At 47.4% G+C, this 66,220-nt stretch overlaps 1 protein-coding gene across 1 annotated transcript; it reads left to right on the top strand.

Annotated features, from left to right (window-relative positions):
- The first annotated feature begins 36,147 nt into the window (after window positions 1–36,147).
- Window positions 36,148–65,031, top strand: BEST1 (bestrophin 1). Its single transcript, XM_053286622.1, has 10 exons — window positions 36,148–36,184; window positions 43,768–43,930; window positions 45,732–45,826; window positions 48,219–48,452; window positions 53,630–53,784; window positions 55,175–55,252; window positions 59,087–59,239; window positions 60,428–60,508; window positions 62,000–62,151; window positions 63,749–65,031. The coding sequence occupies exons 2-10, from the start codon at window positions 43,779–43,781 to the stop codon at window positions 64,962–64,964; spliced, it is 2,316 nt and encodes a 771-aa protein (XP_053142597.1). The 5' UTR covers window positions 36,148–36,184; window positions 43,768–43,778; the 3' UTR covers window positions 64,965–65,031.
- Window positions 65,032–66,220: the final 1,189 nt, after the last annotated feature.

Genomic DNA, 66,220 nt, shown 5'->3' with positions numbered 1-66,220 from the left:
TATTTGCATACAAAGACACAGCCCGGTTAAAAGGGGCTCCAGTGAGCATCATAATGCAGTTGTGCACTAAGCTATGGATCCACATCAGCTACAGCTACACATACATAAGCCGGCTTCCCTATAGACCTCTCTTGGTGGAACTGCGCTATATCAGCCCAAAAGAAAGAAAATGAATCATCAGCATGGACAACAATCCTGTGACTTCTTAGTCCATGTAATAATTAACTCCTAGGTCTTAGCTGTCAGAGTGGGGGGAACTCTGGGATTTGGGAATGCAGAAAATTAAAGATTAGCAAAGTAAAGCTAGAAAAAGATAGCTGTGCATGTTCAGGCAGTTCAGCTGTCATAAGGCTCTCAAGTGCCTGGATGAAGAAGGACAGATAAGAATAATGTGGAAATAATGGAAAGAAAAGAGTGGCAGTTTGGGGAAGATCTATGGCGGGCGCAGGGTTGGGTGGGAATCAGTAGTTTCAGGTTGTCCTCATCTCTACATCCCCATGCACTACAAAATGAACCCTGGACTGGCTCATCAGGCGAGCTAAGATGTTTAAATGAAGTGGGTGAAAAGTTTGCTTTGAGAGAAATACTATAGAGCAGGGGTGGATCTTATCTATGGGCAAAGCAGGAAGCACTCGCCTTAAATTTCTCAGTCAGCCATGTTGTCTCTTCCTATTTTGTGTGCCTACTGTCTCCCTCTGTGGTTCCCTTCTGCTCTTGCCTACAGTCTACTGCTGGTGCTTTAAGAATTGTGAGGTAGGCAATGGTAGCACAGAACAAATGAAAAGCTTGAGATCTTTTTAAATATTAATATTAATAAGGCAGGAGCCAATAAGCATAATCACTTTTGTTTTTGCAAAGCAGGCGGTCCTGGGGCTGCCCTATAAACCAATCAGAGAGAGACTAGGCTGATTGACTCCTCAGGCAAGCAATCAGAGTGCCCAGAGGGTGGGGCAGTCTTTTTCTTTTAGCTACTCAGAAGAATCCAATCAACATTTTAGTGAGAGAGCCAGCTAGCTGTCTGGCTGTTGGCAAGTCTGATCTTTTGTTGGCTTCTGTGTATTTGTTTGGAGGGGAGAAGGTATGCAATCTCTGCTTTCTCTCTGATCTGTATGCAAAGCATTATGGCCAGTTCCCAAAATGGCTGGTCTAATTAGATTAGGAACTGATATAATAAGCCAAAGTGTCCTTTTAGTGCATATGCATGGATTTATGTCGAAACTGCTTTTCATATAATTGCAAAAATGGCTTCCCGTGTGGTGTATGTAGAGAAGGAATGGATTCTGTTGGAATGAAAATAATTTTAAAAATCAATTTGCTATGTAGAAAGTTAATCAGATATTTCTCTGGATTGTGGCCATTATCTGTAACATTAATTTGCCCACTGGGAGTTATGGTTCATTGGGCAAGGGTACATAGTGGGCACCCAAGGCAGGCAGAGAGTGGCACCCAGCTGTCCAGCAGGCATGCAGTAGGGAGAGGGTGTCCTCAAGCAACTTTGCTTCCCATGGTGTCCTCTAAATTACAGGAGATGGTTCAGAGAGGCAGCAAGCATCACTGAAAAACATGTGATGTTTCATTTCTGTATGCATTTTTGAAATAGGCAAGCCTCAGAGCTTCCCTTGTAACTCAGAATGCATTTGTTTTTCACTTTCTTAGCTTGTCTCTGCTTTACCTGTGGCTTATATAGATTTATTTACTTTTACTTGTATAGCCTGTGCTTCTTCCAAGAAGCCTAGAGTGGTGCCCATGGTAACATTTATCTTCCCAACAGCCCTTCCCAACAGGAAGGTTATACTGAGAGATAAGTGACTGTTCCAGAGTTGCCCTGAGTTTCATGGCTGAATGGGGATTTGAAGAGTTATTTCATGTTGTTGTTGTTTATTAGTAGTATTCGTTTTTTCAAATAATCAGGCAGACAGAGCTGCCCTGGTGACTTCAGAATGCATTTATTGTCCGCAGAGGCAGCCTTTTGGAGCTGGGCTGTGTTTTACTTGTGGCTTGTACAGTTCTTTTCTGTGTGCTTGTGTTTTGATCCTGCTGTGTTAGATACAAATTTACACACACTGTTAAGCACTGTAAAGCAACTGATCTCTTCCCATATTTCTCTGTATCTCTGCTGATGAGCACCTCAGATTTGTATGCTTGTGGTTTTTTATTTTGATCCCACTCGTTAGCTACAAATCTACACTTTGCCACTTATAGCTAAGGCACTCACCTAGTCCTGGCTCTAGCTTTGCAGGCCCAAACTGGTTCTACCTCTCACTATCTGTGGCTTCACCTATTACTTGCCCTGCCTAGAGCCCCTGTCCCAGGAACCACAGCCACCACTGCTTTAGAGTGACTTAGAATTAGGAGTGATGGATTCAAATTACATTCATTCTTGGACTTCTTTATTTTTACATTTCCATCCCACTCATCTTCCAAGGCGCTCAAAGCAGTGTACATGCTTATGTTTATCCCCACAACAACCCTGTGAGGTAGTTTAGGCTGTGAGATAAGTGACTGGCCCAGAGTCACCCAGTGAGTTTTCATGGTTGAATAGGGATTTGAAATTGGGTCTCCCTGGACCTAGTCTAACCACTACACCACACTGGATTTACTGGGTGGCCAGGCAGAGGCGTATCTAGGGAAAATAGTGCCTAGGGCAAGCACTGAAATTGCGCCCCTTGTCCAAGCATCTGACACCCATCTTTCAGATAACTTTACCATAATATCAGCTGAAAAATACAAGTCAGGCTCGTTAATCTTTTAATCTTTCAAAAACTATTTTAGCAGTGGACTTAGCCAGACCAAAAAATGCTGGAAAACTACAAATTTCAGTATGCTGGAGCTCATGAAATACCAAAATACTATGTGGAGGTGTACTTGGAAAACTAAACAGAAGTGCCTGTCTAATTCTCTACTATGCATTGTAGCATCACCATTACATAAGTTTTAAAAATAAATGGAGAATTTGATTTTTCCCAGATACTCTGTAAATAATTAAAGGATATGCAGAGTAAACTGTGTCACTGCTTGGAATATATTCTAGTCTTTCAGAAAGACAGTTAAAATGAGAGAAAGAGAGCAAAAAACTCCCAGTGGGCCTTAATATTAAGGATTTCACACTGATTCAAAGACAAATTAACCATTAATAGCCATATTAGCAAGACATCACATTTAACTCACTTATCACAAGAACCAAAGTAAGAGCAAATGAATACAATGCTAGCTCATAAGCATCAGCTCAGTATTCACAAGCCCTGATTCTCTGTACATAGTGCCAATCTGAATATGTGTACAGTGACTTATATTATATATTATTATTTTTTTACCTGTAGTCCCCTTCGGGGGGCTTCCTAAAGGCTGGGTTTTTTGTTTTTTGTTTTGCAAAGGTTCCTCCTCCCCCCACTGGCCTCTAGGGCCTCGCAGGGACCATTTGAGCATGTGCGGTGGCCATTTTTAAAAATCTTTTTTTAAAAAATGGCCACTGAAAACAAAATGGCCACCGCGCATGCTCAAATGGCCTCTGCAAGGCCTGGCAAGACCTAGGGCCTCACAGAGGCCATTTGAGCATGCATGGTGGCCATTTTGTTTTTGGCAGCCATTTTTTAAAAAAAATTAATTTTACAAAATGGCACCCCCCTTCAAGTGGCGCCCAGGGCATGTGCCCTGCCTGCCCTACCCCTAGATACGCCCCTGTGGCCAGGAGTAAGATAATGAGGCACTTCACATGATCCATGTGAAGTACCAGAGACGGTTCGGTGCGGGGAGCAGGCTTAGCCCGCTCTCCCCGCAGACAAACAGTCACTTGTTTCTGGGTGGCTGGATTGGCTGCCCAGATGAGTTGCTGCCCTGGCCGGGCGCTCTTGTGCCTGGCTCCATCAGGAGCTTTGGGGGAAGGGGAGTGCTGCCATGCAGTGCCCCAGTCCCCCAAATCCTAGGAAAGCACCAAGCGAGTGAGCGGTGCCTTCCTGGGGTCCCCCATCCACCCCGCGTGTGCCAGCCACGGCTGACACACGATCCATAAAACAAGGTGAACGGAGCGCTCACTCCATTAACCTCATTTAAGGGGAGGGGTTGTTAGGTGGGCTAGCTGCCAGAGAACCACTGGGCTCACCCGCAAGCCCAGTGGTTCCCACAATTGATCAAAACGGGGCTAACGAAGCTCAGTCCGGTTTTGATCAATTGTGAGAATAGCTTCAATGTCTCTGAAACCAAGAACCACATTGTACATTCAAGAATAACAGTAGGAGAGAAAGCATGAGTGACTTGAGTTTCCAATCCCCATGCTATTTCATCTGAATGGGGGATGATTCTATCCATATATTAAGCTAATGCATATTTTGCTCCTTTGGACAGATTCTGAAAATCAGAGGAGAAGAAAGGTAAGTCACTTATACTGCTTCTCTGATCAGTTCATCGCTGCTCCAGCTGCTGTGGTTCTCAAAGCTTTCCTATATATTGTGCAGAATGAGGTGGTAGAATTCTATGCTGTACCACTTCAGACTGCATATTGCTGAACACTCAGACATGTGAAAAACACACAACATGATTTACTAAACTGGGATACCAGGGAGAAGGCTATGCTAAATATTTATCCCTGAAGTGCTAGTTTGCTATATGCAAGAGTTGGGTTCCTTTGTTTTTTACATGAGGGAGCATTCACAAAAATATTGTACACACAGACTCAGTCTGCGGTGGTATTGTCTGGAATTCTAACACCTCATTCTGTGTAATGCATAGTAAGTTTCTCACAAACTCCCAATCCATATAATGGGAATAACTGAAGCCCACTTCACAGTGTTGTCCTGAGGATAACCAACTTTAGGGCTGCAAAGCACGTTGCAGGTGTGCATTATTAGAAGTGTCAAAGAAATGATTCAGGATGGTCTTGGCCTACTTTCACACCTTTTGAAATCACCCACTGAATTTAACCATGTGTGAGGAAAGTAATATTGGCCTACAGGGCTGGTCCAAGAGATGATCTTGCTCCCTGAGGCAAAAGACAATATGAATCTGTGGGTGTGTGGTCAGCATTCTCAGGCCATGCTGCTGAGACAACAGCCGCATGTGAGCACTCTCCGACTATGCCGCCAATCTGGGTAGTGGCAGCAGGAGCATTCCTAGCGCTTATTGCTGAGAGAGGGGAAGAAAGACGCACAACCCAGCAGGTGAGGAGCGAGGAACGAAAAGTTTGCCCCAGTGGAGTGAGGAAGGGCAGCAGGCCAGCTCATGGAGTGGTACCCATTATGATGAGGGGCTCGCATTTGCCCCCCCCCCCTTTGCACATGTGCGTGAGGAGACCAGCTCAACCTGCCTCATGAAAGTGCTGCTGCTGGCCTCCAACCAAATGAAGAGTTGTGCATGACAACACTTCCATATGTGCCCAGAGGGGAGGAGCCATTTGGGGGGGGACCCACTTCCCTTTACTTTGCCCCTCAAAACTGCACCCCCGACATATTTTCAGTAGGGATAAGCAGCTGCAGAGGGAACGAGGGTAGCTGAAAGTTGCCCTTCCCTTCCAGGGAACACTTCTTTGTTTGGTGTGTATGTAGACCATTGTCCTCCTGACTCAGGTTCGTTTGTGACAGATTAACATTTATCTCGTGGAAGAAGAAGCTGGCCCAGCAGCAAAGCTTAATTCATGCTAACCTTGGGGTGGAACTACATCTTATCTCTACTACATGTTTCCAAACCTGTGTTTGCTGAGATAACACAAATGCAGAACTTGAGGTAGGGAGGAGAGGATTGATGGGAAGATGAGGGTACTAACGTAACCCTTCTCATGCATGATGATTCTCCCTTGCAAATGTTCCTTACGTTCCTGGCCACTGCCTCACCCATTACTCTTATTTCTGATCTAAAAATCCAGTTGGGGGAAAGGTGGTTAAAAGTGGCCTGGGAGCATTTGCAGGGGAAAATCAGCAGGCAAATAAATGGTTATGTTCCACCTCCACCCTTCACCTGGTGCCAATTTCCCGCCTACAAAGGCCTTCGTTGCCCCCATGTTAGCATTATGAGGCAAACACTGGGCTGGGAATTCTGCACAGGGACTCACGTACATAACCATCAAGGCATGGAAATGGCTGATGGAAAACAGACTCTTGGCGCCTTCTTAAGTGGTTTCTTCTCATTTTCCAGATTTTAGCTGGAAATCACACGCACCAAGTCTGCGGCCTATGTTTATAAAATGAGCGTACTCCAGTTTCTGTAACACAGCATGGATCTTTGAGGTTTCCCACCCTCAGAGGGGACAGACAATAAGCCAGAATCTCTGACTTGCTTGGAAGACAACCAAAGACCCTGCCTTTCCTTCTAGCATGAACAGAAGCTGTCTTGCCAAGACATATTGCCTGACACCAGCCATTGATCTGAAGCCAGTGAGAGCTTGGTCTTTTGAACCTGCTGCATTTTTCCTGCCTCATTGCCCTCCCAAAGGCCTCTGGCTCAAAGGACTGCAGACCGGCATTTTGGAACCTAGAACTGCAAACTGAGCCCCTGATTTGAGTCTAGAGATGCAAATTGAGGCCCAAAACTCAGAGAGGGTGTGACTGCCAAAAAAATTAAAGGAACAAAAACAAGGGCTTTGGAAACACAGTACTCCTACCACCCACGTGTTCCCTTCATCCAGCTGTGTGGAATGTTTCCACAACTGGCTGGAATGTTTTCACTGACAATCCCCCCCTGGGATCTGTTGAATCAAAGTCCTCCAGTTTCAAAGAGGGGGCACAAGGGAAGGAAGTCAGCATTATAGCCTAGTCAGCACTGAAGAATTTGCTTTGACTACCAATAGCTGCAGAGCAGCCCAAACCCAGGAAAAGAGGCATTTGGACTGGGAAGTGGAGGAGGAGAAGTGAAGACAGATTGGGTATGGCGCAGTCACCTCAAGGCAAAAAGCAGAGAGGAACGGTCAATTGGGAACAGGAGGAGAGAGAGATAGTGAGAGAGACAGATGGCGATTTTTAATAGTTGAAAGTAGTTTGATAGTGGCATTGTTGCCTTTCACTATATGCAGTTTCCCCTACCATCAGCATGTTTCTGAAACACAACAAAAACCTGCTAACCAGAGGCAATAGTGGATACATGTAATAACTCCATCAACACTCTAGGAAGATTGACAGCATCCTCTTGCTACAACAGCCCTGTCCTCGCTTAACAGTGGGCTTTCTTGTCCAAGTGCCAAACGCGAGGCTTAATTGTCCTGCTCATGCGTGTGCCTTTAACAGCAGCGTGACATGCAGCCATTAATCAAGTGCAGCTTTGCCCTCACTGGGTGGCTTCATACGGTCAGCTGACAGTTGGAAAGAAGTCCAGGAGCGGGAAGCAGAGGCATCCACCATGCATGCACTCCTGTGCAGCGTCTTGTCTGAATACCACCCAAGTCTAGGTCCCAGCCTGCTTCTCCTGAGATTCTACGACTTCCATCACCAAGGTTGGAAGTTGACTTGACAAAGTTGGTAACTGGCTGCACCAGCAGCTTTGGATGACACACCTGCCAGAAGAATGCATGCCACAGACACCTCTAGTTCCATCTCCCAAATTTCTTACCAACAGGCACTATCTTCATGCCAGGAAAAGCTTGGTTTTCTCAATTTCTGCATGCCTGGCTGCTGTTAAAGACATAAGAGCTCAAGCTAAAAAGGTGGCAACCCAATCTAGAACTCTTTCCCAGAACTGGTTTGGCCATGTTAACCTGATCTAAAATTCTAGATTTAGTTCCAAAACTGGTTTTCATGTCTTGGCTCTAGAGCATGAGAATTAATTAATACACTTATCTCTATGCACATGCAGAGAGCAAGACTAAATGCAAAGGAGGGTGGGACTCTTGGAAGAGGGCAAGTTGGCATGTGCAGCTTGGCAAAACTCACAGTTTTCCTCTACAACTATTAAAGGTACACAAGTACTGCACTCCTTGATGTTTAGTCACCCAAAGTGCAGAGTAGCTTGCTCTTCCACTCGGGTACCACACAGGCAACTATTTAATTTCAGCCTAGGCCTTGCTCTCTAAGTCAACTATAAAGACTCAAGCAGGAGAAGAGAGCTGGTCTTGTGGTAACAGCCATGAATTGTCCCCTTTGCTAAGCAGGGTCTACCTTGGTTTGCATTTTGATGGGAGTCTACATGTGAGTGCTGTAAGATATTTCCCTTAGGGGATGAGGCTCTGGTGCAGTGCTAGAGCATCTACTTTGCATGCAGAAGGTTCCAGGTTCGATTCCTGGCATCTCCAGGTAGGGCTGGGAAAGACCCCTGCCCGAAACCTTAGAGAGCTGCTGCCAGTCAGTATAGACAGTACTAAGCTAGATGGACCCATGGCCTGACTCAGTATAAGGCACTTCCTATTTCCCTAAGCACCCATGGATTGTGCCGCCCAAAGGAGAGCCTGTATCTTGCATCTTCCCTGTCCCGAGGTAGCCAAGAGAGTGTGTAGGGAGGACCAATAACAGCCACCTTCAGCCCCTTTCTTTTTAATGTTATGAAATGCTCTGAGCCTGAAAAGTGGTAGTGGGTATAAATTTAAATAAATACGTAAAATAGAATACATACCTAAATCATTCCTGCCAGTCTAAATTCTTCGCAGAAGAGGGCAGCAGTGTGCCTTTGAAATCCGTCCTGGATGTAAACACAAACTGCTAAGCTTAGTGGGAGCATTTTTCCTGCATTTACACACATAGAAAAATAATTTCCTGACTCCCTTGCTTGATATTAAACAGTTTCACATTCTTATCCATTATTATCCCTTAGTTTATGATCCCTAATGCAGGATACAATACCTAATTTGTTTATAAATTGCACTGAAAAATTGGGAAGGAATTCCACTGTGAGCACAACAGGATTCGAGGATGTTAATGGGTGACCAAGAATGGATTTGCACACAGAGATATTCCTGTGCTTTTTGTAAATACATGTGTTCTTCATTCATCACACAAGAGCCTAACTGAAAAGATCATTTCCAGCAATGCAGTGACTGGTAAGTCATCTGTGTGGTAATTGACCAAACTACACATTTATTATTTATTTATTTATTTGATTTCTATACCGCCCTTCCAAAAATGGCTCAGGGGGGTTTACAATTAAAACAAACTTGTAAAACAATGAAAAGCTAAAACAAATTAAAAACAATAACACAACAATTAACAATTTAAAAACATTTTAAAACAAGAATTAAACATTGTCCCCAGACCCCAGCTCAAGAAGACACGTAGACTTAATATGGATGAAAAGGCCACAACTTTATTAACTATTACACAGGCATGGCAGACTGGAACACCAGGTGATTAATCACCCTTAGAGAACAGTGCAGGCCAATAGAAGCAGGTCAGAACTCTGAAGTCCTACCCATCACCCTACTGGGCGACACACCCTGGCTCGGGAATGGGCAGGTACGCCCCACTCAATTCTTTCAAAGCCAACCCCCCCTTCTGTAAGAGAGGATCTGGATACTTCTAGGCATTCGTCCACCCCGGACCGCGCAGCCCAAAGGTTGGAGAAGTCCTGAAGCAGGTTTCATGGCAATCATTCTCCCCATGCCGCACAGGCCACAAAGGAGCAATTAACCAATCACCCCTTTTACATATCCAAGGGTGCTCACCGATGTTCTAACCCTCAAATTACCACCCCGCCCGCACTGTTACTGCCATTGTGGCCAACCTAACTCTAATTACGCACCCAGAACACAGAACGGAGTAGGCGAAAAAAACCCCAACAGTGGCCAATACGTTGGGAGCAAAAAATTCCTACTCGGCCCCTTCAGGCGACCAGTCACTAGACCCGCTCTGTACCGGGGAATTAAAACCCCTAAATCAAGTTGAAATTTAAAAATTTAAAAACCCTGGAAAGCCAGGCCAAACAGATACGATTTAAGGGCCCTCCTGAAGGCCAACAGGGAACTCAAATTACGGATTTCCTCAGGGAGCGCATTCCACAGCTCCGGAGCAGCCACAGAGAAGGCCCGCCTCCGAGTCGCCACCAGACGAGCCAGTGGCAACTGGAGACGAACCTCCTCAGATGACCTTAATGTGTGGTGGGGATCGCGCAGAAGAAGGCGCTCTCTAAGGTAACTTGGACCTAAGCCGTTCAGGGCTTTAAAGGTAATCACCAACACTTTGTATTTTGCCCGGAAACATATTGGCAGCCAGTGTAACTGTTTCAAAACAGGCGTAATATGGTCTCTCCGGGTTACCCCAGAGACCAACCTGGCTGCCGCATTCTGAACTAATTGAAGTTTCCGAACGACCTTTGTGACCAATGTGACCAATGATTTGTGACCAATGTCCAGACTAAGAACTCTGTGCAGGAAATGCTTCTACTTGCGCATGAAGGGGAGGGCTGATTTCCAGAGATCTTCTCTGGAAATGTGCCTCCAGCCCACAAGGACTTATTTTCAGGAGGCTGCAGAAAGAAGCGGAGTTCACAGAAAACCGACCATCTCTTCTGTGCATGAGTAGAAGTGGTTCTCACACTTAGCTCTGGCTATATTAACATAATATCATGTGTTTGGACCTCCTGATTTGCTCAGTTTTCTGTGCTGAACAACACCTGCAGGTGGGCCTGATCCAGACTAGGACAATGGAAGCAGGAAGAGGCTTCACCCTTTTGCCCCTGTCATGGCTGTTATTTGACCCAGGAGGAAAGCTCTTGTTAGCACCTTATTACACTAAGAGATGCAGCTGATTTCCTCCCCACCCCCCTTTAGGTCCTTAAAACACATACATGGCAAATAAGACTGCCATCCTGGAGTAAGTCCCATTGAAATATGTGGAACTTCTGCGCAGACATGAGTGATAGGATCAAGCAGTGAGTGATCCTTTGTAAGATATGAATAATAATCAGACTTGAGTCTAAAAAATAAGTTCAACAAAGATTTATGGACATGCTTTTCCATTTTTCCCCTGCCTAACAAAAATGGGCACCGGTTACAATTTTCCAGCCCCTTTTCCCACATGCACTTGAAGAAAGAGGGAAACATTTGAATAGGGGAAGGTAACATGGGAAGTGTCTGACTTCCCAAGGCTATCTAATGAGTTTCACAGCTAAGAAAGCATTTGAGGGTGGAACCTCAACAGCAACTATCTCCACAACTCAAACCCATCCTGTTATTTTGGTCTGGGTGGAGAGAGATAAAAGGAGTAATACCTCAGCCTAGTGACGCTTGCCTACTAACCCCTTTTGCACAGAAAAATAGAATCATAGCTTCTTGGACTGGATGTGAGAGCTAAATTCACATGGTACAGCCTCCGAGGAAGGTCCTGCTTCTGATTTCAAGTGAACAATCCTATGTCTGATTGTCCCCAGCTTCTTATATGTATGAAGCTAGCATGTCAGGGGAGAAGATTTGTTCCCTCCTGAGAGAATTCAGCAAAAAAGTAAAGAAAAATGAACTGACACATTTTTCGAATAGAAAAAGTAGCATCTTCCGTCATCCCAACAGGAAAGTGGTGGTTTGTGCTTATAGCATAGTCACACATATGTATTAAGATACGTAACACTATTCAGTATATTTAAAGTGATTGTTTCATGAATAACTACCCCATTAGCATCTGCATTTTATTCTGTCTCTGCCATAGGTGATTTTGCTGTGGTTGGCACATATGGCAGCCAGCTAGTGATTCCTGCTTTCAAACATGTTAAAGCACCAAGCAAAGGAGGAAGGGTGGATTTCCTGGACATCCGGCCTATCGTCCTATCTAAAAGTACCATAAATATGTATTTATTACTCGCATAGACATTCTACCTACCAATGGAGCAGCCTTTCAAAGCTGAAAAGTCAACAGAGCCAAAAAGTGTAGCAAGGCAAGAAAGTGGAAATATAATTCTCCTCCCTCTCGTTCCAGCACCAGGATTCCACTAGGGAAGAGAAAACTCAGGTAGGATATCAGAATTCATCTACGCACAGAGCGATTAGATGTTGGAGATGGAGTTCCAGTGCATCAAACTTTTGCACCAACTATCCTAATGGCATTGGGAGTAGAGACGGTGAGTAAGGGTCATTCTATCTGTCCCTACTCTGTGACCCCTGATTTGAGTCCACACTTCCTGTTCTGAGTCACAATCCTTCCTTTCCTCCTAGAGAGCAGATGGAAACCTCTCTCTCTCTCTCCTTACCTATTCATTATGTAGTCCTTCAGATTAGAATTAGGACTTTCCTATCCAAATGTACTTAACCAATAAATACTTAGTATTGAGTTCTACAATAATCTCCATGTCTTTTCTCGAAATAGCTGCAACAACTAAACCATCCTCTGCTACCTACTCTGTGACTGGAGTGTGTGCTCTCTTCCTTAGTGCTCTGCTGTTTACCTACTGGGGATAGAATTAACAACCTCCAACAGAAGAGAGTGACTCCAAGGAGGAAGGGGAGTCTGTCTCAGCCTGGGTCCCTGCCCCTAACAACAGCCCTTCTCTCAACCATCAGAACTGAAGCAGACAGAGCCAGCCATTCCCTTGGAGAAGTCTCTGAGCTCTGGGGACCCAACACCCCCTGATGGGGTCCCAGCCTCTTGCCTCAAGCCCCCTCCATCACCTCCAGGAGCAGAGGGGAAGCCAGGCCAGGATCAAGCTTCAGCTTCGAAGATGAAGTGCACACAATTGTCTCCTTGGAGACTCCCTTCCAATGGTTTTCCTCAGGAGGAGGGGGAAACCTACCAGAGTGTCTCCTTAGGAAGAGGGATGCCCTAGGAGTCTAGGAAGAGGTAGGGCCATAAAGCCATAAAAGCCTTCAGTCCAGGGATGGATCTTATCTATGGGCAAAGTGGGACACACTCACCTTAAATTTCTCAATCAGCTATGTTGTCTCTGCCTCCATTTTACTCCGAAGTTCCCTGCTGCTCTTGCCTGCAGCCTGCTGCTGTTTTAAGAGTTGTGAGGTGGGCAATGGTAGCACAGAACAAATAAAAAGCCTGAGATCTTTTACAATATTTATATTAATAAGGCAGGAGCCAATAAGCATGATCACTTTTGTTTGTGCAAAGTGGGCAGTCCTAGGACTGCCCTATAAACCAGAGAGAGACTAGGCTGATTGACTCCTCAGGCAGGCAATCAGAGTATCCGCAGGGCAGAGAAGTCTTTTTCTTTTAGCTACTCAAAAGAATCCAACCACCATTTTGGTTAGAGGGCTGGTTGGCTGTGTCTGATCTTTTGTTGGCTTCTTTGTGTTTGTTTGGAGAGAGGAATGCAACCTTTTCTTTCTCTCCCTCGCTCTCTGGTCTGATCTGTATGCAAAGTGTTATAGCCCATTCCCAAAATGACATGCCGTAAAACACTGGAAAGAACAGCAAACTGTAAGACTGGACTAATTAGATTAGATTAAACTGGTATAAAAAGCCAGAAAGTTCTTTTAGGATATATGCATGGATTTCTGAGTCCAAACTACTTTTCAAATAATTGCAGAAATGGATTTCCGTGTGGTGTGGTGTATGTAGAGAATTTTAAAAATCCATTTGCTAGTCAGAGAGCAAAGCAGGTATTTCTCTGGATTGTGGCCAGTATCTGTACCTTTAATATGCCCACTGGGGGTTGTGGTTTATTGGGCAAGGATCAAGGAAGTGATCTCTTTAAAAAAAATTTTTTACTCTCTAGGATGGATACCCAGCTACATGGTGGACACCCAAGGTGAGTGGAGAATGGCACCCAGCTGTACAGCAGGCATGCAGTAGGGAGAAGGTGTTAGAGGTTGTTGATTTTTACCCACAATAGGTAAAACAGCAGAGCACTAAGGAATGAGCACACACTCCAGTTACAGAGTAGGTAGCAGAGGATGGTTTGGATATTGCAGCTATTTAGAGAAAACACATGGAGATCCTTGTATGACTAAACACTAAATATTTATTGGTTAAATACATTTAGATAGGAAAGACCTATCTCTAATCTAAAGGACTACATAATGGATAGGTAAGGAGAGAGAGAGATGTTTCCATCTGCCCTCTAGGAGGAAAGGAAGGATTGTGACTCAGGACAGGAAGTGCTGCAGAGTCAGTTCAGGGGTCATAGAGTAGGGACAGATAGGGAGATCCTTGCTCACTGTCTCTACTCCCAATGCCCCTAGTGAACATTAGGACAGTTGGTGCAAAAGGTCGATGCACTGGAAGTTCATCTCCACAGAAGGTGTCCCCATGCATCTTTGCTTATATGCATCTACGTTACAGGAGATGATTCATAGCATCACTGGAAAAACCTATGGTGTTCCTTTCATTTCTGTATGCATTTTTGAAATAGGCAGGCTGCAGAGCTGCCCTTGTAACTTCAGAATGCTTCCCGCCCCCTCCACTTTTGTAGATGGTCTCTGCTTTACCTGTGGCTTATATAGATTCATTTATTCTTACATGTGTAGCCTGTGCTTCCTCCAAGAAGCCCAGAGTGGTGCCCATGGTAACATTTATCTTCCCAACAGCCCTATGAGGAAGGTTATGCTGAGAGATAAGTGACTGTCTCAGTCATCCAGGGAGTTTCATGGCTGAATGGGGATTTGGATTTGGATTTCCCCAGTCTAGTCCAGCACACTAACCACTGTAGCACTCTGGCACAGAGTTCTTCCTTGTTGTTAGTAGTAGTATTCATTAGGGATGTGCACGGAACTGCGGCAGGGAGGCTCGAAGGCAGCGGGGGTGCCGTTTTAAGAGCAGGACAGGATGCACTTACCCCTCCTGCCACTTCCCCCCACAGCATCTGTTTTTTTTAAAAAACCATCGGGGTGGCAGTGTACCTCCCTGCCGCCCCATTCCTCCTATTGTCCAGATATGACCAGAAGTCTCTGCACCTGCACACACCAGCTCAGGCGTGGGCGCGTGTGCAACATGTGCATGCCCATGCCGGCATGCGTAGGCACATCAGAGATGTCCGGTCATATCCAGGCAACGGGGCGGCAGGAAGGTACATTGCTGCCCTGATGGGCTTTTTTAAAAAACGGATGCCGGCAGGGGGAAAGCAGCAGGAGGGGTAAGTGTACCCCACTCCCCACTCTTAAAGCTAGCCACTCCCTGCCGTTGAACCAGTTCCATGCACATCCCTGGCATTCATTTTTGAAATAATCAGGCAGACAGAGCTGCCCTGGTGACTTCAGAATGCATTTACTCTCCACAGAAGCAGTTCTTTGTAGCTGGTCTGTGCTTTACTTGTGCCCTGTACAGTTCTTTTCTTGTGCCTGAGTTCTTGTGTTTTGATCCTGCCCTGTTAGATATGAACCTACACACTACTATTGTCTTGTTAAGCACTGTAAAGCAACTGATGTGTCCATATGTCTCTGTATCTCTGCTGCTGAGCAACTGAGATGTGTGTTCTTGTGTGTGTGTGTTTGTCTTTTAATCTTACTCATTAGCTACAAATCTTCACTTTGCCAGTTATTGCTAAGGCACCCTCCTGGTCCTGACTCCGCCTCTACAACTGCCCACAATTGGCTCCACCACCACCCCTCACTACCTGTGGCTCCACCCATCACCTGCCCTGCCTAGCGTACCCCCCACCCCCGCAGTCCCAGGAACCACCAGCTGCCACTGCAACAGTCATTGTCTGCTCACTGCTAGTTCAACAACTCCGATTAAGAGCTTGTACCTAGCTGTGATCCCAGGACTGAGAAAAGTCTTCAGCCTATAATGTAGTACATCATAGGAACATAGGAAGCTGCCTTATACTGAGTCAGACCATTGGTCCATCTAGTATTGTCTACACAGACTGGCAGTGGCTTCTCCGGGGTTACAGGCAGAAGTCTCTCTCAGCCCCAAATGGAGATGCCATGGAGGAAACTTGGAACCTTCTACTTCATGCCCTAATTGAATATCTTGCAATGCTCACATGTAGTCTCCCATTCAAATGGGAACCAGTGCAGACCCTGCTTAACAATGAGGACAATTCATGCCACAAGACCAGCTCTCTTCCGCTGTTCTATCCTATTTCATTCCTCCTCCATTTGCGCTCGGCTTGGATTGTGATTCTGGTCACTGGCAAAAACAATGAATATCTGTACTCTCCATGCCAGTGCTGTCTTTTATATTATGCTCGTGCACTGCTGGCATGAGGCAAAAATATCCATAGTATTCCTACTAGCCCTTATTATAGCCATCTAAGATCAGGCTTTGGCGCCTCCTACTGGTCAATCTGCTGCATGCAGCCTATATTAAAGCATATGACCCTTCAAAGCAAAAGGAGCAATATCTCCCTTCCTGCTGCTGTGACACTCTTAAATCTCCATAACTCAATGTCTGTAGAAGCGTGATGGCGGATGGACAGGCGTAAGTCTCCTTGCAAGGGGAAACTTCTGTTTGGTCTGCTCCCACAGGTTTTCCATCAGGCTTTCAGCAGATACCATAATATCAAAGCTGTCTCTACCCCTGCCCCTACCACACACACACATATACACTATTTTGCCCAATGCCTATTATCTCACAAGCTGAGAGGAACCTTTTCCTACAGTGTGAACAGCAAAAGATCTTTCGACAGAGCCCACCCCGTAAAAAGCCAAACACAGGCAAATGGTCTAGAGCAGTGATTCTCAAACTTGGGTCCTCAGGTGTTATTGGACTTCAACTCCCATAATCCCCAACCAAAGGCCACTGAGGCTGGGGATTATGGGAGTTGAAGTCCAATAACACCTGAGGACCCAAGTTTGAGAATCCCTGGTCTAGAGCAACAAAGGTACCTAATCAGGGGAGAGCTCTGTGATGCCTTTGCTGTTTTCACATAAGGGAGGAGAGGGTTACAGAGCCTTTTTCTGTGCCTTGGCTCATATGGAAGTGAATCTGCAGGTGATGCCAACAGTCCCAGCCCTTTAGTCATCACTCAGTGCAGAGGTGCACTAACCCCTGGACCTTGGGGACTCGGTCCAGTCCTCCAAGGTCAGGGGGGGCTCCAAATGGCCAGGGGGCCTCGGCAGTCACACCATGCCCACCCTGCCAAACCTCCACTTGTTTCATTGTTGTTGTTGTTTTGTTTTGTTAAACTTCTTACCACGACCGAGGGGGAGCTGTGGGCAGGGGGAGCAGAGCAGTCCTTCCCCCCCCCCCCGAGGCGGAGAGACCAGAGGGACACTGGCTGCGTCCGTTCGGGCCAGCTTCTTTAACACAGTGCGAGGCATGCCTGTGCAGTTTAGAGAGCTGCTCCACTCCACCCACCCCCACAGCCACCCCTTGGCCATGGTAAGAAGTTTTTTTAAAAACCATGAAGGTTGGTGGGGTGGCCCCCCCAAAGGAGGGGTTGGACCCCCAAAGGGCCCCCCAAAGGAGGTTCCGGGGGGCTCGCACATGGGGGTCCTCACAGTTGGGGGGTCCAGGTGCCCAGATTATCTTGGAATGCCCCAGGCTCAGTGGGAAATAGGGCCCTTTTAAGAAATTAGCTTCTGAAATCGGCTGCAACACTATTTGTGCATTATTTGTGTGCAATGTATACAGGTACAGATCTGTAAGCAGCTGCAATTATTCACACATTAGTGTATAGCTAGTACACTTGCTGTCCACCAAAAAGCTTTTGACAAAGTTCCTCATCAAAGACTCCTGAGGAAACTTAGCGGTCATGGGATAAGGGGACGAGTACATGTGTGGATTGCTAACTGGTTGAAAGACAGGAAACAGAGGGTAGGGATAAATGGAGAGTTTTCAGAATGGAGGGAAGTAAGAAGTGGAGGGAAGTAAGAAGTTTTCAGAATGGAGGGAAGTAAGGGTCCCCCAGGGATCTGTACTGGGCCTGGTGCTTTTTAATTTATTCATAAGTGTTCTAGAAGTAGGGGTAAGCAACGAGGTGGCCAAATTTGCAGATGATACCAAACTCTTTCGGGTAGTGAAATCCAAAATGAAGTGTGAGGAGCTCCAAAAGGATCTTTCCAAACTGGGTGAGTGGGCGACAAAATGGCAAATGAGGTTCAATGTTGGCAAGTGTAAGGTGATGCACATTGGGACAAAAAAACCAAACTTCAAGAATACGTTGATGGGATCTGAGCTGTTGATGACTGACCAGGAGAGGGATCTTGGGGTCGTGGTGGACAGCTCGTTGAAAGCATTGACTCAATGTGCAGCAGTTGTGAAAAAGACCGATTCCATGCTAGGGATCATTAGGAAGGGGATTGAAAATAAAACTGCTAATATTCGAATGCCCTTTTACAAAACGATGGTGCGGCCACACCTGGAGTACTGTGTACAATTCTGGTAACCACATCTTTAAAAGGACATTGTAGAACTGGAAAAGGTTCAGAAGAGGGCAACCAAGATTATCATGGGCCTAGAGCACCTTTCTTATGAGGCAAGGCTACAACACCTGGGGCTATTTAGTTTAGAAAAAACACGACTGCGAGGTGATAAAAGTCTATAAAATCATGCATGGTGTAGAGAAAGTGGATAGAGAGAAATTCTTCTCCCTCTCACATAACACTAGAACCAGGGGTCATCCTATGAAATTGATTGCCAGGAAATCTAGGACCAACAAACGGAAGTACTTTTTCACACAATGCATAATCCACTTATGGAATTCTCTGCCACAAGATGTGGTGACAGCCAACAACCTGGATGGCTTTAAGAGGGGTTTGGATAACTTCATGGAGGAGAAGTCTATCAACAGCTACTAGTTGTAGGGCTAAAGGCCACCTCCAGCCTCAAAGGCAGGATGCCTCTGAGCACCAGTTGCAGGGGAGTAACAGCAGGAGGGAGGGCATGCCCTCAACTCCTGCCTGTGGCTTCCAGTGGCATCTGGTGGGCCACTCTGTGAAACAGGATGCTGGACTAGATGGGCTTTGGGTCTGATCCAGCAGGGCTGTTCTTATGTTCTTATCTGTATCATGCGTTTGAAGTACCTATATCCAGGTTTGCTTTTTTAAATGAATGCAGTTACAATAATTCATGCAAATATATGTTTGACTTGACTTTAACAGTACCTGATATTTGTCCTCACTCCACTAGGCCAAAAGGGTTGGCCTACCAACTTCTATTGATTGTTTGATTAAGTGCCATCAAGTCGTCGTCGACTCATAGCAACCACATAGGTTTGATAGCTAGACTGTGGGGGGAATGGTGTAATACAATCATGTTGAAAATAGTTGCATTGTGTGTCTGTATCCTGTTCTTATTCTAACAGGTGGAAATATGGACAGACATTTGAATTATGTACAGAATATCTTAGCGACCAACTTCTATAATGAGACAAAAATGGAGCAATAGCCAATATTTGCTTTTCTAAAAACATGTATTTTTAAAAAATGAACATCATCACATCTTAAATGTCCCCTACATCTTTGCCTAGGAAGAAACATGTGTAGAAGCAATCATAAATTGCCCCCTTTGCTAAGCAGGGCCTGCCCTGGTTTGCATTTGAATGGGAGACTACATGTGAGCACTGTAAGATATTCCCCTTAGGGGATAGGGCCGCTCTGGGAACAGCATTTGCATGCAGTAAGTTCCAAGTTCCCTCCCTGGCATCTCCAAGATAGGGCTGAGAGAGACTTCTGCCTGTAGTCTTGGAGAAGCTGCTGCCAGTCTGTGTAGACCAGGGCTGCTCAACTTCGGCCCTCCTGAAGATGCTGGCCTACAGCTCCCCTAATCTCTGGCTATTGGCCACTATGGGTGGGGATTATGGGAGTTGTAGTCCAAAAACAGCTGGGGGGGCCTAAGTTGAGCAGGCCTGGTGTAGACAATACTGAGATAGATGGACCAATTGTCTGACTTGTATAGAGCAGCTTCCTATGTTCCTATCACAACTGTTCTTTTTACACAAATACAGTCATCCCTTGCCAACTGCAAGGGTTCCATTCTGGCAAAACCTTGCCATTGGCAAATTAGTGGTTGGTGAACAATTGAAATCAATGGAAACATAGGGTTAGGGGAACTGCGGTCACAAAAAGACCAAAAAAAAAATCAAAGATAAAAATACCCCCCAAAATGCCCTAGATCACCTAGAATCAATCACCTGAGAGCAAATTGAATATCTTGAAAATTTTGAGCCTCCAAAAATCACTCTAAGGCACTTTAAATCATGAGGAACTGACAGGGTCAGCAAGAAGATTGAACCTCAGTGGATTAAACCTCTGAACCCCCCAAAATTACAGGACACCCCCCCAAAAAAATCACTAAGAAATCTCACCAAGCACAGATACTTGGGTCGCGGTTGGCAAGACTGGTCACAATTTCCCGGTTGCTGATACTCAAAACCTCGAATGGGAAAACCACAGTTGCAAGGGATGACTGTACACAAGATGGGAAACCGTATGCATATTCAGTTCTCAATGTGCTGAACAGAAGAGGTTCTGCATTATACCACTGGGTGGGGTTGAGCTATGCTCCTAGAACAGGGATTCATCAGCTTACTGCTTACTTCTGAATATTGTGACAACTTCCAGAGGGGGCATCTGTTGCAGAAAAACTGCTTACAATTTTTTTCTCTGTAGAGTGTGAGTGTATATTTGCCAACTGAGGCTAACACTTCATGCATCTGACGAAGTGAACTCTAGTCTACAAAAGCGTTAGCTGCAATAAATTTGTTCATCATTAAAATGCCATCAGACTCTCTGTTGTTTTTCTAAAGGCTGTGAAGCGATGCCATCCGCCCTCTTTTTTCCTGTCTCTCCCGTGTTTCTACTTATTTTTTCAGTCAGCCACCCAGGCCGTCGCTACTTACAGGTCACTGAGGCAACTGATGGCCCAAAAGGTGATGGAGAGGAAAGTCATGGCATGGTAGCAGAACAAATTGCTATAGACTAAACTACATCTAGTCTACCAACTCCTGTCCTCATAATAATGTACATTCTGTGATCAGAAGAAATGGTGTAGATTATGCACATGTGTATTGCTTCTATTGTACTTCCAGATTTGAAATTTTAAAGAACTGGAATGCATTGGCAAAGACTTGGGGGATGAAAGAGAGGAGGAATGCTGTTAGTGACAAGTGGGATTTAAGAGCAAGAAAACAGAGCCAGGAAAGAGTGGTGATGAGCAGTGAAGAGGCACTGTAATCTTTCAGAAAAATAAAAATGAAGGGCATTTACACACTACCTTTTTTCCTACGTTGGGATAGATTTTGCATAGGGAAAATCATCTACACCTACTTGCCTGGTCAGTATAAATGGTCAGTGTCAACTCTTAGCGATCACATAGATAGATTCTCTCCAGGATGATCTGTCTTCAACTTGGCCTTTAAGTTCTCTCAGTGGTGCATTGATTGCTGTCATAATCCAGTCCATCCACCTTGCTGCTGGTTGTCCTCTTCTTCTCTTCTCAGTATAACTATTTGACACAAATGGACAAGGTGGGAAGCAGCTCTACTATACACAGTCAGTTCTTAATACTGGATATGTGAAAACAGCTGCACAAGGCAGATCTCTTCCATTAACTTGCCTATTATTGCTAAGAACTCACTGGAAAAGCCCAGTGAATGAAAAACAAGGCTGGCTGTAAGCCTCTAGTTTCTAGTTCATCTGGGCCTAGGACTGTTCAAGCCCCCGAGAAAACCATAAGAGCCCAAACATTCACACTCTTCGGCTGCAAAACTGAAATTGTTCCCCCTGCCCCATTCTCTCTCCTAGCCTTGTCACACCGAAGCCTTTTGGGCTTGTCTTTTAGAGACAACATTCGAGATGCTGAATTCTATGCACCGAATTCTACATCTGTCCAGCAGCCGAGCCCTACAGACATAGCTAATACCCAGCGTCCTAGTTATAGGCTGCCTCTAAAGAAGAGCACAACTTTTGAGCCTATCATAGTGAAGCAGGTGAGAAATGAACCTGTCCCTGGGAGTTTAGTACAGGAGTTGGGCAATATGATGCAAAGAAAGCAGAAATTGGGAAAAGGCTCTTATGATAACTTTGATCAAGCAGTGGATTTGGAATCAGGAGCAATTAAGTACTGCAACTGGCAACAATAATTGTATAGGGTGGAGATAAGGTCTGAAAGAGATGCACTGTGGAAAACACATACAGGTGGTGACCCTTTGGCTCATCCTACAGAGAAGAAGCCGAATCCTTGTAAAATTAGAGTTTGGATGGACAGGGGAGCAGGTCCATAGCCAGACGTTTTGTCGGGGGGCGGGCAGGATATTTTAAAGCCAATGAGCTTTAAAATGCTGCACTTTTAACTAGGGATGTGCGGTTCGGTTCGGATCCGGACCGGTTCGTCCGAACCAGTCCGGATCCGGCGGCTCGATCCCGGACCGAATCGGGCCGTTCCGGGGACCGAGCCGGACCGAATTCGAGCCGGTTCGGGAACGAAATTGAGTCTCTGGAGTGTCTCTTTAAAGTTCCAAGTGTGTCCTCCATTTTGTGTCTCCTTCCCGAAACTTTTGCTCCTCCTTGCATCCATTTTGTGATGCTATTTCCAGGCATTGTATTGGCTGCGCTATTGATCCTTGATTGGCCAGAATGAGTCCTTTGGTCTGGTAGGCTGCTTGGCTGTTGCACTGTTGAGAGCTGGCACCCTGTTGGCCGTGGGGGGAGTGCAAAGGTGGGGGCTCCCAAAGGAGGGAATTTCAAACCTATATAAACCCAAGCCTCTTCTCTGGAAACTTCTCTTGGCTGCAGTTGTGGGATCATCTCTGAGACCTGCTTGGCTTGCCCTTTGCTGGCTGCTCTGGTGTCTCTGTGAGTCCTGACTGTGTCCTGTGTCTCTCTGTGTGTGCTCTGTCTAATCCTTTGTCCACCTGCCCTTTGTGACTCTCTGTGTGTCTCCTCTCTCTGTCTGTCTCTTGTCTGTATACTGTGTGTTACTTCACTTTACTTTCTTCTTAATTTCCCCCAATTTTCCCTGTTCCTTGTCTGTCTGCTTTTCTCCCCCCCTCCCCCCCTTTCCCTTCTCATCCTTTGGGCCTACCCTCCCCCTCCCCCACTCCCACCCACTGCATCCTCATTGCTTTAAATCTTCTTCCATTAATTATTGCTCTTTGTCCTGCCTTGTTTTTGTCCAACTTTTTGATTTTCACATTGCATTCCATTGGTTTCATTTATATATTGCTTGCTGGTTTTGCTTAAATTGTACCATTTTGTTTGTTTCTGCTGACTGCTGCTGCCCTGCGAGTTGGTTCCCTGAATCCCTCCCCCCCACCCCCAGAGGATTCTGTTGTTGTTTCTTGTTGTCCCATATAATCAGTTTTGGTTCCCTGCTCCAAACTTGCCCCTCCAAGTCCAACCACACCCCACCCCAACCCCATCCCATCCAGCCTTCTCCCAAGTTTGCTGCTGCCAAACAGAGTCCAGTTTTCTTTGCTTGCAGTTCCACTTATTCATTTGCTATTATTAATTTGCAGCAATTGTGGTTTCATTGTCTGTGTTCACTTAGTGGCCCCCCTCAGAGTCTGTGTTTGGTTCCCCCTCCCCACACCCCCACACCCAAGTTTTTTCTGCTGGTTATAGTCTTTCTTTTCATTTTTTTTTAAACTTCTGGCTTGTGTTCTCTTGATATATATTGCTTTATATATTTTGCTACCCTCCTCCTCCTCCTCCCCCCCTGCCTGCCCCCCCACCCTCCCTCCTCCCAGACCCTAGCCCAGGCCCAGCTCCTCCCCCAACCACCCCATCCAGCCTAATCGCTGCTGCTGCCCGAGTTGTTCCAGTTTCTCCTTTGCTGTTTGTTGTTGCCCCCTCCCCATCCCCCAACACCCCTCTGCCACACACTAGCCCCCAACCACACACACCCTCTCTGCTCCCCCCACCCCACCTCTTTTTCTCCTTGCCCCCGACTCTCTCCACTTACCCCAGGCCCCCTGCCACACACTAGCCCCAACCACACACACCCTCTCTGCTCCCCCCACCCCACCTCTTTTCCTCCTTGCCCCTGACTCTCTCCACTTACCCCAGGCCCCCTGCCACACACTAGCCCCAACCACACACACCCTCTCTGCTCCCCCCACCCCACCTCTTTTCCTCCTTGCCCCCGACTCTCTCCACTTACCCCAGGCCCCCTGCCACACACTAGCCCCCAACCACACACACCCTCTCTGCTCCCCCCACCTCTTTGGACCGCTGCTACTGCTGTGTCCTCCCCACACACCTGAATCCCCCCTCCCTGCTGCGCTGCGCTTCTCCTCTCTCCTCTTTCTCTCTATCATCTCTCTTTCTCCTCTCTCTCTCTTTCTTTTTTCTCTCTCTCCTCTCTTTCTCTTTGTCCCTGCCCCCCCTCTCTTTTCTCTCTCTCTTAGTCTTTTCTCTCTCTGCTCCCCTTCACTTTCCACCTCCTCTCCCACAGCTGCAGCCGCACACAGTAGCCTACCCACCTGGCGGCTGCCATTGGTTTTTTTTTTCTTTTTATAGTTTTTGGTTGATTTTGTCTCTGCTTGGGGGTGAGTTGAGCGACACAAATAGTGTTGTCTCCTCACTTCTGCCCCTCCATCGTTGTTGAACTACCCCGGTTGCCTGTGTGCCTCGTGCGGCCGCCCTGCTGTGTCTCAGCCCAGGGTGGCTGGCTGGCGGCGGCGAATCCGTGACCAGCAGTGAGCGGCAGGAGAAGGACCGGAAGAAGAGGGGTTAGTGCGTGTGCGATTGTGCACCTTTTGTTGCCCCTTTCTCTCCCTAGCTGGCGGTTTTAAATAGGGACACCCCTATTCTGAAATGCATTTGGGTGTGGGGAGGAGGGAGGGAACCTTGGAGAGGAGATGTACTGTTGTAAAACTTGTGTCTTCATGCCCATGCCCAGTAAAGAAATTTCTGCTGTGTGTTGCGTTGCATTGCATGCGTCTTGCAGGTGGTTTTTGAACAGGTGCCTTCCAGAGTGCTTCCTTGCCTCTGGGGCAGTCTGAGTGGGGTCCAGGGTTCTGATGCGATGCTGCCACTACATGCTGGGCCCATGCCATGCCAGAGTGCTTCCTTGCCTCTGGGGCAGTCTGAGTGGGGTCCTGGCTGGGCTCTGATGCTGCCACTACATGCTGGGCCCATGCCATGCCAGAGTGCTTCCTTGCCTCTGGGGCAGTCTGAGTGGGGTCCTGGCTGGGCTCTGATGCTGCCACTACATGCTGGGCCAATACACATGTATGATGATGATCATGATGTTCAATCCATGAGGCTGCCATCAAGTGTTTGCTGCTGCTTGCTTGCCATGGCATTGGGCGGGCAGAGTCACAGAGTGGGTGGGTTCAACCTCTGTGTTGGTGTGACTGGGTTCTGGTTTTGGTTGTGTGCAATTCAGAGTCACTAAATAGGCTGCATTGAGTTTGATGCTCCCCCCACAGGAGCATTACTTGAGAACCACCCCCCAGAACCCACACTTTGTGTTCCAGTTCACTAAATAAGGGTTTCCTCCTTTGATCTGCAGGTTCCCAAGCGTTGACTGCATCCCTCCCCCACCCCCGGTAGGTGCTGTGCCCTCCCCCCATCCACTCTCCCCCCCCCAAAAAAGCTAAAAACTTGCCACCCACACCACAACTACTCCACCCAACTGCCCGTGCCACCCTCCCACACTGGGGTTCCACCCTTTAACCCCCTATTTTTCTAAAAAAAAACCCTCCCAGACCCATCTCCCCAATTGGCTTGGTGGTTGACTCCCAAATTCAAAAAGGACACCCTCCCCCTCACTTCGATTGGCTTCCCCCCCCCCATATCAAAAAGTCTTCCTTTCCCCCCAATTGGCTTCCTTTTTTGAAAACAAACTTCCCCCCCGCCGCCTCCAAATCAGCTGCCTTTTTTTTGGCCCCTAAGCCCCTCCAAATTATTTTTCTGACCCTCTCTGGCCTTCCTCCTAAAGTCTCCCTCCTTCTGACCTAGCAGCATGTCTGAGCGCCGTGTGGCGGGCAGGGCTCGCTCAAGGCTGGCAGGCAGAGGTGGGAGAGGCCAGGTGCGGGGTGCGCCTGCGGCACGGGGAGGGAGAGGACGCGGGGAGCCTGAGGACACCCCAGTTCTCCCCATTGGAGAATTCTTTGCTCCGGCCCCATCTTTGGTGCGCAGGATTCAGTTCCCCACGCCTGCTGCCGCCAATCGCGGCAGAGGCAGAGGCACCGTTAGGGCTGTGGCGGGTCCCTCCTCGCCGGCGGCACCAGGTGCTGCTGAGCTACCGCCAGTTGTTGAGGTGGAGGAGACTGTGGAGTTGGAAGAGCAGGTAGAGGGCGGTGAGGACCGTGCGGCTGGCAGCGATGCAGCCAGGTTCTCCCTCCCTCTGGGGCCCCTTCCCCCTATCCTTTCGCCGCTCAGTGGGGCCCCCCCTCGTGAAGCCCGACACTCTGGTGGGGAGCGGTCTGGCGAGGTGGTGGAGGAGAGGCCTGCCTCTCCGATGCCAGTTGAGCCGGGCCCTTCCTCCGCTGTGGAGGGCGGAAGGGGCGGGTTGGGTGGCAGCAGTGGGCAGGCAGCGGCGGCCGCCCCCCCCCCTAGGACTGCAGCCACCCTGCGAGAAACGGCCTAGGACGGCGCCCAGGGCGCAGGAGGCCAAGGGCAGTGGTGTATGGGTGCATTTTGAGGTCCCTCAAGATGACCCATTCCACGCCCGCTGTGTCCACTGCAGGATGCTTGTCAGCCGTGGAAGGGACCCTGCGCACCTGGGTACGACGCCTATGTGGAGACACCTAGAGCGTCACCACCCAGGTCTCAGGGGACAGGCTGGCAGCGCTAGTGCGCCTTGTGCATCTGCCACTAGGGCGGGCAGCGGCAGTGTGCCAGCCAGCAGGCAGGCTACACTGCCCGTCCAGCGGTGGACACAGTCCTCGGGCAGCCAGCGTATTGTTCGCGTGGACCATCATCACCTCACCCGCCTCATAGGGGAGATGATTTCGACCGATGACCAGCCGTTTCAGGTGGTCGAGAACAACGGCTTCCGCCGTATTCTCCAATACCTGGCTCCCGAATACGTCATCCCCTCAAGGACGACGTTCAGCCGGAACGTGGTCCCCTCCCTGTACCGCCGGTGCAGGGAGCTCGTGTCGGCCGAGCTGTGTGCAGCTCCGGCCGGGACAAGCGTGCATTTCACGACTGACCTCTGGACCAGTGTCAGTGGGATGCACGCTTCTTTCCTGGCCCTCACTGCCCACTGGTGGGGACCGGAGAGTGAGGGGACCTCCGCGGGCGATGCTTCCGGGTCCGGCGCGGCTCCCGCTGCACTACGGCACAGGTGGGCCGTCCTGCACGTGGAGACGATGGACACGAGGCACACCGCGGAGGAGGTGGCGGCCGTACTCGACCGCCAGATAGAGGAGTGGATTGGCGGGTGTCCACACCTCTCCCGCGGCTTCATTGTCACCGACAATGGAGCCAACGTTACCGCCGCTGTTGAGACAGTCATGGACTGTGTGAACATACGGTGTATGGCACACACGCTCCATCTGACCGTCAGGGACGCCCTTGGCCTTAAGGAGCTGAAGGCGTCCCAGGAGAAGGGGGCCCGCCCCATCGCAGCTGCTGTTGCTGCCACGGCCACGCTTGTGGATAAGTCCCGCAAGCTGGCCGCCCACTTCCACCGCAGCGAGAAGTCCAGGAGACTGCTTCGCCAGAAGCAGGATGACCTTGGCCTTCCTCGCCATCTCATCCCTACGGATGTGGAGACGCGGTGGAACTCCACCTTCCTCCTGTTCCAGCGCCTGTTGGAGCAGGAGAGAGCCCTTGTCGCCCTGGCGAGGGACGAGTCCTTGGATGTCTGCGACTTCTCGAACGCAGAGTGGAAGCAGATGTCCGAGGCGGTGTCGGCACTCGAGCCCTTCCAGCTTGCCACGAAGGGCTTGTGTGGCGACACCACTCCCTTGAGCCAGGCGCTGCCCACAGCTGTTGGTCTCGAGAAGCTGATGGGTGGACTCCATATCTCTCTGACCACGCCAGAGGGTCGTGCTCTGGCTGGGAGGCTGAGGTCTGGGGTTGACAAGCGGCTCGTTGATGTGCTGGGAAACAGGGAGGAGTATGTCCTCGCTTGTCTCTGTCACCCAGCCCTCAAGGGCAATGCCGTGAGTGCCGACGACTTGCCCAGGTGGAAGGGCATCCTGGTCAAGAAGGTTAGGGAGGAGGAGGCCGCTAGGGCCCGCAGAGACCAGGGTGTTGGTGGTGGTGCGGGGGCAGCCCTCGTGGCCCAACCCGCACCCAGCAGCAGCATGGGCGGCCAGCCGGCGTCAGCTTCCCCTTCCCCTCCCTCTTCCCAGTCCAGCAGCGCGGCATCCCAGGCGGCGCCATCGCAGCAGCCATTTGCTACCGACTCGAGATCCGCCCAGTGGTTTCAGCGGTTCTGCTATGGCGCCATGCCTGGTATGCGGGAGGCTCGACCTGCCAGGCCCCCCTCCAGTGCTGAGCAATGCGTTGCGCAGTACTTGGAGGAGCCTGTGGAGGGAGACGGCGTGGACTGCGCACAGTTCTGGGCGAGCCGCCGCCAAGTCTGGCCGGACCTGGCGGTGGTGGCTGTGCGCCTCCTCTCCTGCCCCCCAACCAGTGTCCAGAGCGAGCGGGTGTTTTCACGTGCCGGGGATGTGGTGACACCCTCTCGCTCCCGCTTGGACCCTGGTCTGGTGGAGCAGCTGGTCTTCCTTAAGGTGAACCTCCCCCTGTTGGGCTACCCCAAGCTGCAGTTTGAGACGGGCGAGTGATTACCGTGGGTTGCCCCATGGTTGGTCACCTGCCTGCCTCGACCTCTGCTTATCCCTACCCTCCCCCCTTCCACCTCTAGCTGAGCTGACGTGACAGATGCTGAGCCGTGCCAGCCAGTCGCAGCGTGTAGTGTGCCCACACAGAGATGCAGTTGTAGTAGTAGTTGTAGTGCTGCGACTGGCCAGATGTTTACAATGCCCACGCCCACCTAAAAAGAAACCCAATGCTGACCAGCACAGGCCCTTTATCTATCCACCTGTCAGCATTTGGGGACCTGGCGTGGGCACGGCACACCCCCCCAAAGTAGCACAGCCCACGGAGTACTAGACTTAGCGGCAGCGGCGGGTATACGTTCAAAAATGCAGTGTAGATATGTAAATACTAGTAAATAAACATGTAAATAATTTTTTCTTTAAAAACCCCATGTCAAAATCAAGCCTCAAAATTATGCAAAAGAAAGAAAAAAAGGTGACAAAGGGAGAACAAAATGATGAATGCCAAATGAATTGATTTTATTGAAAATGTCACCAGAAATCATGTGTGGGGGGCTTGGTTTACATGGAGAAAATGATTGGGTGATTTTTTGAAATGAAACGAATGAATTATTATCATCTTATGTTCATCTTGATTGTGGTCACTGTTGATGTTGGCTGATGGCAAAAAACCCAAAACCATCAGAATAGCAATGAACTGGCTGCCAACACAACATATTGATTGATAACTGTGCAGGGGGGGAATCGGGTCTGTGTGTGTGTGTGTGGTGCAGGCTCAGTCTGTCTCTTCCTGTTGTGTGTCTGTCTGTCTGTCTGTCTGTCTGTGTGAATGGATGCCTAGCACTGTCTCTGTGTGTGGATGCTTTCTGGTGTGTGTCTGTCTACATGTTTTTTTTCCTCCCCCCCATGCCTCCCTCCATCCTTCCCCTCTCATCCTCTCCCCTTCCTCTTCACCACCTTCCATCCTCCCTCCCTTCCAGCCCACCACCGCCTCACCTGCCCCCAACCCCGGTCTGGCAGATGATGAGAGTCTGGTCTCTCCCACCGAAGCACACATGTGAGCACGTGTGTGCACAAATATGTGGCTGACCAACTCTGAGCCGGACCCTCCCCCCTTCAATCCCCTCTACATCCCTCTCCCCCTCCCCTTTCCTCCCCCCTGCCTCCCTGCCTCCCTCCCTGCCTCCCTCCCCCCTCCTAGCTAGCAGCGCACACATACACACACAAAACACCTGTGGTGGCAAACACCACCAGCACACATGCACTCACACTGGTGCCACCACCACCTCTGCCTTGGGCCTGTGTCCTTGAGCAGATATGTGGTGGTGGACCAGAGAAGCATTTCTTTCCAGCAAGGCAAAAGGCATGCACTCACTGCACACACACACACACACACACACACACGAAGAGGTGAATTCGAGAAGAGGCAACTTCTAGGACCAGCAGCAGCAGGTGAGTGTCGTGTAATTGTGTTGCTTCCCAAGGCCACTGCCCATGCTCAATGCTCAGTCTGCTGAAACTAAAGAACTAGCTACAATCACCCTTCCTCACATGCAGCTCAGCTCAGCTCAGCTCAGCTGCACAGCACACTGACTAACTAGACACTACAGCTGGTGGTAGAAAAAACAGAAGTCTAGATTCTAGAAGATGTCCTGGTGGATTTTAAACTTTCAAATCTGTGCTAGGATTGCCTTGCCTTGCCTCCTCCTCCTCCTCCTGCCTGTAATTGTGCCCTCTCCCCTTGCAGTTGTGCCGCCGTGATGGGTTGGTGATGTGCGTGCGCCGTCTACTTGTTAGCTCTCTCCTCCTCATGTTGGCTGGGCTTGCCAGGCACTGGCTGGCAGCAGCTGTTGGCTGTGTGCTAGGCTCAGGCTGTGGCGCGCGTGACTGGACTGGGAATGTTATTGTAGCGGCAACACTGGTTGTGGTGGTAGCAGTAGTAGCTGTTGTTGTTTCTGGGCTGGTGGCTGCTGGCCTGTGCTGACTCTGTGCACTTGGTCTGGTCTGGTCTGGTCATTGGGATGCAGATGTAGGGTGTGTGTGCATCATCCATGGGGAGCATCAGAGCAGAGCAGAGCAGGTTGGCTGGCTTCTGTCTGTCGGGCCTAGTCAGTGGCAGGCACTGAGTGAGGCGGTGGTTTCTTTGGGCATCACGTCACCCATCATGCAGAGCGGCAGGTCTGCTGCTCTGCTGCTCCGCCTCCTGCTTCTTCTCTGTGTGTGCTGCTCTTGTGCTTAGTGTGCTGCTCCGCTGCTGCTGCTGTGCTGGCAGGCAGCACAGCAGTGGCCTTTTTGTTAGATCAGAGAGTGGGTGTTGTCTCTCTGAGTGTCCTCCTCTTACTTGCTTGGATAGGAGTGGTGGTAGTAGGTAGGCATTAAGATGGACTGACTAGGTGTTACGTGTTAGGGCGCCCAGAGAGAGGGGCCAAAAAGATGGGGTGGCAATTGTTGGGTTGCTCCTAGTATTATTGGTGAATTTCTGAAGAAAATTTTTTTTTCCATTGGCTAGAATGGGGGTTCGGGGCTGCCCCAGACCCGCCTCTGTGGGGTGGCAGCACCGCCAAAGTGGGTCCGGGGCCATGGCAAAAATGCCCTCAGTCCCTCCCAGCAATCCCCGTAGAGATAGGAGTGATGGTTCTGTTGTTTTTCTGAGGTGTTCTGAGTGAGTGTGGATTCTGTGATAGCAAATGAGAGTGGATTCATGGTGTCTCATTGGAAATCTCATTAGCTATCATAGAATCTACACTCAGAACACCTCAGAAAAACAACAGAACCATCACTCCTATCTCTACGGGGATTGCAGGGAGGGACTGAGGGCATTTTTGCCATGGCCCCGGACCCACTTTGGGGGTGCTGCCACCCCACAGAGGCGGGTCTGGGGCAGCCCCAAACCCCCATTCTAGGCAATGGAAAAAAATTTTCTTCAAAAATTCACCAATAATACTAGGAGCAACCAATTGCCTTGGGATTTTTGGGGTGGAGGACACCCATGGGTGGCTACCACCCACCCCAGCTTTTTTGCCCCTAAGGGCTCCACATTGTGAGTTATGGGCAAGAATTAATTTTTTTAAAAAAATTTGTAAAAAATCAGAGGAAGGTCCAATCGACTTGAAATTTGGGTGGCAGGTAGAACACAATGTCCCCTTCAAAACCAGCCACTTTTTGTGATCCGAACCAGTTCGGTTCAGATCCGAACTGGTTCGGATCCGAACCGGACCGGGGGGGTGGTCCGGCAAAACCAGAACCGAACCTCCCCGGTCCGGTCCGGTCCGGACCCAGTCCGTACCCGAACCGAACCGGGAGAACCGGTTTTATGCACATCCCTACTTTTAACTGGAAACCCTGAGGACTTTCCCTCCCATTTCAAAATGCAACTTGGGGTTCGTTTGGGGTCAAAGAGAATTAAATCAGCCGTTGTGCAGTTCAGCGTCATCTGAATTATAAGAATAAGCTTATGAAAGAATGTAAACGAAGTATTTATGGAAGGAAGGAGAATGGCATGGAAGAATGTGGACATGACAGAAGGGAGGGAGGTTTGCAGTTGGGAGATGAGAAACTAGCGTCAAACTGAGAAGCAAACAGCAGTGTGAACAGTCAGTAGCACCGGCAAGGAATGAGGAGGGGATCTGACTGAACAGTTGCTTCTGCAGCAAGAGTGGATGAATGCCAGAGCAGGTAGGCTCCACCAGGGAGAGAAGCCTAAAACTACAGGGAACATAGCCCAGAGGAAGGGGGTGGGGGTGGGAGAGGGGGGGGATAAGCCAGACGTGACAAGTGCCTTAGCACGCGACTGCTGGTGAGAAATGTCCAGCTCGTGCTGACATTTATTGGCCTGTAATGTGGTAGCTGTGTACAGGGGCAGCCCTTCCATGAGGTGAGGTGAGGCAGTTGCCTCAGGCAGCAGATTTCTGGGGCGCCAGCAAGGGGATGTGATGCAGCACTTCCCCCTGTTCTTCAAAAGAAGGGATGCCCAAGAGGGGGGCAGCATTTGGCACCCTGCCTCAGGCACATGGAGGCCTCGAGCCACCCCTGGCTGTGTGCATTCACCACTATGGACCACCAGATACAGCCTGCATTCAGCTTCCGGCAAGCCACTGCATCCGCAGGGAGTGTGTAAGCCCCAAGGCCTTCGATATGGTGAGGGAGCAGGGGAAGCAGGTTCAAATTCTGCTCAGTTCCGAAGCTCGCTGGACAACTTGGGGCCACTCTCCGTCTTTCATCCCTAACCAGGGTTGCTGTGAGATTCAGATCTTGTTCTGAGCTCCTTGGGGGAATACTAATCCTTTTAGTATCCCCCTGGCTTACTAATAAGCCTACTATTGTGGCTAATGAGCAAATAAATAAAATGTACTTTACTAATACAATAATCATCATAAATAATGAAGCAATAGAAAATGAAGCATTGTAATCATGGAAGCTAGAAGTGTGACTTCATGGGGCTGGTTAGTGCCTGAGCAACTGGCTCGCCCTTGTCAAGTAACTGCTCACACACTGGGGACGGGGCTGTAGCTCAGTGGCAGGGCATCTGCTTTGCATGCAGAAAGTCTCGGGTTCAATCCCTGACACCTCTTGGTAGGGCTGGGCAAGCCTCCTGACTGAAACCCTGAAGGCCATACTGATCTAGATGGACTAACGGTCTGACTTGGAGGCTGTTCACATGATTGCCCTGGGTGGGTAGGGAGGATGTGGGGAGAAGGCTGCCTTCACCTTACCTCCCCCCCCGCCACAAAGATCAAGCAGGTCCTCTTTGACGTGCCTCCTGTGCTCTCCCACAGGCAGCCCTGCTCCGTGCAGCTCCGTGAAGCAGGGTGGAGGGATCCAGGGCCGGAACTTCTTGTTCCGGCCTCCAGGCATCCTTTCGTGCAACATGCAGCACATGCATTGCACTGGGGATTCCCCCTCAGTCGGGCACTCTATGCACCCATCTCTGTGACTCCTCGGGCTGCACACAACCCAAGGAATGAGAGCACCCTTTACCTCAGGGAACAACCACATTGGTTAAGGGGGTTAGGTGGAGCGCAGGGATCCACAGGGATCCCGCCGCTTCTCACGACCAACCCAATCCTGCCGGGGGCAGCCCAGACGGGATTAGGCTAGTCCTGAGAACGGCTTCTTGGTATGAGACAGTGGTTTCCAACCTGGGGGCCTCCAGATGTTCCTGAACTACAATTTCCATCCTCACAATTTGTTGTAGCTGGGGATGATAGGAGTTATTGTTCAGGAATATCTGGAGGCCCCCAGGTTGGGAACCACTGGAATAAGGTATCTATCTATGCTTGCAGGTAGTCCACTTACACAAGCTGCATAACTCTGGCAGCATGAAGTCAGCACTGATACTCTTCTTCCAAGGAAACTAAAACCACAACTGGGCACTTTCCAGATCACCCACTCAACAGCAGTAAAATACTTCGTTTCGGGCAGATCGTATTCAAAACATAAATAAAGGCTTGCGAAAACTCACAACCAGAAAATACAGCAACTTTTTTGCAACGGATATACAATGTTATCGTACTATATTGCCACGGTTACATCTGAAACAAGGCATCCGAAATGTGAATGGCACCTTCCTTACAACACAGGGAATGCAATGTCAAAACAAAGGCAAGTATGTAAGCACACTTAGGGACCCTTTGCGACACTGTGATAGTGTGTAATCTGGAATGCGCCTGGTAGTTTTTGTTTATGGAAGGCAAGGGGGAATCTTGCAAAAGCTCACCCTTCTGATGCTATGAAGCACACACAACTAGATCGTTAATGTGTTTGGCTGGTAACATTTGCATGGATCTCAAGTTCAATTCACACATGCATGTTCAGCACTTATTGACTACAATATGGTTGCCAACTTTTGAAATGGTCCCTGCAACTGTACCTTGGTGTCAAGATATCAGTAGGTGGTACAGTGTTTTTCTCTGTTCAGTGTAAATCTTCACTTGCTGACTTCTACAAACCACGTTGCTGTTAAAGGCACAAGAGCAGGCCATGCTGGATTTTTTGATCAGTTGGCAACCCTAAGTTGATGACATTGACACGTGAAAGAGCCATCACAGATCAGAGTATATGTATCACCTGTCCAGTGGCAAGCTACCAAAGCCCTATTCAGACATTGCACGCTGCCTGTGACCAGGCTGCCTACACATGATGAGCCTGGAGCCTTGGTGTGAATGCACCTGCTGCTACATCATTCAAGGTTGTGCCAACCAGAACATCCTTTACTCACATTGTTGTATTCTATCCAGTATCTTCTCTGTTTTGTTGCTTAGAAGTTTGTCCCAGTGGGGATCCTGTAGAGTGTGTGGAGGATGAAGTCAGAAAGGGAAAGGGAAAGGGAAAGAAAGGAGGAGGAAATGGAGTTGTTTCTGAATAAACACTTAATTAAATCTATATAAGATTACTTTGTGAGAGAAGCAGCTATAAAACACACGTGTAAAGAGTGATCATCCAAATTGCCCCTCTACACGTGCGGCAAAAATAGGACTTTGTCACATGTGTAGAGGGATGATTCAGATGATCACCCCTTACATGTGAGTAAAAGATGTGCCAAGAATGAGTGGGCATATTCTCTAATGACATCAGAGCAGGCGTATTCTCTCAGCAGCCTCAACATGATTGTGTGTTGAGGCTGCTGTACCTTTGTACTGGCTCATTATGTTGTACGAGTGTACAGACGTCAGTACACTCGTACATGCTTTTGTGTGAATGACTGTACCTGAGTTTGTTTTTGAAGTGAACTTGGGCAAAAGTGTGCCGTCAAGTTGGGGTCGACTCCTGGTGCCCACAGAGCCCTGTGGTTGTCTTTGGTAGAATACAGGAGGGGTTTACCATTGCCTCCTCTCGTGCAGTCTGAGATGATGCCTTTCAGCATCTTCCTATAATGCTGCTGCCCGATATCGGTGTTTCCCATAGTCTGGGAAAACATACCAGCGGGCACTGAACCGGCAACCTCCGGCCATTTCCCCACTGTGCCATTAGGTACAGCCTTTCAAATTCAGGATACATATAAGAAGTGTGCTGTTTACTGCATTCAACGTTATGTGTGAATATAACAACCTGTGTACGGAGCTGTACCTGTGTACGTGGTACTCTTGTTGTATGAGTGTTGAACACCATGTCTGAATAGGGCCATAGTGCTGGGAAATCAAGTGATGAGACAAATGTATTGAATGATGAACATGTATTTATGAATCAGGCCTGAGGCTAGTACCTGGCAGTCACAACATCCCGACCCAGCTCCCCCCAGAGCACAGTTTGGGCACATGGAAGGCCTGTGTGGGCTGGGCACAGCCCTGCATGACAAACACCTTATAGACTTTGTGGAAAATTCCAGCCCGACTTAATCCGGGGGGCTTCCGAAAAACCATGACATTAAGAAAAGATCCAAACAGGAAAGAATTAGCCAAATGCCTTTCTTCTTGCGGCCGCCCGGCTGTGCCAGGAGAGAGGAGCAGCAGCAACAGCAGCAGCTGAGGCACCACCCCCGTCTCCCCTCCCCCGGCTGCCTCTCTAAACACGCAGCAGGGCTTACTTGGAAGATTAGGAGAGTGCCCAGCAAAAGACAACAGAGTTCCTTTTGTTATGGGAGTGGGATTAAGGCATCAAGTGACCGGTTGCAGCTCCCAAGTGGGTTTCAGGCTGCTTAGAGCACCGGGCCACTGTCAGGTTCAATCACCCACAAGCCACAGAGGGAAGAGGTGGAGTGTGCCGGCGAAAGACCTCGCCGTAACACATGCCAATCCCAACTCCTCGAGCCCCAGGCGCAGTGCCGGAGCCTGCTTCTGTAAGTAGTACCTACCTACTCTCCTACTGATACTGCTGCTGCTCCGTATGTGTGACTAGACTTCCTTGAAGACACTCCGGTTTCTGCCTCTTGTATCAGGGTGCCTTTTCCTATTCGAGGCTGCCAATTCCAAGGGTTCAATTGTCTCAAGAAGCATGACGTCTTCAAAAACTAAGCCTGCTCCTATTGCAAGTCTTCCTCTCAGGCTTTTCCTTTCACTGTCTGATGGACGCAGGGCCCTCATGCCTGCAAGCCTTCTCTCACAGCTACCAGCTAACTCAGTGGTTCCCAGATGTTCGTGGCCTCTTCCCCTCCCGGCCACTGTGGCTGGGGGTGATCATGGGAATTGTAGTCCAACAGCATCTGGAGACCCAGGGTTGAGATTAGGAACCCCTGAGCTAACTAACCAGATGCAAAGGAAGATGGAGTTCCTGTATCTTGAATAGTAGTGTAGAAGAGGTGCTGCACCTGTCATGATCCCCTTTTGTTCACCACTATAAGCCCATGACCTCTTTGCATCTGGGCTCCCTATGCAGCCATGAGGTAGAGAGATGCCCTTGTAAGATGCAGAAACTGGCATTACATGTAGGGATCAACTGTTTTAAGTATTACAAGTGCTTGCATTCTTAAGAGCTGGCAAAAATATCACAAGCAGTGACCAACGTTTTGTTTGTTTGTTTAACATATTTGTATACCGACCACTACCAAAGTCTCTAGGTGGCTTTGTTTCTATGTGCAAGTACATATCCAATGACCCCCGTCTATTGGTCTAGGAGATCTACAGAGCATTCTGATTCTAATGGCCGGTCCATGGGATCATGTCTTTTTATTCTGGATGGATGGATCTGGAGTAACAACCACTGTGCTCGCAGTCATTCCACACATATTCAGTTTGCCATTTTGTACAGAAGCAGCCATGCATTGAAAAGAAATAAGAAGTTCCACCTTTAAGCCATACTGTACAGCCCTAGCCTATGCATGTTTACTCCAAAGTAAGTCCTGCTGATTTCATTGGCACTTACTTCCAAGTACGTATGCATAGGATTGCAGCCGTAGCTATTTTGACAGAACAAAAAAAGTGTGCTAATCCATGTTACGTCATCTTGGGCATGTGCCCTTTCTCTTTATGGTATACATTGTCTGCTCATCCAAACAAAGGTTTATATGCTTGTTGAGCATCTATCACTCATTGAGTCTACCAGCTTCTAAATCAGAGGAGAGCTTGGGAGCTTTAACTACTGCGTACCAGGGAGTAGTTTATCACGGGAAACTAGTTGCATATCACTACAACTGATGTAAGATGATTTTTATTTTGCTTCTTATCAAATTAATAGCTTGCTTCATAGCAATACTGTGCTATGATGGACAGACAGATTGATTGCTTCATAGCTATCCTGTCTTATGATAAACTGATTGCTTCTTAGACTGAAAGATAATTTCATAGCTGTGCTATGCCATGCATGGATGGATGGATTGCTTCATACTTATGCTGTGCTAATGCAATAGCACAGCAATGCTATTCATCGTATATTTAAACGCCTTGTCATTCAGCTACTTTTGTGTCTGTGTCTGTTGAGGAACACAAGCCCTTCAAAAGGGATTTTGTTCTCCCATCCCGATATTCTAGGTGCAGTTAAGAAATGTTGTGTATAGCAGGGGTTTCCAATCTTGGGCCCCAGATATTGTTAGACAATAACTGCCACAGTCCATCCCCATTGTGACTGGGGATGGTGGGAGTTGTCCTCTGATAACACCGGAGGGCCCAAGATTGGGAACCCCTCCCTGGTATATATCAATGGCTTTCTCTATTCCAGAAATTACCTATCTGAAAATACAGAGAATGCCTTTTATTCCAGCTCCACTCAATTCCATCTTGCTATGGGGTGCTTTCTCTTCTGGCTCTAGAACTTTGATATGGCGATATTAAGCTTCTGATTTCCTCCTGCAATGAGCAACATAGATAGAAAACAATGCTAGATTGAGAGGGAAAAGGCATAGGGGAAAGCCTTGGACTGTATGTACAGTGAAATAGTATTCATAGGCATTATTTACACAGACAAGACTTGGAATTTCCCATGTTTGGTAAAGATATATTCTTCCCCGGGTGCTGTGGAGGCATAAAAGACGTTTCTGTAATGCATGCACACCCCAGTGATATTTGCAAGTGGTCCTTAATGACCGGTGTGTATATCTATGCATCTCCTACATCCATATCTGTAGAACTGACAGAATCCTTAAGCCACACTACCCCAATTCAGCCAGAACCTTATAGTCGCATAAATACATGGAAGCTGGCAGGTATCATGAGTACTATAAAAGGAACAAGTATTCTGTTCTGGCTATGGAGGTGCTCGGTGAGGAGCTAGGCTGACGGTTATCAAATGATGCTTGGAGTGAGCATATCACTCCAGTGCACGGCAATTGCTTGATATCACTTTCCAAAGGCCTCAGTAAACTGAATAGTTTTCAACAATCCTCCAGGAAGGGAATTCCACAACTTTGGGGCCATGACTGAGAAGTCCCTGTCTCAAATGCCTGATCATCAAGCTTTGTGGGAAATGGCATGCAGAGCAGAGCCCCCCTCCCCCAGAAGATCTTGTATCTCAGATCTCAAGAGCAGGTGATCATTAAGATACCTAGAGCTCAAACCATGTCGGGCTCTGCATAATAACCAGCACCTTGAATTGCACCTGGAAGCAGATCAGAAGCCAATGCAGTTTGCCATACAGTCAATGCCATACAGTCTAGATTACAGAATGCAGTTTCTGGATTAAAGGGCTAGTGGACATGAGCCTTGATATTATTAAGAGCCAGCGTGGTGTAGTGGTTAGAGTGCTGGACTAGAACCAGAGAGACCCGAGTTCAAATCTCCATTCAGCCATGATACTAGCTGGGTGACTCTGGGCCAGTCACTTCTCTCTCTCAGCCTTACCTACTTCACAGGGTTGTTGTGAGGAGAAATTTAAGTATGTAGTACACCGCTCTGGGCTCCTTGGAGGAAGCGCGGGATATAAAATGATAATAATAATAATTTTAGAAATGTTTACATTGACTCGGACATGCTTTTTGGCTTCATGAATCTCTGTGAGCCTGTAAAAAGTAGCAAAATGATGATAATCCTACATCGACATCACACATTCCATATGACAGTTGCCCACATGTGATGTCTAACAGCAATCTAATATAGGTGGCATAGTTAGATGCTTTCATATTCAGATTTATGGATATTAATTGCACTTCGAAACACTTAAAGACATGTATGTGTGAGCATGCACATGCATACATGCTTAAGATACTTCTTTTCTCACGGAAACAGCCACAGAACTTTGCCTCTCTGAAGACACTGAACTTTGCTGAGGATACCACTGATGGTGGGAAGGGCATCATCTCCAACCTCCTGCCCCAGGCAGAACCATTGACACATTATCCACTCGTAGAATAACCCTCAGGGGCAGAGCCAGTGGTGTTCTTCCAATGTGTCCCATGAACACAGGACCATTGGATGAAATTGATTTTGGGGGAACCCCTAGAGCCATTGCCTTGAGAGAAGCTCTGCAGCCTGTGTACCTGCTTCAGAGTGGAGCCTTGACTGCTGGTGCCGCCGAGACAGTGGAGGGGCTGAAGGCAGAACCTCTGAAGTGCATGGCCTGTTAGCCTCTTAGCTCTGTAGGTGAGCCAGGTGGAGCTTCTGGCCTGGACAGCTACTTGGCGGGAGTGGGGAGAGGAAGCAGTGGGGAAAACAGGCTCTAAGCCTGCCTGAGGAGCAAGCAGGTCAGGGTTGGGGACAAGGGGCAAGTGGGGCAAGGGCAAGCAGGTCAGGGTTGGGGACAAGGGGCAAGTGGGGCAAGGGCAGGCAAGCCAGGGATAGCCCAGGGGTGAGCAGTGAGCAAGGAGGGGATGCTGCAGAGGAGAGCCAGTGAGGGTGAGCAGAGCTGGTGGCTGCTGAGGAGGAGGAGCAGGGAGGTAGTGAAGGAGCAAAATGAGGGAGAGGAGGAGGAGGCAGGGCAACAGGTGCCACCCGTTTTTGTGGTGCCATTAGGCACTGCAAAGAGAAAATGGGGGTGGGGGGAGATTCATTTATGGAACACAGGCCACCTCCAGCCTCATTGCACCTCTGATATCCCCATAGCACACTGGACACAGAGAAATAACAGGAATGGACAGGATGCATCCTCCAAACTGTCAAGCTCCAAATAACTTACACAAGTGAGTCTGGCTACATGCTACAGAGTACAGATACACAGAGGAAATCCAGAACCATTAGCTTGCTTTGTATCTCTGCATGGGTTTTAGCCACGTATTTCTACAATTTTCAAGCAATAATGAGGCTCAAACTGCCAAAATGTGCAGTCATTTCTAGTATCATTTCTATGCCTTCAGGAGGTGAGAAATGTGGGAATTATCTGTGAATGTTTGCATTTACAGAACTCTAGGTGTTGGCTATTTTCATCACATTATCATCAAATTAAAAGGCAATCTGAAGAACAAGAAGGAAAACTGTCTTTGGGACACCTCCAGGTGTTAATATCAACATTATGTATCTGAAAAACAAAATGCCTCCCAAGGTTTAAGAAAGCACGCTTGTTTGGAAGTAGTAAACCCGGCTGAAATTAATGGGGCATCCTTTCAAGTACACTAGTGCTTTGTTGACATTGTGATTAGTGTTCCAATATTGCTAAAATTATTTTCCATTTCAAATTTTTAACCATCAAACTCCAAATTCTGTGCATATTCTAAGAATGCCGCTTTTAGACATCATGTTTTCTTCTGAAAGTGTTTCTTGGAGAACAGGATGCAGCTTCCTGAGTGCAGGAAGCTACCTCCAATCATGGAGGTAGAAGGTACTGAAAGGCTATGTAGCCTAATCCCCTGACTCAGGGCAGAACAAGCCCCTCCCACAGAACTGACACAAGCAATCCAGACAGTGGCGCAGAAAGGTTGGAGTGGGCTCTGGGGAAGGATTTGAAGAGACCCGCTGTCTTCAGTAGGCAGCAGGGGCAGGGGCTGTCTACCTGTTGGGATGCCCCAAATCCACGCCGCTCTCTGCTGAGCCGACACAACCTGATAATATCACCATGCCAGCTCAGTGTAACAGGGCTGCCCACACAGGCATGCCTTAAATAGCTGCCTACAGCCTGTTCTCACTGGCATCGGGGCACCAGCGTGGCTGCCAGAGAGAGCAGGTGGTGGAAGTAGGAGCCAAACGCCTCGTGGAGTGGGGGAGGTAGCCGGTGGCCCCCAGTCACTGGTGGCCGCTGGGCACTCACATGCCCCCATTTCAATTACAGCTTTGCCCCTGAATCCAGGCCGCAGTATGCATTAGAGAACAGGCATGCCTCGGAAGATGCTTTCCAAAACCAACAGCAGCACCGTTCATCTCACCACATTCCCTTCCCTATTATGATTTCATTTTTGTATTTGTAGGGTCTTGTCAGGAACACTGGGGTTTTTGGTGTGTGTTGTTGTTGTTGTTTGCATGGCTGAAAGTGTACTAAAAATATTCTCAGAAACAAGTTGCTGGTCTTTGGGGAAAACAAACAAATATCCTCCAATATTTAAGCCAGCTAATAAATAAAAATAAAATAAATTCATAAACAGGAAGTGAAACAGTTATCTGTTTGGACCATACTCTGCAGCTGGAGAACTGTCATTCCAAAGGGATCATGTAAAACAACACAGGAGGGTTTAGATAAGGCAATGGAATTTCTACAAAAATGATGCCGTATCTGATTGGTAGGACTACCATAATTTACAAGAAGGGAGAGAGGCCAATGTTTATTTAATCATATAAACTGTAAATTCATTGTCAAAATTTAAGACACCAGTCGCAGCATTACCGAATGGCAACACTCAACTAGATGCTCCCCTTTTTACCCCAGAGTATACTATTCTGCTTTATCTTGCTTGATTCTCTTGCCACTGATCCAGTCCGGTGCACAGGAACCACTTCTTGGGGTGGACAACTGAGTATACAGCATGCTTATTTGGGACTGCAAGTGCATTTTTCATGGCTAGACTGACTGCCATACATCTCTTTTTTGGCACTGCACATCGGAATAAACTTCAAGCTGCCTCCAGAAAACACACATGGGTAGAAACACAACCATATAAACACTAGAATGCTGAGAAGACTATCCATCATGTTGAGCAACCCCAGGCAATGATGTGGCCAAGCCAGGAAATCCACCTCGCAGAGATATTACAAAATCCACAGGATCAGAATAATTGTGCCACAGAGAGCACTCTGTTGTTTTTCCGCCTTTACGCTTTCTCCATAGAGAAATCAACACTCCATACGTATCTCTATAAAGCCTGGAGCAGAAGATGTACAAAGTCTCTTCCCCACTTCCTGTGTTGCCTTACTTCTGTGCCCTCCACCATCAGCCTTCCAGTGACCCACATCCAAGCACAGCAGTCCAAAGCATCGTGTTATTGATGTTTCAGGGCAATGTTGGAAAGGCCCCTCTGAGGATCAACATGCTTTCATGTTCCTTTTAATGTGTAAACTATCTCCTGGGCAGCAGCCCAAACCAGAGTTAACGGCATTGCTCAACAAATTGCCTTTATTTTATTACATCTCGCCTTTTCTCTTCCCATGCGCTGTTTTTTCCCTCCCTTAGCCTTTCCCAAGTTTCCTTGTTCTATTTGTAGGCTTACCTCTCGACTACTACATTTGTCTCCAATGTTATCTTAAACTCCTTCCCTTTTTGTACACCAATATCTCAATAGTAGGGATGTGCAAAACTAGTTCAAACCAGTTCAGAAAGAGGGGGGCTGGTCTGAGTTTGAACAGGAACTGGGAACGGTTCCGATCGAACCAGTTCAGCCAGTTCAAGTGCCTTGCTTGTAAAAGGGAATCCAGTAAGATTCTCCTTTACAAGCAAAGGGGGGTTTCCTACCTAAAAGGGGGTTCGGGTGGCAGGCGAGAGGGCACCTTACCAGCTGTGGTAGCGGTTCTCCGGCAGGGGCGGGGACAGCTCTGCGGTGGCTGTCCTTCTTGGCCCCACCAGCGTAGCATGTGCGGAGGCTGAAACTGGGCCATCCACTAGCCCACCGTGCGGGAGGGGAGCGTCAGCAGGGCTGCCACCACAGAGCCGCCCCGCCACTGCCAGGGTGCTGCCACAGCTGCACTCTTGCCTGCCCCCAAAACCCCTTTTTAAGTAGAGGATCCCCCTTACCAGAGAATCCAGTACAGCAAGGCACTTGAACTGGGTCGAACCGCTTCAATTACAGCTGTGCCCCTGATCATGTGTGGTGATGGCACATACATCTATTTTCCTCATCAGTACATGCATTAATTGACATTTGTGCCTCTGATGCTTACATGGAAGCGCTTTCGGTGTAAAGAAGAACCTGACTTTGGAATGGCCCTAAGTTAACATATCTTGCCAATTTAGTATAGACTTCTTGAGCTAGCTTATTTTCCCCTACCACATTGTGGAGAAATTGCTTGCATTTGTCCTGTTCCCCAAGCCGTCAGAGGTCAAGGTGCTTTAGGTCTGGCCCTGGCTTTTGCCTGTCATCAGGTCCTCCTTTCCTCACAGAAGGGTCTTAGTACTCCTTATGCTGCTCTTTGTTTCCAGCAGGCCTTGTGATGACAGTGACATACACCTATCGTGTAGCTGATGCACGCCTGGGCACCTTTTCACAGCTCCTGCTCCGATGGAAAGGGAGCATCTACAAACTCCTCTATTGTGAGTTCTTGATCTTCATCTCCTTCTACTTCAGCATCAGCCTCGTCTACAGGTATGGTTCTGCATTCCACCTGGGTCTGGTTGATTTATTTAGGTGCTTTCGTCATAAGCACTGGGAGCACACATTTAGACATTCTTCTATCCTCCAAGAGGGGCTTTTGCGGGGAGTGACGTCACAAAAAGTATCTGATAGGTGCCCATGCCCCACTGCATTCCATGCAACGACCAGTAAATGTGCTGTCCAGAGTGAATACTGCATTTTAAAATACTGTGTTTTAAGTGCTCAGAAAATGTGGTATTTCCACTACAACAAAGTGCTGCCTTGAAGGAAGGCTCTGTAGAATGCATATAACAAATGGTAACTGTGCATCAGTCGCCTTAAGTGATGCAGCAGGGAAATGCTTGACTAACAAGCAGAAGGTTGCCCATTCGAATCCCTGCTGGCACTATATCAGGCAGCAGCGATATAGGGAGGTGCTGAAAAGCATCATCTCATACTGTGTGGGAGGAGGCAACAGTAAACGCCTTCTGTATTCTACCAAAAGAAAACCACTGAGCTCTGTGGGCGCCAGGAGTTGAAATTGACTTGATGACACTCTTTACCTACCTTTAACTGTGCATCAGCCACCTAATGGCCCAGCGGGGAAATGGCTTGACCAGCAAGCCAGAGGTTGCCAGTTCGAATCCCCACTGGTATGTTTCCCAGACTATGGGAAACATCTATATTGGGCAGCAGCAATATAGAAAGATGCTGAAAGGCATCATCTCATACTGTGCAGGAGATGGCAATGGTAAACCCCTCCTGTATTCTACCAAAGACAACCACAGGGCTTTGTGGTCACCAGGAGTCGATACTGACGCAAGGGCACAACTTTTCCTTTAACTGTGCATCAGAGCTGGCCCATCACTAGGTGGACTTAGGGGTCGCCTCTAGGGCACCAGTTCTTTGGGGGCACATAAACTGTGCCACAATATAGCACTGATAATTATTCTTTCTCTCCCTCTTGTAGTGCACAGTGGTGTAAGCATTTAATCCTGCACCCTGCTCCCCAAAGGGCCTGCACATTCTGTACCCCAAAACACAGTTGTCTCTGCTCATTGCACCTCAGCCCCATAAACAGCTAGTCTCATTAGCTGCACTCCCTCTCTTGAATATGAATTGCCTGCCTCAGCATTCATTTCCAAAAAGGAATTCTCAGACTGGGTTTCCGAATTAGCAGCAGCATCTTCTCATCCCTGAAGTGTTAAAGACTTTGCCCCCATTATAGACTGGAAACTCTCTCCCACCGTATCCTCAAACAAGCATGGGCTAGTCATCCATGCAGGCTGGTCATTTGATCTCGCGTATGAGCAGCCTGTGCAGACTAAGTTAAACCTGGGGCTGCCCACTTCTGGGCTGGTAAAGTAAAGTGTGCTGCCAAGTCAATTTCGACTCCTGGTGCCCACAGAGCCCTGTGGTTTTCTTTTGGTAGAATACAGGAGGGGTTTACCATGGCTTCCTCCCACACAGTATGAGATGATGCCTTTCAGCATCTTCCTATATCGCTGCTGCCTGATATAGTGCCAGTGTGGATTTGAACCGGCAACCTTCTGCTTGTTAGTCAAGCATTTCCCCGCTGCGCCACCTAAGGTGACTCTGGGCTGGTAGGGTGCAAAAATCAAAAACCCGAGGGCTGGCACTGCTGTGCATTTGTTGTTTGAGAACACAAACAGACCCCAATCCACCTGATTGTACAGAAAGGCCTTTAGAGCTGAGCCAGCCTCAGAGCAAAACACAGCCCCCTAGTCCCATCCATGAGAAACCCTTCTTGCTGCTCTGAAACTGGGAAGTTCTCCCTGTGTTTCCATTCCAGGCTGATACTGAGTGAGAGCCAAAGGCTGATGTTTGAGAAGCTGGCTCTGTACTGCAATAGCTATGCTGAACTGATTCCCGTGTCCTTTGTGCTAGGTAAGGGTACAAATTAAGTGGTGGGAAGGAGAGGGTGGTGCGAAGCCTTTATTTGTGTTTGTCTACTACAGACAAAAATACTTTGGTGCCTGAGGCAGAAATCTTCTCCATTTTTTTGTTTTTTAGAATGTGGACCAATATGATAACTTTTTTAAATTGAAAAGTGGTGCATAAATAATCGTGATAATAGTAGTAAATAAAACCCACAATGATGCCCCGCCCTTCCCTTTGGTAAACACAGAATATTAAACCAGAGTCCAATTTGTTTCATTTTAATGATATCCCGAATCTGCCATACTCTGCCTAATAGTGAAGCCAGTCCTGTTTATAGCTTTGGGCTCAAGGTTCGTTACAGCAGTTTCACCAGAAACTATGACTAAATCACTGTTCTTCAGAAGAGTTCACAGTATAAACAGTGAATATACAAAGCTTGAGGAAATAACAGTAAGATGACAATGATGTTATTAATAGTAATAATAATAGTAATAATATTTCCCTTATATGCACTAAGGCCACCTAATGGAACAGCAGGGAAGCAAACTGCCTAGAGAGCAGGAGGCTGTTGATTCAAATCCCCGTTGGTGTGTTACCCAGAAAATGGGAATCTCCTATATCAGGCAGCAATGATATAGGAAGGTGCTGAAAGGCATCATCTCATACTGTGCAGTAGAAGACAATGGTAAACCACTCCTGTCTCCTACCAAGAAAATCATATGGTTCCGTGCTCGTCAGGAGTCGACACTGACTCAACGGCACAATCTTTCCTTCCTATATGCACTAATATTCCTTGATGCCAAGGAATCAAAAAGCCCCAAATTTATTTTATTTATAAGTCAACAGTATTCATAAAATGTGAAGTACTTCTTGGCAAGAGCTTAGTCATAGCAGATACAGTATTGCCTGCATTATTAGGCAGCTGCTCTTGACCTGAAATCTTAGAGGTAGTTGCCGATGCAATTGTTTTCTCATGTCAGCTGATCTTGATGTTCAGGCATAACTCTGGAGGCTGCTGAAGTATTTCCATACAAAGACATGTTATGTTCTCTGAGAGGCAGGATGCATAGGTCCACAAATGGCTTTTTGCCATTCTTGTTAACAGCTTTATAGATGACTTTGTCGGAGTAGTCTCCCTACTCCGGGGCTGAGAAGATAGTAGCCCTATTCACATGTTATGTTCAACGCGCATACAATCTGTGTATAGTGTATGCACATATAGATAGGTATGCATACACATTACTGTATTTACCTGGATCCAAGACTAGATTTTTTCCAAGTTCATTGATGTTAGAAATTGGAAGGTTGTCTTAAATTCAGGGCCCACTTCCTTTTGAATAAATAGTATAACCTATATTTAACCCATATTTTTAAGGAAGTCATCTTAAATTCAGGTTCATGAATTGTCCCCTTTGCTAAGCAGGATCCACCCTGGTTTGCATTTGAATAGGAGCCTACATGTGAACCCAGTAAGATATTCCCCTTAGGGGGTGGGGCCACTCTAGGATGGGAAGAGCACCTGCATGCTTGCATGCAGAAGGTTCCAAGTTCCCTCCCTGGCAGCATCTCTAAGACAGGGCTGAGAGAGACTCCTGCCTGCCTGCAACCTTGGAGAAGCTGCTGCCAGTCTGGGTAGACAGTACACAGATCAATGGTCTGATGGACCAATGGTCTGACTCTGTATAAGGCAGCTTCCTATGTTCCTAAATATAGTACATTCGATACATATAAAGTAGTACACTTACCTGCTCCCTGTATGTATGTGTATGAAGACACATACAACATAATATCTGAATACAGCTTATGAAGAGCAATAATGCCCATTCTGACAGGAAGTCACTAAATGAGAGAGAGACAGATATTGTTCTGACAACCACAAGCTTGTCAGAAGGCCCTGCAAATAAAGATCCCTCAATTTCAGATAACATTGACAGGGTACTGAGCATATGCTGACCGTAATCGGTCTAGAAATTGGGCAAAGGACTAAGTTTCTGCAGAATCTGCAGGTTCCTGCCTTTTTGAAGGAAGTTTATCATATTTGTGGTCATTCAGGAAATGTAAAAATGTACAGAAGGTATTTTGTGCAAATCAAAAACCCAAAGAGTTGCTAAGAGCTTCTGGTGGCTAGTGTTGTTGTGTATGTGAGTGGGGCCAGTACATGTCTTTGTTCCTTCTTTTATCCCTCCTTGTTTCTACCACCACCACGCTGCCAAGTTCTGCCCAAGTAAACATGCATGTTTTAATATTTAAATATGTATTTAATATTTTGAGCCTTCACTAAAAAACATGAAGTATACCCACCTCTGACAATATGAACAAAGCAATTTAAAAAATTAGAAGCACGCATGCAAGGGTAATGACAGCTTCATAATGACTGACTCTCCCATTTCCACCCTAGGCTTTTATGTGACCTTAGTGGTGTCTCGCTGGTGGGGCCAGTACGAGAGCATCCCATGGCCTGATCGCATTATGAACCTGGTCTCCAGTAGCGTGGATGGGAAGGATGAGTATGGGCGCCTTCTGAGGCGCACACTGATGCGCTACATCAATCTGCTAAGTGTGCTGATCTTGCGCTCTGTCAGCACTGCAGTCTTCAAGCGATTTCCCAGCATAGAACACGTTGTGAGAGCAGGTATGAGCCATCGTGGTGAGTGAGGACAAAATGGACACACACTCCTCAGGGTCACAAAATATTCAACCTCAAGCTTATCTTATTGATTGATTGGTTGATTGATTGATTGATTGACTCAATTTCTATACTGCCCTTCCGAAATGGCTCAGCAGACAAAAGCAAGAGCAGGACCAGTCTATGAAGCCTTTCAGCCATCTGGACCAGTTATGACTTACATCCTAATCACCCACACTATAAAATACTCTTCTATCCACACGTTAGGCTCGTCCACACAATCGAGATGAAGGTAGGAGAAGCCTCCTACCCTAGTTCAAGAGCTGTGTGCACTCTCGATGTTTGATGGCCGATCTCGAAGGCCAGCAGAGTCCTCCATGCTCATGTGCTGAGCAGCAGCTGGGTCAGAGGGCTCCCTCCTACCCAGCAGCTGCACACAGCGCTGAATGAGGCCGGACAAAAAGCCCTCCAACCCAGCTGCTGCTCATCACAATCATGCACAGTGCCTCCAACCTTATTTTAACGGACAGACCATCAAACGTCGGGAGCGTACACAGCTCCCAAACTAAGGAAGGAGGCTTCTTCTGCCCTAATCTCAATCGTGATTATGATAATGAGCCTATTATGTTCACCACACACAAATCTATGTACACTGCATACATGTCCTGATTTGTGCACATTCATCAAGTTTGTGCAATTCATCAAGTTAAGAACATAACATAAGAACAGCCCTGCTGGATCAGGCCCAAGGTAGGGATGTGCATGGAACCGGTGCCCTTCGAGCCGATGGTGGGCGGCAGGGTGGGGTAGATTCAAGGATGGGGGAGGGTGCACTCCCTGCCGCCACACTCCCCTGCTACACACACACACGCTCTCCCCTGCCAGCCGCACGTCCCCTTCCGGCACTCTGTGTAAAAACAGTCTGGCGGGGTGGCAGCGTACCTCCGTACCACCCCATTGATCCACCGACCAGAAGTGGCCAGTGCACATGCGCACATCACATGCTGCCTGCATTTGAAGGAACCTGCACATGGGTTCATTTTTAAAATGAATATGTGTACAGTGTTCACACAAGCACATGTACATACAAGCATGTACGGCTTAATGTCTGAATCAGACTTAGGTCTATCCAACTTGTGATCCATCAAGCTGAACGCAGCCTGTGTGTCAAGTACTGTGACCTGCAAGATGCTTCAAATACACATCTCTTTTTGAAGTGCCAGGCACAAACAGAAGGTGGATGCAGCTATGCCCACCATGATGGCTGAGAACTTGAGATGCATTCTGCTTGGTAAGTCACAAGTAGTGCAAGTTTGCACAAAACACATTACTTTGGAAGACGATTTCTGGCTCCATCAGCATCATCTGTTATTGAGAATGAAAACAAATAAAGTCATACACATCCTTTGCAAAAGCTGCAGCCAGAGAAACTAACAGATTGTTTAGAAGATCTCTGTGAAATTCCACAGTGCATTTCAAGCACTGCAGCTAAAGCCACATCTTCTGGTCAGTTGAGGCCAGCCTGCTGCAGCTTCTCTTACTAGGAAAAACCACAGCCATGACCTGTTTACAGTGGGGGAAACAGGCAAAGGATGGCAACAATAGCTTTCCTTCAAAGCTAGCAGCCGTTCAGCTGTGCACTATGGAGGTTCCACATGGATACATGTTCATGCTCCTGCCCACCTCTAGTTGTACAGCATGAGCACTTCCACACATAGGGGCAGAGCCACTGGCATGGCAGCCCCAACATACTGTGCTCCAGCCTAGGGCATGGAGTAACCTTGGTGCAGTCAAGCACTTAGAAGTATATCTATTGCTGGGTGAGGATTCTTCTGATGCCAAAGGGCTGGCACAGAGCCATTCTAGAGTTCCCCACCCCTTCTCCATGTAACTCGATGACACTCACCATGTCAGCTCAGCCCATCATATAAGTCTTCCCCTTCCCATTGGCAGACATCCTTGATGTGGATGGGCATGGTTTACATGCAGAAGGTTTACATGCTGTAGGGCTGGGCACTGGGCAGCCCCCTGCCTGAAATCCTGGGGAGCTGCTGCCTGCCAGTCCGAGTAGACAAGTTCCGACTTGGCATTAGCTTGATAGGACTGCATGCTGGGAAACACACTATGCAGTGGACTGCATTCATGTGGCGAGTGACTTCTGCTATACAAAAGAGGATCAGCAAGGAATGGCTGGTCCCTAGATGGAGTGTTACCACTACTCCAGCTTCTCTTTCCAAATAAATGTCCTCCATGCAGTCACAACAGCCCATGTAGCTGCATTTCCCCCATGCTTCCTTAACTCTGCACACTTCGGCCAGAGCAATACTGCCTGCCCCTGGTTGTTTCTCAGCTGAGCTTTGGGGGGATGCTATGAGCATGGACTTGAAGACTGCTCTTTGCCTGTGTTTCTCACTTATCTTCCAGCCGGCCTTTGGGAAGAAATCAGGCATTCCAGATAGGTCTCCAGGGTGCTTTCCATCCTAGCTGCTCAACAGCAGCAAAATGCCTCTGTTCAGGCAAGTCACATTGAAAACATAAGCAGCAGGGGGAGCAGACTCGCAGCAACTAACAACCCGAAAAAAACCAACTTTCTTACACCGGATATACGATGTCCTAGCTCTGTATCACAATGATTAAATTCAGGACAAGGCACTGGAAATGTGAACGGCATCCTGCTGTCCACGCAGGGACTGCGGTGTCACAATTCAGGAAGTGGGGAAGCACACTTCTGAGATTCAACGTGACCTCGTTGCAGAGTCTAATCTGGAAAGCACCCAGGGGTACACCAACTCAATCTTGACAGTCTTTTGTACCTCCTCCTGAAGCTCAGGCTCGGAAAGCAACCCAACATAAAAAAAATTCCCATGTGGCTTTAACAAGCAGATCCAGTGTAAGAAAAAGTGGCTGACATCCATACTAAATTACTCCTGAAAAGTCCTATTGGAATTAAGTAGTCCTTTAAGTAACTTAGTCTAGATGTCAGCCAAGGAATATGGACTTCACATCCATTATACTTGTAACAAAGTTTTCATGTGTATTCAAACCGAAAAATCGAGAAATACCTCTCCAGCACTATTTCTTGGCACTCTGGCACTATCTAGTGGCCATTTCATGATCCACTTTCTCCATTTATTTTTCGTCTTTGTTTCCCCTTTGGGTGATATTATGAAACTTGGCTTGTAGAACGCTTGAATTTTCCAAGATGGGCGGCCCTGTGTTAAATTAAGAGCAGCAGTTGACGATAAAGAGATATGTAATCAAATTCAAATCCACTGTATCAGGCAGACAGCTATACTTTTATTTTATTTAATACCTTCGTATTCCAACCTTCAGTATAGTTATTTGCAGGGCAGCTAACAAAAGTCCAGGGGGTGCAGGAAGGGGGTTTGACAAACCAATAAGATACAATGAAACAATTTTTAAAAATTAGTGCAACAATTAAAAAAAACAAAGTCATTACCACTTAAAATTACAGAGGCAAAAAAACCCAAAAAACTAAAATGAATTAAGAGGCCTGTGAAAGTAAAAAATGTCTTTGATTAGTGCTAGGTGAGTCACCTGATGAAAACAGTGGGATGAACTGAGTCATGTAGCAGAACACTTGCTTTTTATTTCCTTCCTTTAAGCTCCAGTTCACAAAACCAAGGTTGCAATGTGTTGGTAGTTTAAGACTTCGCTTTCCATGGTGTAGGTGTAAACACTCTTTTTTTTGGCTACAACAACCCAAAAACCCCATTTACCAGAAGCAAAAGAGAGATGAGCACACAACCAACTTAAGTTCTCTGGAGGTGGAGAAAAGACAGTCTTCTTCTTCAGCCTGGTGGTGGTGGTGGTGGGGCAGCGGGGAAGGGAACAGAGGGTCAGAGCACCTTAAAGAATAATTAATTGGGGGTATACACTTCCAAGGATTAGAGCCCATTTAGTTAGATGCATGACGCCCATCAGCACCAACAATCTCAATGGTGTTTTGGGGGATGTGGGTGCACAAGGCCAGGACGTGATGCGCTCATTGTGCTTTTCCTCTGGTGAACAAACAGCGTCAAATAGCAAGAGGATTATTTGCAGGGCAGATAATGACATATGTTAGAGCAGGAGATCATCATTTTGAGTTTGGGGCTTAAATAAATGCTATGCTTTGTTCATTGATCTACACCTTTCACAGCATAAACAAAGTACTGTGGTTCACAAAATAATTATATGTTCCTGAGGGTCTCTGTAATTATATGGTATAACCCGCTTGGGGGTGGGAGTGGGGAGACAGTCATCATGAGTCAAAAAGAGGAGGACTTCTGAGTACTATTTTGCTCATATTAAATTGACAAAGTCCCACATTTAAGATATCTTGAGCAGTGAGTTGAACCATTAAAAATTTGGGTTTGATTCCAGCTGAATACAATGTGCAAAATAAGCAAATTTCAGAATTCGGTTTGTCTTGCCATATAATGCAGAGCAATGCAGAATATTCATGGAGCATGTTCTGAGTAATACATAGCCCTTGGCTACAGAGGTAGCAACATGCTTTGTTTGTGCTAAGGTAATGTTTCTTGCACTCGTTCCTGACTTTCCATTCACAAGAGAGAGAAAACTAGCTAATTCAAGTGTGTTACATGCTCTCCCAAGTCCCCTCACTCCTTTCATTTCATAGAGTTCCATTTCTAACACTCTCTCTCTCTAATTTTGTAGTGGTAGTTAGGTTTCTCCCATGAATATAGGTTTACAAGCTTAGGAAATTCAAGTACAGAACCCAAACACCAATATTTTCAGGTCTCCAAAGTTATTTTCAGGACTAACACATTCACATCCATTCTCCAAAAAATAAACAAATCTGGGAAGGACAGAATGGTAGTGTATTGCCTTTTAAAGAGCCAGCTCCTGAGTGCCTCAAAATGAGACACGCCATGTGAGAGAATGGAGAGAACAGTTTCAGTTTTGCAATGGAAGGCTATGTGAGTGGTTGGGCCTGTAGGATCCCCCTTCAGGGGCCATAGACTAAAGATAAATTTTGTTTAATTTGTGTTGAATTCCCCGTCTAAGTTTCCAGGCACTGGGTTTTTCCAGTAAATTGTTAGCAAGAAATAGTTAATTCTTATTAGAAGTCTGCTGTCTGCTGCTGTTCTCACATATTTGATCAGAATGTTTTATGAACGGCCCTTCCTCTCTTCCCCATCTCCTTTTCTGTGTAGGCCTAATGACTCCAGAAGAACACAAAAAGTTTGACAGCCTGAACTCACCCCATAACAAGTTCTGGATCCCCTGTGTGTGGTTCTCAAACCTGGCAGTGAAGGCACGCAATGATGGCAGGATTCGTGACAGTGTGCTCCTCCAAGGCATCCTGAACGTGAGTTTTGGATATACGAGTGGGTGTCAAATGGAGGTATCTTGAGCAGTGAGCTGAACCATTAAAAACTGAGATTTCATGAACATCTCCATGTACATCTGGCCTCTCTCTAGCTAGGAGATGAGGTAAAAAGAACTGCTACAGGTCATCCGTGAATGGGGTGTAATGTTACAGAGCTTAGTATCAGACCAGTGGCATTATATAGGAAGGTGCAGTCCCAAAGAGAGAAAGTGATTGTGGCTCTCTTTTTTCTAGCTCTAGATTCAAAGGCTCTAACACAGACACCCCAATCGTATTTAATGTGAAACCACAGTTGAAGGTTCTGAGGTTGAAAATGTCATCCGAATGTGTGCAACTGAATTTTGTACAGCTGAATGTGTGCAACCATGGTTCGGACCCAAAAGCCACCCAAGGTTCCCTCCTGAGACTCCAGTTTGAACCTTCCATTTTTATTGGGTTTCGCTGCTCCTACCTGCTCGTTGACAGTGTCAGTGTTATGTCCAAACACTGCACCACAGTCCCATTGTGCTGCAACCATAGTTGAGGGAGGAAGCTCCTCCCTACCTCCACCTGCGATTGGCTGCCAGGGCCATCTTTCAGTCCAGAAGGGAGCCCACGCAATCAGTTCCCCCTCCTCTCTGCAGTCTCACTGACTGCAGAAAGCCTCCTGTCTGTTACGTCCAAATGTGGACAGGAGAGTGGGTGGGTGGGGAGTGCAACCGTGGGTCCATTGGACCCATGGTTCTGCGTTACGTGCAAATGCGGCCAAAGGCGATTTAATTAATTATTAGTTAAGTTCTGATAGAAACTTCGGTGAGAAGAGAATTAGATCTGGAATTATGTATGTTATATTCAGTTCAGTTAAACACATTGTGTACATTATGAAATTATTAGAATATGGGCTGATATAAATACTGGTGGAGATGTTTTGTTTTTGACAAGAGTTTAGAATATGTTGCTAAGATGATGGAAACATGGATTTGCTTGGGCCACTGCAAACAACAATAAATAGTATCCAACCTTATGGCTAGTAAACTGTGTCATAAAATCAAAATAGAAGAAAACAACAACACTGCAGTTACTGTTTGTGTGTTTTTAATAAAAGTAATTTTCAAGAACTCTGTTTCTATGTGTTCTACATTCCAAGGTGTAATTGTGCTCTACAGTGTAGAGCACAGGTATTGAATGCACACAGTCCTTGGTCTGATATAGGGATTGAACTATCGGGTCCAATAAAGCAGACAATGTAGTATAGCTGAAACTGAAATCCCATTTGTGAAGCAAGATCAAAGGAGCTGTTAGCATGTATCAGATCCTCCTACAAGAGGCATTGGGGCCACAATAGGGAATCATCATTTTGTTTTTCAATAATTGCTCTTCTCTCCAGCAGGAAATGAACACTTTACGCAGTCAATGTGGGCGACTCTACGGGTATGACTGGATCAGCATTCCATTGGTCTACACACAGGTGAGAACTGGACCATGGTATGCATCCTCCACCATGGCTGCCAGAACTATTTTATCATTACTGTATTTTAGTGTTATTTTTATTCCAACTGTGCACATGACACTTTTCACAGAATGAGAAGAATGATGCTTGGAAACAGCTAAAGGGTGCAGTCTGAAGAAGCATAAATGTAAATGAACTAATGCTAGCTTATGGTTAAACATTTACCTCCCATTGATTTCAATGGGATTAAAACAATCTTAATTTCTTTAGTTTACACCCAGAGTTTTAAAGTACTGGTAAGTGTCCACACATTAGAGCCCACATATCAACTTTCCCCAGCACAAATACATATGCCGCATACATGATCCCCTACTCTTTTCCTCATGAACATCCTCCCAGGCTTCATACAACTTTGGTCTTAACTTCCTCTTTAATGAATTCCATAATATTCCTCTAGCTGGGTGCACTAAATATTGAGCACACAAAATACACCTCTAGCTAGGTACCAGACATAGAGTAGCATGTAGACTAATTTAGTTATAGGAACATAGGAACATAGCAAGCTGCCACATACCGAGTCAGACCATTGGTCTATCTAGCTCAGACTGGCAGCGGTTTTTCCAAGGTTGCAGGCAGGAATCTCTCTCAGCCCTATCTTGGAGAAGCCAGGGAGGGAACCTGAAACCTTCTGCTCTTCCTAGAGCAGTTCCATCCCCTAAGGGGAATATCTTACAGTGCTCACACTTTGAGTCTCCTAATCATATGCAACCAAGATGGACCCTGCTTAGCTAAGGGGACAAGTCATGCTTGCTACCACAAGACCAGCTCTCCTCTCCCCTCTCCTCTCATGACTAAGCACCACTGAAATCAATGAGACAAGTCAGTCATACCAAAGTTAAGTCCCACTAAATTCAAGGGAACTAAGTCATGAGTAACTTTGTCTGGATGCTACCCACAGTATATTCAAGCCTCAATCTTGTAGACCTACACAAAACACACATTTTCTTACACATACCCTCCCTATGTACAAACGGGGGATTTTCATGCCCAGTGGCATTTGGTCCTTATTTTCTTGGAGCACATTTTGATTCTCCTTGCACACATCAAAACCTGCCAGGTCAGTTGGTTCCCTTCCACTTAATCATGCTGTTTTACCTGAGCTGCCCTAAGGACACCGCTTCCCAGCTATTGGCATGCACACCACCACAATGAGTCACATCTTTGCTCTTTATGTTCAGGAAAGGCTGTTATCTGCATTAGACACCAGGCACATTAACTGTTCACCTCCACCCTAACTGCAGCCTCGGGGCAGACCTTATGGTGCCAGATTCCTCCTGTGTCTTATGCAAGGGAACCCTACTGCTAGATAATGCACTATAGCCTCTGTTGTGCAGTGGAAAGGTTTTCTCATCCCTGTGGACCTTAAAGGTTAATGAGTGATTTATTTGGAACCCTGGGCAGACCAGAGTCTCCTGCAAGTTAGGAAGAAAGGCACATGAAGATAAACACACACACACAGAGAGAGAGAGAGAGAGAGAGAGAGAGAGAGAGAGAGAGAGAGAGAGAGAGAGAGAGAGAGAGAGAGAGAGAGTTGAATTGCCATGGGAACTTTCTCAGCACTGGAAGTCCCAGGATGCTGGCTGGAATATATGAGAAAGAAAGACGTGTTTTACACTCACTTTCCCCTACACATGTGCATACATCCATGTTTCAACGTGAGTGCAGTTTTAGCATGTAGCAGTAAACTGAAAAGGTGGAAATGGATGCCTGGATTGTCTGAAACCATTGCAGCAAGATAAGCAGGACTTGGGAACAGAATTCAGAGAAAGGCTTCATCAGCCCAGTGGGTTATCTGACACAGAGGAGACTTGCGGTATTCTCCTCCTCAGTTATCTATTCTCACCCTCCAATGTGCTAGTTACTTGTGCTGTACTGAACTTCTCAATGAACTGTACAAAAAGAAGAGCAAGCCAAGTCAATCCCCACCTCCAAGGATTTATAATCTGAAAAGCAAAACTTGCCCATTTTGAAGATGCAACATTTGTGAAGGTCGAGATGCTCAACATTCAGCCTACTTTAACCACCTACAATTGCCTGCTGTCTGTCCTCAGAACTGCCTTGGTGGGGCGGGGGGCAGGATCTACAAAAGGGCTGCAGAACTTTGGCCCTCCAGCTGTTGTACTACAACTTCCATAATCCCCAGCCACAGTGGCCAGTAGTTAGGGATGATGGGAGTCGTAGCCCATTATCTGCAGAAAGGCCAAAGTTGTGCAGCTCTGATCTACAACATGGTGCATGGAAGCTCTACTGCTTACAGCAACGTTTATGTGGCCAGAATCAGGATCAGTTCCAGCAAGAATAGAATAGGTGGCCAATAGAATTGCCAGGCTGCAGCCCAGATGTTCTGTGTGCATAGTTACACTCACTGTTCCTCTGAATAAAAGGTGAGGAATGAGGAGGCTGTAGCTCAGTGCTGGAACATCCAATTCACATGCAGAAGGTCCCAGGTTCAATCCCTGACATCTCCAGGTAGGGCTGGGAGAGACACCTGCCTAAAACCTTGAAGAGATGCTGTCAGTCAGTGTGGACAATACAGAGATTGATAGACCAGTGGTCTGACTCTTGACTCCGTATAAGGCAGCTTCCTATGTTCCAGCAGTGCCTTTTCCCACCCATGTGCTTCTTTGTCCACTCCTTTCCCTCACCTTCTGAGCAGTGTGCCTGGAAGCCTGCTTGCTATAGCAGCTGAAGCATAGAGGAGGACAGGGAGAAGCAGCAGCAGCAGCTCCTGAGACATACGTATTGACATGGTAAATGTTAAAGTATAGGGATAATCTCTGGGTTGCAACCTGGCAACCCTGGCCAAGTATTTAGACCAAGAAATCCATTTGGTCAGAATGTACTGATCCCAATACCAAATCAAACAGTGATTGTTTTTGCTTCCAATTGTCTGTAAATCAATCCGCTCACTTTTCCATCCCTCTCCCTGCCACATTCCCAAGAGCCAGGAACTGAGCTCCTCAAACACTTAGGGCCTTTCCATACACAAGTCCTCTTTCATTGGGGCTGGGGGGTAAGCTTGCTTTCTCCGAGAGCTTCACCAGTACAGCCCTATCAAGCTCCTCCTCATGCAATGGCTAGATTTCCTGCGAGAGAATGACTACGTTTTGTTTCATATTGTACGAATTTACATGGAGGGATATGAGTAAGCCTGCTGAAAAGAAATGGGGGAGCGGGTGGAAGAATCAGGGAAAGGATTTTGATGGAAAAGCACACCCATGGCATGGTGGGCAGGAAAGGGGTATTTGACGTAGCCTTATAAATATCTCAAGCACCCCTGGCAACAGGTGCACATGGCATTAGTGAAACCACCTTCCACACAGCAGAAGAAGAGGAGCTGCAGCTCAGTGGTAAAGCATATGCTACGTGTGCAGAAGGTCCCAAGTCCAATCCAGACAGGAATCGGAAACTTCCTTGTTAGAAAGCTGCTGCCAGTCATTGTAGACTGGGGTTCCCATCCTTTGGCCCCTAGATGTTGTTGGACTACAACTCCCTTCATCCCCAGCCAGGGAGAGTTGCACTCCAGCAACACCATCTGGGGACCAACGTTTGAGAATCCCTGTGTAGACAATACTGACCTAGATCGGAAAATGGTCTGACTCCGGATAAGACAGTTACATATACTTAAAAGAGGGCAAGGAGTTTTCCAACTCCTTCATGGCTTCAGTGCTGGTAATTGTGATTCTGCCTTCCTGAAGTGTTTTCTGGTATGAGTCATGGTTCAGTAATGGCTGCACAGCTCCCTCTTTCCTGTGAATCACAATGTGGCCTAACAGCGTCTCTTTCTCCAAGGTGGTCACAGTGGCTGTTTACAGCTTCTTCTTGGCTTGTTTGATTGGCCGACAGTTCCTGGACCCAGCAAAGGGGTATCATGGCCATGAGATGGACCTCTTTGTGCCCATCTTCACCTTCCTACAGTTTTTCTTCTATGCTGGTTGGCTAAAGGTCAGTCCAAAGGAATGTATCTTGATCCTCAGGGAACATGTGTGCACCAGTACAGAACACCTGAAGTTGGTTCTTGAGTGGACAAAGCAGCTAGAGTGCTGACTCCCAAGGCCATGCCACGTATATTTTGTCAATTAGGCCCCATTTATTTTTATCTATCTATCTAACTATCTATCAAATTTGTATACCGCCCCAAACTTTCGTCTCTGGGCAGTACATTTACATGCAACACTGGCAGGCCTGCATTTTAAAACTTGAGCCTGCACCTTAAACCATGAGTCATGTCAGGGGCATCGCTAAAGGAGAGGAGGAGAGGAGGCCTGTGTTCACCCCTCTCTCCAGCAGTCCTAGGAGTGAAGGAGATAATGAAGCAGATAGGGAGTAGTGAAGCTGGGGGATCCTGAGGAGCTCGGTGGCCCAGGTTCTTTGAACACATCCACTCAATTATAGCTGCACCTCTGAGTCATGTGTAAAACACGGGGGTGATTTACAGGATCAGGCAGGCAGAAGGTGCAGTATCCTTCCTTCCCCTTATGGCTCCTACACACCCACAGTTCCACCTACCTATCAGGAGCTTGCCTTCCAGCCTCATTTCCAGGACTGGAAGTGAGCCAGGAAGAAATTAATGCTGGAGATGGGAAGCCTGCAGGATCTTTTTTCAGCTGAGAATATACTGTAAGGCTATAGATAAAAAGCAAGCAAGCAAGTACATACTGTATGTGTCTTACCTCTTGTCAGAGTCTCAGCTCTCTTTGCTCTGCCAATCGTGCTCTCTTATTCCACTGACTGACTGGCCAAGAGAATACTGCATTGCCTTCAGTATAACAGTGACATCTGTTTTGCTGACCACCTGAACCAACCCCAGATAAGCTCCAGAAACCAGGAGCTTTCCCAGACAGCAGGCTTTACCACTGGTTTTCTGTGAGGCTTTACTGCAAGTTGGAAGTTGCCCCCGCAAAAAACAATGCAAAAAGTGGGTGTTTTTTTTTAACCCCAGATATAAATCGGGCTACCATCCAACACACAATGAAAAACCCAAATTGTGTGTGTGAAGTGCTCCCTGATAGCTCGCAGGGATTTCGGGGTAAATTTGGCCAATATGTGAATGCATACCTCCATTCCAGAGAAGATGTGAACTAAAAGCTGGGTGTGAAAAACTTCCAGGAAGTTTTCCTTCTCATTTCACAGGTAGCTGAACAGCTGATTAATCCATTTGGGGAGGACGATGATGACTTTGAAACCAATTGGCTCATTGATAGGAATCTGCAGGTGAGTGCTGGGGAGGCTTGTTCTTACAGTCACTGAAACTGAAAAGGAGTTGTGCTTAAACTTCCTGTGTGGCAGGACTTTCCCTTTTGAACTGTCTCAGACTGTGGCAGTTCTTGAAAGTTCTTAGCATGATGTGCCTTTCTTTCTTTTTTAAATAAACAAGTAGAGTGTACATCAGAAGCAAATTCAGATTGGGCTGGGCAGCTTCAGATCACCATATCCCTTCTCCACAGTTCAAGAACCATCCAGAATCCAAAGAGACCATGGCTCTGGGCAGGAGCTTCATATTTATTTATTATTTTTATTTATTTATTTATTCGATTTCTATACCGCCCTTCCAAAAATGGCTCAGAGCAGTTTACACAGAGAAATAACAAATAAATAAGATGGATCCCTGTCCCCAAAGGGCTCACAGTCTAAAAAGAAACATCATATAGACACCAGCAACAGTCACTGGAGATACTGTGCTGGGGGTGGATAGGGCCAGTTACTCTCCCCCTGCAAAATAAAGAGAATCACCACGTTAAAAGGTGCCTCTTTGCCAAGTTAGCAGGGGTTATTGTGTTATATTGTGTTAGTTGTCTCCCAAACCCTGGTGCACTGCACCATTATGATAAGGACTAGAGTGCTTAACAGTTCATTATTTCAATACATTACCTTTCAGTCTTTTCTGTATCAAGCCCATTTCTGAATGTTGGAAATCCACACGTGAGGCCTCCCATGCGCTCTTCTCACTGAGCATTCACCTGTGCTGTCTTTCTTGCACTTTGATCATCCCCTTGCCATTCATGAGCTCGTACTGCCTTATGTACATCACAAGCAACAAATTCCATCACAGTCCCTCTTACTGTATGTATGTATTCACTCCTTCATTCATTCATTCATTCATTCAGTTTATATACCGTCCTTCCTAACGTGGCTCAGGGCAGTTTAAATTTAAAAAAATGTTAAACCACATCATAAAACAATTAAAATTAAAAAAACATATAAACCAGATTAAAACTAAGATTAAAACTAGATATCATTAAAAGCCAGGCTAAAAAAATGGATCCTTAAGGCTCTCCTGAAGGCCTCCAAGGAGGTCTCAGGAGGTCTCTTAGGTTGGTCTGCACGACTTGTGACCCACAAGTTGAGCATAGCCTACCAGCCATGTATTCATCCTATTAGGGGTTCAATAAACCAACTGCCTGGAACTTCAAAAACAGGAGAGATTGTCAAGCAACCGCCAAGTCAACAATACATGGTTATCTCGGTGTGCTGCCCCCTTATCATAAGCTCTCCAGTATGTTCCATTGTTAAGCTCCCAAACCAACTTCTTCAGTTATTACACTGAACAACATCCCAGCATCTATGCAACCCTTCTCCAGTTACTAGAAATGCATGGGTTTTTTTCAGAAATGGAAAACGAGGGCAAAAGTGGTCACAATGCTAGGATAATAACCACTCAGTCTTTACTCCATGGCGTCTGTGACATCAGGCATCTCTTGGCAGGTCTCCCTTATGGCTGTGGATGAAATGCACCAGGATGTGCCCACCCTGCAGAAGGATCCATACTGGAATGAATCAGACCCACAACCACCCTATACAGCAGCAACTGCAGAATATAAGCGGCCCTCTTTCATGGGCTCAACCTTTGATATCAGGCAAGTGGAACTACCTCAAACGGCAATGGAGATCCCCTTTCCTGACACAAGAAATGCATGTGACAAAGTAGGTGCTTGCCCATGGAAGCTCAGGCCCCCATGGATGTATTCATCTTTATTGTGCCATAAGATTCAGAGTTAATTAAAAGCATCTACATTCCTCCAGATCTCACATCACTCTTTGTAGACCAAGAACAATGATTCATTTGACTGTTTTAGCCTTCGTTAAGTTTTCTAGCTCTTTTTACGGCTTCCAGCATAAGCTCAACTGTGCAAACCCTGTATGTCCACATTGCCTGTGATGAGTTGCCAGGCCCCTCCTTTCCCTTTAGCTCTGCAGCACACACTGTGCGGCCTGCAGGCAGCAAAGTAAGAACCGTTGCCCAAGGTCATCCAGAGGTTTGCTGCCAGATAAACTGTTTATATGCACCTAGGAACATAGGAAGCTGCCTAACTTAGCAAGTCAGACCATTGGTCCATCTGGCTCAGCATGGTCTACACCAGGGATTCTCAACGTGTGGGTCCCCAGATGTAATTGGACTTCAGCTCCCATAATTCCCAACCAAAGGCCACTGGGGCTGGGGATTATGGGAGCTGTAGTCCCATCTGGGGACCCACACATTGAGAATCCCTGGAAACTGGCAGCGGCTTCTCCAAGGTGGTAGGAAGGAGTCTCTCTCAGCCCTCATCACCTCTGAGGTGTCTGAATAAGCAGGACTGGGCTGCAAGTCATGTCTAAAGAAATGCAACTTGTCACAGGCATCAGCTTTTTCTTGGTGCCAGAATTCTGGTTTGTTTTTGTTTGGTTTGGTTCGTGAGCACTGTAATACCCACAGCCCTGCCCATAGGCAAACTGAAGAGACATGCAACAATGCCCAGGCTTGTTAGTATTATATATTTATACTATTAATTACATTTCCCCCACCCTTTCTCCAAGAAGCTCAGAGCAGCTAATGTGGTTCTTTGCACTCCTGTCATATGTTCACAATAACCCTGAGAGGATAGGCTGAGATATAGTGATTGATCCTGGGTCACCTGGCCATGGCTGAGCATGGCTTTGAACCAGGGATTCCCTTGTCCTCATATGGCCCTCCCACCACTACACTACATTGGCGCTTACGGAATGGTTATCAACACGTCCTGAAGAGCAGAACCAGGGCTGAGATCCTGTGGCGGGCATGGTTGGACCCCTGCTGGCAGGTCCCATGCCCCAGCAAGGGGCCCACTGTGAGGAGTCCCCTGCCCTGCTTCTGCTGTTCCTCTCACCTGCCCTCTCCCTTTGGCCCAAAGGGCTTGAATCAGTGAGCATCAACAGGGGAACAAGGAGCATGCCGCCACCACCTGCTTGCTCACTGGCCCTCTCCCTGACAAACAAGGAGGCAGTAACAATGGCAAGCAGGAGCAGCAGCAGTGAGGAAGAGGGGAGCCCACCGATGAAGGGGGGCAAACCCCAAGAGGTGGGGGCCCTGCCAAGGATGTGTTGCCCGAGGGCAGCTCCCCAAAACCTAGAGCCCACGCTGGTCAGAGCACCACACATGACCACTGCCTTTTCATTCTCTCCTGTTACACTTTGCCACTTCCTGTTTCCCTTTTTCAGCATGCAGAAAGAAGAGATGGAATTCCAGCCCCTGGAACAGATTAAAGAGAACGAGGAAGCCAACCACTCAACGCCATTGTTGGGACACATAAGCCGCTTCCTGAGTGCCCAGTCCCCCAGTTTCGCCAGGTCAGCATCAAGAATGAACCTGATGCGTCGGAGGAATGAAAATGTGCCTCCTTCTCCTTATTATGCATACCCAGATGTGGGCAAACCCGCGAGCCCCACTAGCATTAACCAGCAAAGGGGAGACTGCTCCTACCCCGGCTTCTGTCCCCCAGATCAATGGGACAAGGCAGCCAGCAAACTGAGAGAATTTGACGCCTTCATGTCCACTCCCTTCTACGAGAGGCCTGGCTTCTACAGTGCTCCACAAACCCCCATCAGCTCCATCCCCATGATCTTCCCCTCCAGACGCCAAGGCCGCAAGAAGCCACCTGCTCTCTCCAGTATTGCTGCCTGTTCCACTTCCTTGAGGGATAATTTATCCAGCAAATCTCCTTGCCAAGCGAGCGATATGGACAGAAGCGAAATCTCTCTTGGCTCAGGAACCAGAGAAACATTTGTTTGGCCAGCAGAAAAAAGCCAAGTTCCGGACTCATTGGCAGTGACCGTGGAAGAGGAGGAAAGAAACGTGACCAATAAACTGAAGGAGGCTGTTCCTCTTGGAAGCCCAGGGGCTCTGTCTTCAGGGGACTCCATAAGCCCCAGGTTTCCATTCTTTGCTGAGTCCCCAGGTCCTGAGATGCAGACAAACTTCAAGAATTTGAACAATCTGAAGGGTCACCGGCATCTCTGGCTGCCTCCAGACAACCCAGGAATTCCAAACCCAGACCATTCCAGCTCCCTCCCCAGCCATGGTATCAGGACCCCTAGCAGCAATGGCCCTACCTTCTTCTCCTTCACACCTTTGACGTCCCCAGTGCTTGAGAGATCCCGCCTGAGCAAAACAAGCAGCACTTCTGTCAGTCCTAGTGCAGCGGAGGTGCCTGGAGGAGTCCCTGAGCAGGAATCTGTAGCAGCTTCTGCCAGAGAACCAGGAAGTGGAGGCCCCAGTGCTTATCACCCCAAGGAGCAGAGAAAGGCAGGCACCTCTTCCTCCTCCAATGACTCTGGCATCTCTCTAGCTGAGGGAGACTTTGTAGGACTCATGGAAGTGATCATGGAAACGAGTGAGAACACAGCTGATGAGGGGAGGGTAGACAAGGACAACTAAAAGAAACGAGCTCACAGATACTTTCCATTAGGATGCCATGGTGGTTTTCCTTTTTAACCATGCTTCTTTGGTGCTCCGCCCTTTACTATGTTTTGCCAAAGAGGCACCAGAATCACCATTTAGGAACTGCAGAGCAATTGTGAATCTCCAAGTTTGAACAGCTAATTCCATGGCTACACACCTACTTAGCAAACTTGTAAGGAGCAATGTGTGGTGCCTGGGCCTCACAAGACTAGGACCAGAGCTTTAATTCCAGCAAGCAATAGATGTTACCATTTTAAGGCATTTGGAGTGGTGGTTTTTACTGTTTGAAAGGACCAAAGGCTGCAACGTGCCACCAGTGGTGGGAACTTTGCATCCGCTATGGATTAAGAGCCAGTTTGCAGAATTAATTTTTCTAACCGCACAGTGATTTTTCCCTCTTTCATAATTAATTGTAAAGGTTATACTTGATCTTTTGAATATAATCCCCTCACTTGGCCATCCTACCATTAAAGCTTGTTGGATACATACTGGTGCTTGGGAGCGGAACTGCAGGTAGTTTTTGTCACACATGGTCCGGTTGCCACAGAGATTCTGCCATCCAGTGATTATGGGAAACCACCGCACAGTAGAGAAGATGAAAACCAGTTAATTGATGAGTGCCCAGATTAGAGCATGCCCCATGAGGGTTTCGTCCCTTTCAAAGGCATCTCAGTCTTCATTGTCTGCAGTACAGTCACCTTACACCAACGGCAGTCCATTGCAGTGCCGGAGGTGAAGTGCCAAATGCTTCAAAACCAACCCCCTGCACGCTTTGGTAGCAGCAGGGAGATGGAAGGTTGCCATCTTTCCAAAGAGAAAGGCTTCTCTTTGCTCCTTGCAAAGCTTGCAAGAAGTAGGAGTATGAACGGCACTTCTTGCAAAGCTTGCCAGGGTCAGAGCAGTCTTGAAGAGCTGTTCCCATGGCAGTGGGGGTGGTGGGGTGGAGAGCATCTTTCTGCCCTGTTGATGCCCCAGTAATCTGCTGCCTGAGCTGACTGCCTCACTTCACCTCATGAAAGGGGCACCACCCCTGCCTTAAAGGGCACAGGCTGCTTCCCAAACGATGTGCTGCATGACTGCAACATGTGCCTTGAAAAACTAAGCCATTGCATTGGGTGCATCCACCATTCTAGGCACAGTGGAATGAGGATTCCTGTTTTGCAGTGATGGACAACAGAATCCTGGCAGGAAGTGAGGAGAGGCTGGGAGGAGAGGGCATAACTAGGTTGGAG

This window comes from Hemicordylus capensis, chromosome 1, assembly GCF_027244095.1.
Source record: "Hemicordylus capensis ecotype Gifberg chromosome 1, rHemCap1.1.pri, whole genome shotgun sequence".
NCBI classification, from domain to species: Eukaryota; Metazoa; Chordata; class Lepidosauria; order Squamata; family Cordylidae; genus Hemicordylus; species Hemicordylus capensis.
The sequence above is the reverse complement of the archived record's forward strand: the minus strand, read 5'-3'. Positions and strand labels throughout refer to the sequence as shown.

What these genes read in the sequence shown, in the direction of transcription:
- BEST1 (XM_053286622.1), top strand. Translation starts at nt 43,779, where the DNA reads ATGACAGTGACATACACCTATCGTGTAGCTGATGCACGCCTGGGCACC. An exon ending in TCCTCCAAGGCATCCTGAAC is followed by an intron (nt 53,785 to 55,174) that starts GTGAGTTTTGGA and finishes TCTCTCCAGCAG; the next exon opens with GAAATGAACACTTTACGCAG. An exon ending in TTCCATTGGTCTACACACAG is followed by an intron (nt 55,253 to 59,086) that starts GTGAGAACTGGA and finishes TCTTTCTCCAAG; the next exon opens with GTGGTCACAGTGGCTGTTTA.